At 36.7% G+C, this 55,426-nt stretch overlaps 3 protein-coding genes and 1 long non-coding RNA gene across 9 annotated transcripts; 2 read left to right on the top strand and 2 right to left on the bottom strand.

Moving 5' to 3' along the window:
- The first annotated feature begins 16,056 nt into the window (after positions 1-16,056).
- Positions 16,057-21,471, top strand: LOC104102702 (putative E3 ubiquitin-protein ligase RF298). Of its 4 annotated transcripts, XR_687747.4 has the most exons (4): positions 16,057-16,267; positions 16,840-19,015; positions 19,225-19,367; positions 20,689-20,754. XR_687747.4 is itself a non-coding variant. In XM_009610490.4 (3 exons), the coding sequence occupies exons 2-3, from the start codon at positions 16,847-16,849 to the stop codon at positions 20,747-20,749; spliced, it is 2,268 nt and encodes a 755-aa protein (XP_009608785.1). In that variant the 5' UTR covers positions 16,057-16,267; positions 16,840-16,846; the 3' UTR covers positions 20,750-21,471. The 4 variants fall into 4 exon arrangements, 3 of the variants coding, with proteins under 3 accessions (XP_009608785.1, XP_009608784.1, XP_070042247.1); XM_009610490.4 differs by lacking the exon at positions 19,225-19,367 and having other exon boundaries at positions 20,651-21,471; XM_009610489.4 differs by lacking the exon at positions 19,225-19,367 and having other exon boundaries at positions 16,060-16,267; positions 20,689-21,471.
- Positions 21,472-22,881: 1,410 nt separating this feature from the next.
- Positions 22,882-27,641, bottom strand: LOC104102701 (putative pentatricopeptide repeat-containing protein At1g16830). Of its 2 annotated transcripts, none has more exons than XM_009610487.4 (5): positions 25,313-27,641; positions 24,383-24,472; positions 24,223-24,291; positions 24,006-24,150; positions 22,882-23,230 (listed from the first exon to the last, which is right to left on the bottom strand). In XM_009610487.4, the coding sequence occupies exon 1, from the start codon at positions 27,440-27,442 to the stop codon at positions 25,424-25,426; it is 2,019 nt and encodes a 672-aa protein (XP_009608782.1). In that variant the 5' UTR covers positions 27,443-27,641; the 3' UTR covers positions 22,882-23,230; positions 24,006-24,150; positions 24,223-24,291; positions 24,383-24,472; positions 25,313-25,423. The 2 variants fall into 2 exon arrangements, with proteins under 2 accessions (XP_009608782.1, XP_009608783.1); XM_009610488.4 differs by having other exon boundaries at positions 24,012-24,150.
- A 10,312-nt stretch (positions 27,642-37,953) lies between these two features.
- Positions 37,954-47,194, top strand: LOC104118919 (pyruvate, phosphate dikinase, chloroplastic). 2 transcript variants are annotated; one of them, XM_009630307.4, is made up of 21 exons: positions 37,954-38,109; positions 38,267-38,551; positions 39,935-39,991; positions 40,817-41,047; positions 41,699-41,836; positions 41,995-42,157; positions 42,279-42,514; positions 42,614-42,742; positions 42,903-43,082; positions 43,383-43,520; positions 43,815-43,979; positions 44,057-44,218; positions 44,307-44,396; positions 44,579-44,717; positions 44,905-45,082; positions 45,398-45,527; positions 45,733-45,861; positions 46,050-46,187; positions 46,279-46,356; positions 46,727-46,818; positions 46,983-47,194. In XM_009630307.4, exons 2-21 carry the CDS (start codon positions 38,273-38,275, stop codon positions 47,023-47,025), a joined length of 2,895 nt encoding a protein of 964 aa, XP_009628602.1. In that variant the 5' UTR covers positions 37,954-38,109; positions 38,267-38,272; the 3' UTR covers positions 47,026-47,194. The 2 variants fall into 2 exon arrangements, with proteins under 2 accessions (XP_009628602.1, XP_018634044.1); XM_018778528.3 differs by lacking the exons at positions 37,954-38,109; positions 38,267-38,551 and adding an exon at positions 39,708-39,815.
- On the bottom strand, positions 43,814-48,702 carry LOC117273126 (uncharacterized). The gene is made up of 2 exons (XR_004503085.2): positions 48,229-48,702; positions 43,814-44,776 (listed from the first exon to the last, which is right to left on the bottom strand). It is a non-coding gene; the product is annotated as an uncharacterized lncRNA (long non-coding RNA).
- Between the last annotated feature and the right edge of the window lie 6,724 nt (positions 48,703-55,426).

Here is a 55,426-nt window from a genome sequence, read left to right as displayed (position 1 = left end):
AACCTTAGCAGCAACCGTTACAGTTATCAACATAGGTGCATGATCAGAGATCAGTGGCAAGTCATACTCAGTCTGTACATGTCCCCATTACATCATCCACTAAAAATTACCAAAGGACTATTAATTCTGTTACTCACCCTATCTGATCCATGCTATTTATTGGACCAGGTATAATACTTACCTTTCCATTTAGTTCACTGATTTGTAGAGCTTGAACACAGTCAGTGAAATTTTGAGTCTCGACATATGTGATTGGGTTTCCTATCAGCCTATCTTGTGGATATAGAACATCATTGAAGTCTCCACAAATTAGGCATGTTGTAGTTATAGTTGCAGCTTGTCCATGCATGCCATCCCATAGAGTTTTCCTTTGTTCCATAGTATTGTATCCATAAATTACTCTCAAATAACAGTCCAGCTTCCTAGTGTTATCTTTTATGTGACAGTGTAGAAATTGTGCACCTGTTTGTATCACAGCTATACTGTACCATCTTGGATCCCATATAAGCTAAATTCTACCATTTTGGACATGTTGGTAGTTTGTTCTGATCTCCCATCCAGGTGCAATAGCTTTTCTTATTCTACTTGAATTATGCTTTTTGACTCTTGTTTCAATCAATCACACTAGTTTGATACTTTTAGTTTTAAGGTATTGATGTAGCTCTTTTTGTTTATATCTTTTATTGACACCACGTACATTCCAAAATAGTCAATTAATTAGCATGTAAAATGACCTCCACCTCTATAAAGAGCAAATTGTTTGTATCACTGGATCCACAAGGTAACACATCAAAGGAGTTTTTCACTGTGACAGCAGACAACAAAGGGAAGTTAGTCATATCGAACTCAGGGCTCCCTGTCACTTGTTTCCCTCTATAGTTCTCAGTTAGCACATTAGCGGTAGTAGGAGTTGGGGTCCTATGTTATTTTTGGCTAGGCTCTGGCATGCTGCTTGTAGATGCTACACATATAGTCTGTTGATTAGCTGGCTTTATTGGTGTAGGCTGCTCAGCAGTATTCTGCTGTTGCTCTTGTTGTATAGGTCCCTTAGTCCTCCATTCCATAATTACCTTCTTAGGTTCTTTTTTCTGCATATGCTGTTTTTCCTGCCGGTGATCCACCTGCTTATCTATCCTCTTGGCTGCCTTGCAGTTTTGACCAGCTACTTGACATTGCTCATAAAAATCAGGTTTACAATTATAGTACACCCCCTGAATAAATTGTCTATCATTTGGATCCATGACACTAATCTTATTAGGTAGAGGTTTTGTAACATTAACCTCAATGAGCATTCTAGCAAAGGACACCCTTATTTTCTTAGCAGTACACTCATCAGCATATATAGGCTTCCCAATGGCACTTGCTTTCTACTCAAAGAATCAGGGCCCCAGCAATTCATAGGCAACTTAGGAAATCTGACCCAAAGGGAAATTTCAATTGGAAATTCCTTATCAAAATCAAAGTCAGGGAACCATGGTTTTAGTATCATAGGCCTGTTATTGACATAGTAAGGTCTAGAGTAATACACCTCCTGCATATCAGTAGTTGTTTAGAACTTAATGATGTAATATCCTTCCTCATGTAGGAAGATATCTGGTTCAGCTACATTTTCCCAATTGACATTAACATATCTCTTCATAGTAATGTATCCCGGTGTCTTCCCTATTATGTAGACAATTAGAGCACACTTCCACTTTTTCTATTTCAGCTTCAACCTCATTTTTGTCTAATTGAACAATTATTTTCCTATTGATAATCTGTGGTAGAATGTAAGATAAAGGCATACCATTCTGAGCAGCTCGATTCCTCTGAAAGAGATTAGTCCATGATCTAGGAGGTGGTTCGGCTTGGGAGGCTCATTAATTTTAGTTTCCTTAGCTCCTTCAGTAGGCAGCACTATTCCATTGGTTACTGTTGCGACAGCTGCATGTTGACTTGCTACAGAGTCCGGTCGCGGTGGTGCCATAATTGAGGGAGGTGTGTTGAGATCTAACTTCTTTGAGACGTCAGAGCTAGATGTTCCCCCAATTTCTTTCACTTGTGCTCTAGTTTCCGATTCCAGATCTGTATCTAGAGTGTGTGGATTTCGTTCTCCATTACTTTCCTTTGATGTATTCGTGAGCTTACTGAGCTGCCTACAATAGTAACAGGGATTCGTTTGGGCCTGCCACACCCTCGTCCTCTCCCTCTCGACATGGCTGAGCAAGGTCAGCGCACGTTAACTATCGTGAGCTGAGAGCATGAGCTAGAGAGAGAAAAAATTCTATTTCATTCTATTATACTATTCAATATTTAATATTATTACATTCTATGTGGCTTTTCGTTAGCTTGTTTGAATTTAATATCTATTTCTACTACACTCTTTTTAATATAACATAGATAAAAATTAAAAACCATTTCGATAGCAACTTTAACTCTTTTGCTCATATTCTAATATGATTTTTATTATCATATTTCAAAAAATAAAAATTTCATCTCAAATTTAAATAAGTCTTATCCTTCTATTTTTTAAGTTGAAACGCATTTTCAAAAAAATTATCTTATATATGCTTTCAAACTTAACTAACCGCACCCAATTCACATTAACCATAGATAATTATTTTCTTATCTTTTGAACGCATTATATCTAATTGTTGTAATAATATTTATACTTTTATTTTATTTCTCTACGTAATATTTCTAAAAATATAAAAATTATGAAATATAAAAAAACAAATCATGTGGTTAGTAAATAACTACTAAAATAAAATCTTTATTTTTGGAAAACTTTGACAATCTATTTATTATAAAAATATGAGTCAATTTTAACTGATTTCCACCATAAATTAAGTTTCATAAAATTTAATTTGTCTTAATATTTGTTAAATTTGTCTAAACCTATTTTGCTTATATCTTATCATAGGTGAATCATTTTTTTCTCGTATTGTGTTATGAATTAATTTAAATCAAATATGATTACTTTTGATGAAAAATGGTAATTGTTTACCTTTAAAAATGGATAACAATTAAATTTATAATTGGTTTTAAGGATACATGGATTAATTCGATACAAACAATAAATTGCATTGATTAAATAAATAAAGATATAGTAAATTCAAACCACATGAGGAGGATAATTCCAACCTTGATGAAATATCCACCCTCGATCCGGATTTACAAAGGCTAGCACTGATGAACGAGAATAAGAGCTATGAATAACAGTAAAAATAATAGTATATTGCTTTGGGATGCGTGTTACAATGTGTTCAATGAATAATCAGACCTGTCCCCTTTTATATAGTAGGGGAATCCCACTCTAGGTACAATTTCATAAAAGATAAAAATCTCCTATTTAACTAATTACTAAATTCCCGTTGATACGTGCCAAGATCTGTGCCGTGATACTCAGTTGGTCACGAATATTATGGCCTTCCGTTAATTATGTTCGATTGTACAATAATGCTATACGAAGTCTTTTGGAATTTGGACCGATCCCGGGGTCATGGCCTCGATATACTCGAGGGCGGAGTCGCGCCCTCGGTGCCTGCCTCAATAAGTCCCTTACCTCGATTCTGGCTCCTCGTCATCACGTCCCTTACTCGATTTTTGTTATCGGGAATTGGGCCGGCTTATGGGTCCGGTTTATAGTCCCCGTCTTCGTTCATTTCTTACTTTGGACCAAGCTTCTACCTTAGATCCTTTAAGATATTACAGTCTTCGTTCATCCCTCAATATTCTTACCTTCGTTCTTCAAGTTACAACCTTTCTTTTACCCCTTACTTAAGCCAGTGTGCTTGTTTTTGTTAGCAAGTTCTCATCCCTCGTCTCCTCATTCTCCTTCATAGTTTCAAACCATTTTACCCAGATAAAAGAAATGGCAAAAACTTCCAAGACAGTTCCCCAGAAAGATGCTCCTTTTTCTTCGCGGCCGGCCACTGAGGTCGAGGAGAACGCCCCTGCTGTGGTTGTCCTTGAGAAGTTCGTTCCGGGCATGGCCACTGATGAACTGGCAGCCGATCCCCTCTTGAAAATGTTCATCCCCGGGGGGTGTTCGGTCAATGACGACTTCAAGGTTGAAAAGCCCTCTTAGATTCAAGGTCGATGCGAGGCGGTGTCACGATACATCTGCTCTATTACCGAGGCCGTTCTTCCTGCAGTTCGAAAGGACTATGGCTGGGAGGATAAGGATGTAGTGATTCCCAGGCCCGATGACGATATCACTACACATGTGGAGGAATATCTAAGTGTTTACACTTATCCCTTTACATTGGGTCCGGGACCTACTCATATTGGACTTCTACAGGAGGTACGACGTATGCCTCGGCCAAATTCACCCATCATTGTAGAGGATCATGATATTTCTCCGATTCTTTGTGAACAAAATCGATTCGTGCTCCGTTTATATTGTCCCTGAATCTTCCGGGGGGACTCATAAAGCTTGTACGCCGGGCCAGCAAAGCCCCATTTTCGAGTATCGATGAGGACCGTGATCGGAGTTGACAAGGACGCTTTGTCCGAGTGATGACCACTGACCTGATACCTGCCAAGTGGAGGCCGTTCCCCGAGAAGTGGAAAGTATCACGTAAGTATAACTCCTTTTAAACGTTGATTTCATGTTTTATCTTCTATTTTCTCATTGGTGTTTGCTGTGGTGTAGCCTTCGATCGAGTTCCAAATGCCATTCCTCGGCTCAAGGAGTGGATCAGAGGCATTTGTTCGCAGATACCTTATGTCGAGCACTCATGGCGCGAGCTCTCGAAGGGCCGCTGGGAGGCCTGAGCTCATGGTAAGATTCATTTCTTTGGATAAGTAACCTTAAATCTTCTTTTTCCGTTACTATGTCCCCATTGCTTCTTTTCTCTCTTTTTTGCAGGCTTGCCTAAGACCATCGAGCTTAGGCCCTTGGTAAGGGTTGAGGACCTGCCCACAGATCCTCCTTCTTCGGGGCAGTCCGGAGCCACAGCCGGAGAGAAGAAAAGAAGTAGAGCCTCCAGTTCCCTGAGCTTGGAGAAGAAGAAACCGAGGAAAAAGTTGGCTCATAAGCCAAAGAAAAGCTCCAACTCCCGACTGCTTGACTCAAATTTACTCTTCTGGATCGGGGACGAGCCCGAGGAGGATGACCTTTTAGTAACCCGCGAGCCGTCCGTTCCCGAGGATCAGGTGGAAGCCAAGGGTGAAAAGACGGGGGCTAACCCCCCTCAAGTTCACGAGGCTCGTACAGAGGTCAGGGTAGAGACCTCTCGAGTCACCGGCTCCGCCCCGCCTGGTGTTATAGAAATTTCGGGATCGCCCTCATTCACACAGTCTATGTTCGATAAAGCCCGAGCGACGAAGGAACGATCCAATGTAGGGGCTCATGGAGCGGATGATACCCTCCGAAGCTTCTTTGATGGGGTAGACTCAACCGACCTGAAAGACTTCTCCGGGTTGGGTGAAATATAGGTGCCGAGGAAAAGTCTATCCTCGGAGGTTGGTGGGCCGAACTCGAGGCCGAGGTTGATCAACCAGTTCCCCGCTCCGAGCACAGATCCTGGCCGAAAACGATCAGTAGTTATCAACATCCCGGAGGATGCCCGGGTTCTTTCCGCCCCCGTCGGGGCTGCTAGCTACCTTCGGTGCCTGGTAACCGAAGAAGACCAGGCAAAGATGAATGAAGTGGATGCGCCATGCTTGTTCAACGAAGCACAACAGGCGCTGAATTGGGTAAAGTGTTATCACACTTTTTTATCTTTGAATTCAGTTTTTGATGACTCTAATGCCCTTTTTTTTTCACATTCTGCAGGCCTCGGTGCTCTACCATGAAACCTTTCTCCGGTACCGGGATGAGCTTATCCAACTCGAGGCCGAAGTCAAAGAGCTTGCTGAGAAGAGGGACATGTATAAGCTTCTTAGCAAGTAACGTGAAAGAGATGTCAAGAATCTCCTGGGCTGAGTTGGACGCGGCTTAGAAAGAACATGCCGCCCTGGTGGAACAGGTAAAGATATTTGAAGTTAGTGACGGCGAATTATGCATGGCGACTAATGGTCAAAACCCACAGGTCTAGCAGAAGCTTGACCGGATCGACAACTTCGAGCTGAAATGGACCCAAGGCCATGGCCGAAGAGTGGAAAGGCAAAATGGACCAATTGGCTTCGGAAAAGGAGATTGCCGACTAAAGTCCAACTTCGAGCGGAGAGGGAGAAAGCTGAGGCTCGGTCCTAAAAATCGAAGACCTCCAGTCTCAACTGGGCTCGGTCGCTGCCGAACGGGATACCCTTGCCAAGGAGCTTAAAGCAGCCAAGTCAGTGGTGAAAATAACTAGGGCCGACGCTAAAGAGATGGTGGCCCAGTACAAAGCTGACGCTGAGGCAGCCCAGGACCGCCTGAAAGTCATTGTTGAATACGTGAAGTGGCAGTCCCGAAGGGAGGCTCCCGAAGAAGTTCATGCCCGAGGATTCAACCTATCGGCCGAGATTGAAAACGCTAAGAGGCTCGAGGCCGAGGCCAAGAAGTTGGCATTCCCTGAGGATGACGAGGGCTCTGAGGGTTTCGGCAAATCCAAGGGCAGAGAAGACCCTGATGGTCCCGGTGATGAGGCGGGCTCCGGTGAAGACCAGGCTTAGGTGCCTTGTAGGTTTTTCTTCGTTTTTGTATTTTTGTATATTTTGTTGAGGCCGTTTGGACTTTGTAAAGATCTTTATATATATATATATATATATATATATATATATATATATATATATATACACAAGTTTCTTCTTTTTTTCCCTTCGTCAATTTCAAGTTTGTTTCTTTTGGTTTGCAAAGATTTCAAATGCCTTGGCACGTAGTAATAAGGTCTTGTTCGGAGGTTCAAACAAGGCTTGTTCTCAATATAATTTTTCTTTAGAACTCGTGGGGGCTTGGTATGACCGGAAGTTTCCCCCAAAATGCTTACTTAGATGTTTTTAAATTACAATTTTGCCGAGGGTAGCCTTTGAACCAGTTTGGAAATTTTGAAGGCCTTATGTTTTAGTTACGGGTTTTGGATGTCTCCAAGCTGTTTCTAGGATCGCCGTATACTTTTAAGTTAGGTTATTGCCCAATAGTCTTATTACCCCGGGCTTTGATTACCCAGCCACCTGGGCTTGCCCAGGACGATAGTCCCCGAATGGGGGTGGCCGTAGCCTTTAAAATTTGGGCACTGCCTTATAAGTTTTTGTGCCCCCAGGCTTCGACAACCCGAGCCGTCCGAGTTTGCCTTGGATGACTGTCCCCGAGTATGGTAATCTCTTGGATCCGGATAAAGGTAACCCTTGGGCCCGATGTCCTTAAGGAACAAAATGTAGTAGTTTTTAAGAGATAAAATATGTATCTGCAAGGTAGAAACTTTCTTTTATTTCTGTGCGCAACATACAAGATGGCAAATGTGTACAAGCTTCGTGTTATGGCTTAAGTGATCTATGTGGGCAGGGTTCATTTGATCGTTTGGCCCTTACAATAAATCGTATCCACCAAGCCTACACTGTTCGGGCATAAAGTTTCCTTCCTTGCTAAAATCATTATCAAGGGTGATGGCCCCTAGTATTCGAGGCCGATCATAGAGATGGCTCGGATACTGTTGATGTGACCCTTGACTCCTGTTCATAGCCGGTCTTCAATTCTAAGTTAGCACAATCTATTGTTGCCTTGTTAAAAACTTGCCGGAAAATTCATTTGGTACAAAACCGATTTAAAGGAAAAAGAGTGCAATGCGTGCTTTCAAGCCCAATAACTGCATCATTCTTTGGTCGTTGCCTGCAAATGTTAGTTCAATTCATAATATATGTAAAGAAAAGAATGAATGGGGTCATACCTTAGCAGTAGTACCATTTTAAGTGGGTCACGTTCCAGTTGTTTGGTAGTCGCTCACCGTTCCCTACTTCGAGTTTGCATGATCCTTTGCCGGTGATCTAGATAATTCGATATGGACTTTCCTAATTCGGTCCCAGCTTGCCTTCGTTCAGGTTTCGGGTATTTAGTGTCAGTTTTCTTAATACCAAGTCCTCGATATTAAAGTGTCGGAGGTTGGCTCTCCTGTTGTAATACCTTTCGACCCGTTATTTTTGGGCGGCCAGCCAGACGAGGGTAGCCTCGCGCCTCTCGTCTAGCAGATCTAGGCTCGTGTTCATGGCCTCGTCGTTTGACTCTTCGATCACGTATCAGAACCATAGACTCGGTTCTCCTACTTTGACCAGTATTAGTGCGTCAGCACCGTAAACCAACGAGAATGAGGTGGCCCCAGTACTAGACTTTGAGGTCGTTCGATATGCCCACAGGACTTCGGGCAAAATTTCCTTCCATTTTACTTTGGCGTCGATCAACCTCTTCTTAAGATTTTAGAGTATGGTTTTATTCGTAGACTCCGCCTGCCCGTTTCCACTAGGGTGATAGGATCCTTTTGATCTTATGGTCCTCGAAAAATTTACCCATCTTAATGTCGATAAATTGCTTCCCATTGTCACACACGATCTCGGGCGGCATTCCGAACCGGCATATTATGTGGTCCCAAATGAAGTCAATAACTTCTTTCTCCCTAACTTTCTCAATTGCCTGGGCTTCCACCCATTTAGAAAAATAGTCAGTCATAAATAATATGAATTGAGCCTTACCGGGTGCCCATGGCAGGGGGCCAACGATGTCTATTCCCTATTTTATGAATGGCCAGGGTGACAAGACCGAATGTAGCAGCTCCCCGGGCTGATGAGTCATCGGTTCATATCTCTGACATCCGTCGCATTTTCACATGAACTCTTTTGCGTCTTTTTCCATGTCGATCCAGTAGTATCCGGCTCTGATTATCTTACGAACCAATAATTCGACACCCGAATGATTCCCGCAGTTGCCTTCGTGAACTTCTCTCAAAACATACTCGGTATCTCCCGGTCTCAGGCATATGGTGAGTGGGCCATCGAACATTCTCTTGAATAGGGTGTTGTCTTCAGACAAATTGATCATGGCCGCCTTCATGCGCAGAGCTCTCGATTCTTTAGGATCCGAGGGCAAATTTTCGATCTTCAGGTAATCTATATACTTGTTTCTCCAGTCCCAGGTTAAGCTTGTCGAGTTTATCTCGACGTGACCTTCTTCTACTACCAATTTCATGAGTTGTACGACTATTCCCGAGTTGAATTCATCGTCATCAACCGACGATCCTAAGTTGGCAAGAGCATCGGCTTTGCTGTTTTGATCTTGAGGTACATGTTGCAAAGTTCATTCCTTGAACCGATGTAATGTCACCTATAGTTTATCCAAGTACCTTCGCATTCGCTCCTCTTTGACTTCGAATGTTCCATTGACTTAGTTCACCACAATGAGGGAATCGCAATTATCTTCAATCACCTCCGGCCCCAGGCTTTTTGCCAAATCGAGACCTGCAATCATGGACTCATACTCGGCCTCGTTGTTAGTCAATTTTACAGTTCTAATAGATTGTCTAACTACATTACCCGTCGGTGGCATCAGCATGATGCCAACTCTGGACCCCTTTGTGTTCGAGGCACCATCCATAAAGAGGGTCCAGATTCCAGAGAAGGTCCCCGAGTTCAAAAACAACTCCTTCTCGACCTCAGATATTAGGTCTGGTGTGAAGTTGGCCACAAAGTCTGCCAAAATTTAAGATTTGATGGCGGTTCGGGGTCGATATCCGATATCATACCCGCTGATTTCCACGGCCCATTTAGCCAATCGTCCCGAGAGTTCGGGCTTATGCATTATGTTCCTCAACGGGTAAGTAGTCACGGGATGGCATTGAAAATATGGTTGTAACTTCCTAGAGGCTCTTAGCAAAGCGAGCACCAATTTTTTCAGGTGAGGATACCTAGTTTCGGCCTCGCCTAGAGTCCTGCTAACATAGTAGATAGGAAATTGCATACATTCTTTTTCCCAGACTAGGACTCCACTTACTGCTATCTCGGATACCGCTAAGTATAGGTACAACTATTCATCTGCCTTCGGAGTATGAAGCAAAGGCGGGCTCGAAAGGTACCGCTTGAGTTCTTCCAAGGCTTGCTGACACTCCGGTGTCCATGAGAAATTATTCTTCTTATTCAATAACAAGAAGAACCGATGGCTCTTGTCGGAGGACCTTGAAATGAATCGGCCCGACACGACTATGCACCCCGGTTATCCTTTGAACGACCTTGACATTGTCCATCACGTTAATGTCCTCTATGGCCTTGATTTTATCGGGATTGATCTCGATTCTCGGGTTAGACACCATGAATCCGAGAAATTTCCCGGACCCGGCTCCGAATGCGCATTTCTTCGGGTTCAACTTCATATTGTATTTCTTTAATATGTTGAAGGTTTCCTTCAAATATTTCAAATGATCATCTGCTCGCAGGGACTTAACTAACATATCGTCAATGTAAACCTCCATTGATTTTTCTATTTGTTCTTCGAACATTCAATTTACTAGGCATTGGTAGGTGGCATCGGCATTTTTTAGTCCGAATGGCATTATGTTATAGCAGTAGGTGTCGTACTTAGTGATGAAGGTCATTTTTTCCTGGTCGCCCAGGTCCATCCGAATTTGGTTGTACCCGGAATAGGCATCGAGAAAGCTGAGGATCTCGTGGTCGGCCGTCGCATCGATCATGCGATCGATGTTGGGCAGATGGAAAGAGTCCTTGGGGCATGCCTTATTCAAGTCTTTGTAGTCGACACACATTCTTAATTTATTCTTTTTTAGGGACTACCACTATGTTTGCTAGCCAATCCGGGTATTTAACCTCCCGGATGGACCCTATTTTAAGGAGTTTAGATAACTCATCTTTGATGAATGCATGCTTAACTTCGGACTGAGGCCTCATTTTCTGTTTGACCGGGTGGAACTTCGGATCCAGGCTCAGCTTATGGGTAGTTATCTCCGGCAGGATCCCTGTCATGTCGAGGTGGGACCAAGATAAATAATCTATGTTAGCCACAAGGAATTTAATGAGTTTTTTCCTGAGCTCGGGATTTAACCCCGTGCCCAGGTATACCTTACGATCGGGCAGGTGCTCGATCAATATGACTTGCTCCAGTACTTCGACCGTTGATTTGGTGGCATCAGAATCGTCGGGGACTATGAAGGATCTGGGAACTCCGTAGTCGTCGTCCTCATCTGTCCCCTGCTTCTCCGGTTCGGTCGGGGCCGGTGTCAGTGATTGCTATTTGGTCCCTTCCTTGGCGGCCAAACTCGGATCATTTGGTGTAGAAAGTGCGGATATCGGGACCACCTCGTCGACCGCGAACATCTCCTTTGTGGTCGATTGTTCTCCGTAAATTGTTTTAATCCTTCCTGACATTGGGAATTTCAACACCTGATGCAGTGTCGAGGGCACTAACCTCATGTTGTGAATCCACGGCCTCTCGAATAGAGCGTTGTATCTCATATCTCCTTCGATCACGTAGAACTTTGCTTCCTAAATGGTTCCGGCGGTGTTCACCGATAGTGTTATCTCCCCTTTTGTGGTCTCACGTGCCATGTTGAATCCATTTAGAACTCAGACTGCAGGCATAATTTGGTCTTGTAGACCCAGCTGCTCTACGACTCTCGATATGATGATATTGGCAGAGCTACCTGGATCAATTAACACACGCTTAACTCAAGATTTATTTATGAGTACAGATATTACCAGTGCATCATTGTGTGGCTTCACGATGCCTTCAGCATCCTCGTCGTTGAAAGATAAGGTTCCTTCTGGCACGTAATCTCGAGTCCATTTTTCTCTAGTGATGGACACTTTGGTGCGCTTAAACAACGGCCCCTGGGAGACGTCGACCCCACTGATGATCATGTTAATGACATGCTGAGGTTCCTCCTACTCGATCTCCTTATTAATGTCCCTATTCCTGAAATGGTTTTTGGATCGATCGCTCAGGAATTCTTGGAGATGTCCGTTGTTGAATAACCGGGCTACTTCCTCTCTCAATTGCCGGCAATATTTCGTTCTGTGGCCGTGAGTGCCGTGATACTTACACATTAGGTTTGGGTCCCTTTGGGCCGTCCGATGGCAGATACAATGGCAACAACATTGACGTTGAAGTTGTACTCAAATAACTTTGGCGCTTCCTTAGGCCTGATAGGCCTGTCGAAACTGCTTTTGCTCATGAGTCCCCGGTTATTTTGACCTCGATCGCTTATCCTTTCACTTCTCACAGGGTTTTGTCCAGACTCATTACATCTTCGGTCCCCAGTATATTGTTAATATCGATCCTTATTTTATCTCGGTTCACGATCAACATCTCTTTTGGGTCTGTCGATAGCTCTGACGGGATAAACGGACCCGGAAGGGCCCCAAGCTGATCATCTTCGACCCTAATTTTTGATTGATATTGGTTATGTACGTCGGCCCAAGTTACAGCCGGATACTCTACCAGATTTTGCTTTAACTGGTGTGAAGCCAATGAGCTTCGAGTATTGAGTCCTTGGGTGAAGGCTTGAACGGCCCAATCGTCCGCGACCGGAGGCAGGTCCATTCGTTCCATTTGAAACCGGGACACGAATTCCCTGAGCATCTCATTATCTCTCTGTTTCACTTTGAAAAGGTTTGACTTCCTGTCTCGACCTTGATGGCCCCGGCGTGTGCTTCCACGAAGGAGTCTGCAAGCATAGCAAACAAGTCAATAGAATTAAGGGGTAAGTTGTGATACCAAATCATATCTCCCTTCGACAAAGTTTCCCCGAATTTTTTCAACAGGACGGACTCGATCTCATTATCCTCTAAGTTGTTCCCTTTGATGGCGCACGTGTAGGAGGTCACATGCTTATTTGGGTCGGTTGTTCTGTTGTACTTAGGAATCTCGGGCATGCGGAACTTCTTCAGGATTAGCTTCGGAGCTGTGCTCGGAGGAAAATATTTTTGAACAAACTTATTGGAATCCAGGCCCTTCAATATCGGTGGTGCCATTGGGATTTGGTCGACCCTGGAATTGTAGGTTTCTACCTTTTTGTCATTGGCTTTGATTTTCTTTTCTCCCGATTCTACCCGATTTGTTAGTTCCTCAAGCATGTTTATGATCTCAGGGTTAGTCCCGGGTTCGGCATCACTCGACCTCTCCGTTACTGGTTCGTTTCTACGAGCGATTTCCCGGGGCGGCTCGGGCTCAACCCTGCTGGGGACGCGACTATGGTTCTGCAGATGGGCTATCGCTGCTTGTTGAGCCTGTAGAATTTCGAAGATCACTCGCAAGTTGATCCCATCTCCTTCACCGTCGTGTGTATTTTGGGCTGCCGATCGGACTCCCCTGCGGACGCTGTTCTCAGGAGCGATAGGCAAATTCGCATTGATGGCCACATGTGGGTTAGCGTCAAATGGGTCTGCGGCCGGAACTCCGTTGGGATTGACAGAGGGCACCTCGTTACTGGGTACCATATCGTTGTTCTCGCCATGATGACTGGACTCAGCATCCACATTTAGAGGGCAGATTGGGAGTTCGACTTTTTAAATTTTGACCTGAAATTAAAGACACCCCAAAGAACAAGTGTAAAATAGGGTGTGTTATGAAAATTTGTATCAAATTGCCACTATTATCCTTAGCCCCACGGTGAGCGCCAAATTATTTACCCTAAAAAATGGATAACAATTAAATTTGTAAGTGATTTTAAGGATACGTGGATTAATTCGATACAAACGATAAATTGTGTTAGATTAAACAAATAAAGATGCAGTAAATTCAAACCATGTGAGGAGGATAATTCCAACCTTGATGAAATATCTACCCTCAATCCAGATTCACAATAGCAAGCACTTATGAACGAGAATAAGAGTTATAAATAACAATAAAAATAATAGTATATTACTTTGGGATGCGTGTTACAATGTGTTCAATGAATAATCAGGCCCCCTCCCTTTATATAGTAGGGGAATTCCACTCTAAGTACAATTTAATAAAAGGTAAACGTCTCTTGTTTAACTAATTGCTGGATTCCTGTCGATACGTATTGAGATCCGCGCCGTGATACCCGATTGGTCACGGATATTACGGTCTTCCGTTAATCGTGTTCGATTGCCCAATAATGCTCTCCGAAGTCTTTTGGGATTTGAACCGATCCTTGGGTCATGGCCTCGATATACTCGAGGGAGGAGTCGTGCCCCCGGTGCCTGCATCGATGAGTCCCTTACCTCGATTCTGGCTCCCCGTCATCGCGTTCCTTACTCGATTTATTTTATCGGGAAATGGATCGGCTTATGGGTCTGGTTTCACCCGTATACAGTAATAATGATTATAACAGTTAGTTGTATACTCTACTTCGTGATTATACATGTCATGAGGATCATCAATCTACAAAATTCTATAGCTGCCTCAGCACGAACCCTTAAATATTTTATCAAATTTCTCTAATCTTGTCTCTCTCTTTTTTGAAATATACAAAGGTGACATAACTTTTACTTCTATACTATAATTTTCCAACAACTAAAAAATACCCCTTCAATCAATGAGAGGTGATAGGACTATAAATACATATATGTTATGGACTTATGGTGATTGCTACTTATCAGAATAGTTCTAACCTAATTGAATTGTTGAAATAAAGGTGTGCTTGAAACTTAAGCTTTCTTCTTTTCTTATAAATGTAAGCACGTCTAACTCATAAGTACAGAAGAAGGCTCTAAAATCAGTAGAATTTATTCAATACATCAAATGTTAAAGGAAAAAGTCAACATTTTGAAGAAATAAAAAAGCTATTGACATATCACAAGGAACAACTCCTATTTTTAATCTTTTAATATTTTTTTTGTCAATCCTGTGCAAGTCTTCTTTTTTTAAAACAAGTACGATTTGTGATAAATTGCCTTTTTGAACTAATTAATTATCAAGCTACATATTATACTACCGTGATAAAAATTACCATAATACTAGTGAGATTTTATCTATAAACAGCTCAATTATAAGCGGATCCATGTCTATTATTTGCTTCTATAATGTAACAAATTTATCTAGCATGTGATAATAATAATGTATATTTCCAATCTGTAACAACTTCAAATTTAAAAATAAAAACATGTAAATTCAAATACACCACACTTTCTTGCAAGCAATTATTACCAATATAAAATCAAAAAACGCCACCAATAAAGTTCTAAAGAAAATTACATCATTGCATGTCATGTTTGTATCATATAGTTGTGCATCAATAGCTCTTTTCTTTTAAAATTATTCTCAATTTTCTAGTGCCTAGTTTCTATTATCAAGGTCACACACAAAGTCTAGTGGTATTAATGTGAGCGGAACTATATTTCTCACACAATGTGTACGCATTAAATTTTGGCTATTCTATTTTTTTTCTCTGTTTCTCCTTCCCGAACTCTTTGTGCGGAGAATAAGATGCGGGAATCAAGATTTAGATGGTTCGGATATGTGAAAAGCAGAGGTACAAATACCCCAGTAAGGAGGTGTGAAAAGTTGGCCTTGAAGAGCCCAAGAAGAGATAGAGATAGGCCTAAGAAATATTGGGGAGAGGTAATTAGAGAAAATATGGCGATGCTCCACCTTACCGAGGACATGGCCCTTGATAGGAAGTTGTGGAGGTTGAAATTTAGGGTAGAATGTTAGGTAGTCGAGCATTTGCCTTATTCATACCAGTAGTTTTAGTGCATTACTTAGTGTTAGTGTTGTATAGTCTTATGCGTATATTTTTGTTATTACTTGTCGTTACTTTCGCTTCAATTTTTTGATTGATTTGTTGATATTGCTGATTGTTATTACTCCTTCCTTTTCAGCCTTCATGTGCCTTTTATCCTATTTATTTTTTAATTTTTCCTTAGTCGAGGGTACACCAGAAATATCCTATCTACTTTCTCATGGTAGGGGCAAAGATTGCGTATACACTACCTTCCTCAGACCACCGGTGAGATTATACTGTATTTGTTGTTGTTGAACTCTCTCTGTAATAAAAAAAAATTGTAACAAAAAAAAAATTCTCCACGTGGGGTGGGGGTAGCTTGAGTATTGGTGTTTGGTTTGGTACAATATTAACCATAGTTAGTTCCAAACCCCATGTGATGCCTCTTCCTAACCATGTCTAGTTTAATTACATGTGTACATCTCTGGTTAAAGTTATAACTCACATACAAAAATAGAAAAATAGAAAAATAGAAACAAGAAAAAGTAAAATTTCACCCAAAAATTTAGAGACAGAGAAAGAGAGAGAGGCGTTCAATGTATTAAAGCTAAAGAATAAAAATAAAAAGAAACAAACAGAAAGCCAAACAAAAACTAAGGATCTTCTCTACTCTTTTTCTCTATGCTCTTAGATTTATCCTACCTTTGATTTGCTCGAAACCTTAGCTCAAAAATCTGGTATGTATTTGATCAAATAATCTTTAAAAATCAAATCTTGATCAAATTCTCACACTCTTGTACCGATCTTATCTAAAAAAAGAATCTTTTTTTTATTCGTCGAATTTATTTTTGTTATTTTATTATGGGTTAATTTTGATTGCTGATTTGAATTGGGATTGATCGGAAGTTTGATGGGTGTGATTTAAATTCATTCAGTATTGGAAGTTTTTTTCTGGGTAATTGTTGTTCTTGATGTAAGTAACTTATTTAATTCATGTTGATTTTATTATTTTTTTGTGAAGTCATATGTATAGTTCTTGGATTGCGGAATTTGTTTGGATTATAAGATTTTAGACTTGAGCAATATATATGATCATGTTTGATATGGTTTGTTAAAAGCATTTCAATTGGAAAAAAAGCTGTTTATTAGCTTGTTTTTTCTGATGTTCTGTGACAGCTTAAGAACTGGGGTTCAGTGTTTTTGTTATAGTTATGTGCATTGGTATGAGGTCAACACATTTGTGATTTTTTAATAATTGTGAGTTAATTTCATGGGTTGATTCTGAGAAAGAAAGAATTTTTTTTGGCAGCTAAGTTATGGCATCAATGGTTGCAAAGGCATGTGCTACGACGTCGGCTCAATATTCATCGGCTTTGACAGTCTTGGAAAAAGGGAGTAGGAATAAGAGGAAATTCAGGGCGGATCCACCTCTAGCTGATCCAAATAAAATAATTTCCTCTCCGCATTTTGAGTGCACGAATTTTGAATTTTCTGCGGACAAATTTGGAATGATCCCTAGTCATGAGTTATCGAATGGTTGTGATATGTGTAGCTTGAAGCAAGACGGCTCAGAAAGTTTGAAACTTGACCTCGGATTGTCTTGCAGCGTAGGATCATCTGAAGTAGGTCCGAGTGAGCCTAGAGAGGAGGAAGTTGAAACAACTGAAGAGTTCCATGATGCCGATTGGAGTGATCTTACGGAATCCGAGCTAGAAGAGCTTGTCTTGAGCAACTTGGATACAATTTTCAGGAGTGCAATTAAAAGAATAATGGCCTTTGGTTACAATGAAGATATTGCCACAAAGGCTGTTTTAAGGTCTGGTATTTGCTATGGTTGTAAGGACATTGTGTCGAACATAGTGGAGAATACATTGGGTTTTCTTCGTAGCGGCCAAGAGATTGACTTGTGCAGGGAGCATTATTTTGAGGATTTGCAGCAGATGGAAAAGTATGTGTTGGCTGAATTGGTCTGTGTTCTGCGGGAAGTTAGGCCTTTCTTTAGCACTGGTGATGCAATGTGGTGCTTGTTAATATGTGACATGAATGTATCTCATGCTTGTGCGATGGAAAGTGATCCTTTGAGTAGTTTGGTTGCTGATGGGAATGAAATTACCTCTGCTTCTGTGCAGCCTTATTTGCAATCCGAGGCCAAAAGTTCCGAATCCAACAATAGAATTCCCTGTAAGCCAAATCCTTCAGTTGCTTGTGCACATTGTTCGTCTGAGACTTCCAGTGTCGCTTCTGTAACTTGTGGGCATAGCTTTCAGTTGGAGGCGTCCGCTATGACAGGAGTTCATGATGTCAAACCCAAATCTTCATTTGCTCTGAGTGGAATGATCTCAGAGAAAGATTCTTCAAGTTCTCTGTTTGACACTGTTGATAAAACATTTACGGCAGTTGGAACACCCAATCCTCCAACCGTCGACGAGGAGTTTGTTGGTAGTCGAAAGTTGTCTGGGATCACCAAAAGAGAGTACATACTTAGGCAGAAGTCCCTACATCTTGAGAAACATTACCGTACTTATGGTTCTAAAGGAGTCTGTAGGAAACTCAATGGTTTTGGTGGTTTAGTTTTAGATAATAAACTTAAGTCCATGGCAGATTCTGCCGGCATGAATATAAAGAATGCTTCATCAAAGATCAATAAGACCAGTTTTGCTGTGACTCAAGATAATATACACCATAGTATCGCAACAAATAATGGATTTTCTTCAACATCAGTATTTGGGTCCGATAATGTCAATGTTTCTGTTCCATTACCTAATGCAAATATGCCTTCTTCATTACCGCAAGTGAATACTTCACCTGCATTGCCCACTGCTGATACTGAGCTCTCGCTCTCATTCCCTACCAACTGCAACATCACCCCGATGCCTCTTCGTTATAATGCTGAGGGCGCTGTTTGTTCTCTTAATATGATTCCAAATGAAAAATCTATTGCTCAATGGGTTCCTCAAAACAAGAAAGATGAAATGATTTTGAAGTTAGTTCCAAGGGTTCGGGAGTTGCAAGGTCAGCTCCAAGAGTGGACAGAATGGGCCAATCAAAAGGTTATGCAAGCTGCTCGTAGACTGAGTAAAGACAAAGCTGAGCTTAAGACACTTCGGCAAGAAAAAGAGGAGGTGGAGAGGCTTAAGAAAGAGAAGCAGAGTTTGGAAGAAAATACCATGAAAAAGCTGGCCGAGATGGAGAATGCCTTGTGTAAAGCTAGCGGACAAGTCGAACGAGCTAATGCTACTGTTCGTAGGCTTGAAATTGAGAATGCTGTACTAAGGAGGGAAATGGAAGCTGCCAAATTGCGTGCAGCAGAGTCAGCTGCGAGCTGTCAGGAAGTATCACAGAGGGAAAAGAAGACGCTCATGAAGTTCCAGTCCTGGGAGAAGCAGAAAGCTATATTTCAGGATGAACTTATAGCTGAAAGACGAAAGCTGGTGGAACTGCAACAACGGCTGGAGCAAGCTAGAGATGTTCAAAACCAGCTCGAGGTATGTTTACTGGGGGTTTAAGATCATAAATGCTTCACAAGATGCTTCTTGCCAAAAAAGTATAGGCCTTTAGCTAAGTAAAAAAGGCTGTAATGTCTAGTTATGTACTAGGACCTTTAACCTTTAATTCTTAAAGAGGAATTTTTTTTGCATAACTTAGGTAAAAGGATGCTAATTAACAAGCTTAATGCTAGTAAATTGTGTTTAAGGTCATATACAATGCCCAATAAAGTCGGTGAATAAGTGGTATTGTGGTAGCTGGGCTCTCCTCAGTCGGACATGTGCATCAGTCATTGGCAAACTGACATCTCTGTAGAAGCTACATGCAATCTGACTTCTGTGATGGGGATTGGTACTTTTTCCTACTTGAGAGATAAACCTAATCTCTCTCTCTCTCTCTCTCTCTCTCTCTCTCTCTCTCTCTCTCTCTCTCTCTCTCTCTCAGATGGGGATTTGGTACTTTTTTTCCTACTTGAGAGAAAAAACTAATAATATAAATGAACCTCTTCTATGTGTTTGCTTAAAAATGACTCGACGTGGTTTTTGAACCCCTCTCTCTCTCTCTCTTCTTTATTTTACTAACTTGTGTAATTTTAGAATCTGAAAAATGAACAAGGGAACTTTGGTCTGCTGGATTCTTTATCTGAGAGTAGCTTGACTCTCGTCTGTGCAAATTTCTATATGTATAAGCAAGAGTTGGGATCAAGAAGCATCTAACTAATGCAAGATCTTTTCTGCATCTTTTGGCTTTGTTCTGTTAGTAGGTGTGCATAGCATGTATGTGCAGTGCCATTTTACTCACTTTGTAATAGGGTGTTTTTGAAGTGGGATAGCTTATTGTCTAAGGACAATGGGAATGAGGTATCTCCACCTCTCATAGCGTCTTCTCACATTTTTATTCATGTGTTGAAATCAATATGCTTTGACATTGATGTCTGATACGGACATAATGTTTCAGAAGACATCTCATGTGATACCTTGATGTGGTTAACTTTTAAAGAAATTTATCAAATGGATCTTGAGACGTAATGTAGATAAAATGGTACTATGTAGAGTTACAATAATAGGTTATTGGCACTTGCCTCCTACATGCATCATTGCAGTTGGAGGGCTCTTACAATATTTTGCAGAAGCTTGAACGGATATATTTTTATTTCTTGCTTCACTTGAGACTTCACATTTTCCATTTTCTTAACTCTTAACATGATCTTCGAGTTTGTTTCACCCTTGCCAAAGTATTGGTAAAAGCAAATCAGTATCACAAAGAATATTTGTTTCCAATGGAGCATGTTTTGAAAAGTTTGACAAGAGAGGGATAGCCTTGTGAAAAGGACCTTATACCTCCAACCATGAGTTTAGGGGTTCGAGTCACCTAGGGAAAGTGGGGAAGGGTCACTTTTTGGGAACGAGGGGTTTTGGGTGGGTGGGGTGGGGTGTGGGGGTTGTGGTTTACCTTATCAAAGAAATTTTATGTCTCTGATCAGAACCATATAGCTCTTACACTTGTGTTTTTGCCTTTTGATATAGTATGAATTTGCTAACGACAAACGGTAAAGGGAAGTGGTTGGCTTTGCAGGTCTTTCATAGATCTTTATACTTTCAACTGATGTTCTTATACTAATGTGATTTCTCCAGATGAGCTGTGCTCTTACCGACAAGCCAATGTCTTGCAGGGTAGATGGAAGCAGGAAGAAAAGGCGAATGAAGACTTACTTAGGCAGGCTAGTTCAGTAAGGAAAGAGAGAGAACAGATTGAAACTTCAGCCAAATCAAAGGAGGATATGACCAAATTAAAAGCTGAAAGTAGCTTACAGAAGTTTAAAGATGATATTGAAAAGCTAGAAAAGGAAATATCCCAGCTCAGACTAAAGACCGATTCTTCAAAGATAGCCGCTCTTAAAAGAGGCATAGATGGAAGCTATGCTAGCAAACTGGGAGACTTTAGAAATGCTTCATTACAAAAGGACACTCAAATGCCTTATATCTCCTCAACGGTGACAGATTTTGAGGAATACTCTCGGGATGGAGGGGTAAAACGAGAGCGTGAGTGTGTGATGTGTTTGTCCGAGGAGATGTCTGTGGTTTTTCTACCATGTGCTCATCAGGTGGTATGCACGACATGCAACGAGCTCCATGAGAAGCAGGGAATGAAAGAATGTCCTTCTTGTAGGAGCCTGATCCAGCAGCGGATTTCTGTGCGTTATGCCCGTACTTAAACGTCACTTCAGGGAATGAGTTAAAGCTATCAAAATAATGATTCATGAAACTTCATAATGAATAATGCATTTGTGTGGCCCCTTTCGGAAGTCTGGACAATTATGCTTGCAATATGTGACTGTTTTCAAGAATGAAAAAGTAACATAAAAAAGAAAAGCAAAAACAAAAAGAGAAAAGAGTGTTAAGTGTGGCCTTTGTAAATCATCTATTCCCTTTCGAATAAAACTTGAGTTTTCCTCCTTGTCTTCTTTAATAAATGTTTTTTTATCGACAATATGTTTAAAGTGAACTTGGCCAATACTGTGCTCACTATTGCTGTGATCTTCTCTGAATTTGTGCATTAGAGAGAGGATCTCTTATCTGCAGCTTATGAATGCACTCTTTGTACGTTATGTGACACATTGTATATACTGGGCACTTCAATTTCTGCACGCTTACATAAAATGATTTTCTTGGCCTCTGAAAACAACCTAAGACACAAGGCATTGGTATGCAGAGTTACCTGTGCGGTACTAGCGCCAGTGACAGGTAGCAGGTAGCAGGTATTCAGTGCCAGGTAGCAGGTATTTAGTGAAATTGTCGCAGTACGTACAAAATGGCAAGGGCGTCAGCGTTACACCCGACCAAAAAAAAAAAAAAGCTAAGACACCAGGGTACAGAACTGCTAATACCACTGAAAATGCACGTCTCCCCTTTCACCCTTGTGACAAAAATGATCAAAATTGTTACAGATATAACGAGAACTGAAACTATTAATCATGTTCTATTTGTGTCAAGCTCAAGCTCTTCAAATAGCGCCTTAAGGAAAATCTAATGGGCAATTAGTTTTGTTTCATAATAGATGCAATCGTTCTGCCTTGAAATAATTAATTTTCACTTTTCTCACGAGTCAAATAATTATTTTTCACTTTGTTTCTCCGGAGTCAAACCAAGCGATGAATTTCCTGCAGCATATAAATGACTTTTTTTTTAAACAGCTAGTGAATTTTCATTAAATTGTACATATCATGTAATCATCAGATACAACGGTTCCTCAAATGATAGGCTATTCACTACTCTTTCAGCGAGAATTTGCTCAAGTTCTATAACTGCACTTATCATATCATTAATCATATAGTGCATAGTTATGTGTATTGGCGTAATACATGATAGAATTGATATTCATTTGAAAAATGTTAAACTCCTATGCAAGAATACATATCAAAAAATGAAGTTTGTATCATCTTCCCTGCCCCGGAAAGGGATCAAAGAAAGGTAGACTGCTTCTCTCCCGGACGAATGACGACTTATGTAGTGGTTGGCCTTCCTACTAGAAAGTCTTCTTGGTCGAAGAGCCTTTTTTTTTTTTACTAGTAAGGGCGCAGGAAGCAAAAAACTTGAGCAAAGGCAGTTTTCGTCTTCTCCACCCTCTCCTTTTCAAGGGAGAGACTGCATCCCTTCCCTTCGGTAGGTTATTTTGGTTTCCAAAGAATTATGTTTGAAGCATTATAAAACTGGTTAAATTTTCTTATATTAACTAATTAAGCCAATAAACCAACTTGAGACAGAAATAAGCATTTAATAAAGCAAAAAAGCGCAAAAAATTGACAAGGTTCCTATGGCTTGATGCGAAAAGCGGAAAGTGAAAAGCACAATCCACGACAAAAAAGTAGCAAACATAAATTGATTTACTATAGTGATCAAATTGCAATTGCAATAACCAATTTCAGTACAATAATGCCTTGAGATTCAAAGAACATGTCGTTTCTCGTTGGATTAGTTTGTATTTCGTTCTCTGAAAACACATATTTCTATGAAGTGCATAGCTTCACCTGTGAAGTGGTAATCCCAGGCTTTGCATCGCTCATTGCTTTAAGCGAGGAAGCGATGGCTTTTAAAAACAATGCAAGGGAGATTGGCCTAGCAGGACGTATTTTATATCTGGTACAATCCCGGTTGGATAAGCCATATACCAGCTTTCATGGGGTGCAACAACGCCATCTTCTCAAGACTGTATTGCTGCAACGTTGAAGAACAAGATACACAGTTCATCAGAATAATGATTAATGAATAGGACTAATAATTATTAGGCAACAGAGCACATATATAAATGGAACTTGGATGAAAGTAATCATGTTCGGCATGACCAGTTCACGCTGACATTACCTATCTTTTAATTAATTTCCCCTTTTTCTGTTTGTTTTTTTCTTCTCTTTATTTTCTGTTTTTTTTTTTTTGGTCTTTTCTTTGTTTATTTTATTTTGCTAATGATGATATGAGTTGAGTTTAATAAAAGGAATGAGGATTCATATTGTCGACCCCAACTTGTTTGGGACTGGGCATAATTGTTGTTGTTCTTTCTTTTCTTTTTTGGTTTATTCTTGGATTTTCAAAATTCTAAAAAATAAAATACCCATCTCTCCTCCAGCAGTGCACCCATCCTCCTGAGCTTTAGCTACAGAAATTTCCAATACTGCAGCAAATAGCAGGTATAAATGTTAAATTTTGCCCGCAATAGCTAACTCGTGGAAAAGCTCAGTTGGCCTAACCATATCCGCGGCTGAAACATTTAGTGTTTGCTATCAAATAACCATAATTTCTGTACTCCTTAAGTCAGTCAAAGGCTTCTCCACTGAAGATCTAGTTCAGACTCCACCCAGTGATAATCACACAAAATAAAGCAACTTGATATGTTGCTTCTGCAACATCTCACAGTCACCAACCACACACACTGACAGTCCAAGCTTTATAGAAACATAACAGACAAAAGCATTCAGTTAGGTAAATTCAGTACCTCCACCTTGCTCATAATCTCTGGCTGTCAGAGCAGCAAGAACAATCGAGCCGAGCCCCAGGCTACATGAAATCTTCTTTAACACCATTTGACAAATAACACAAGCAAGGTATTATAGTATCACTCAGCAATTAGCAAACCAAACCTGCACGAGAGAGTGAGTTAATCAAAATCTTTGCAAATCAATCATGTTATATGGAGGTAACACTATACATACCATATTTTATGGATTCCGGTTCCTGTATTATCACTTCCAGCAACTCTTCCAGGGTTCGATATCCTCCTCCTACACTCAGTAAAGGAAAAATGACATTGATACGCCAGCACCAGAGAGCATTTATAGCTCAAAACGATAGTTTATTCTTTCGGGCACTTACCTGGAAGACAAAAGAAGCATCCGCCTAGTGACCTAATCCAGCTTTACACTCGTTAGTCATATCTCTGGTGCTTTCACTGGATAACTGTCACTGCAAATCATGCCAACGGTAAATATTACAGTCGAAATCACTTCAGACAGTCAGATGGACTCCTAACAAGAAAGAATTTCTGAAATGAAGTTTATTTGGTCTATGAAGTTTCAAATTTTCTACATATTGATCTTTTTCAATGCAGTAATGACACAATATACAGCCAAAACAGCAACCAAAGTTTAGATTAATTCCAGGTCCCTTTTGCAGTTTTTCAATACTTCTACTGCAAATGTAAAGTTCTAAGCTCAAATATGATCTTATCCCTCGTATCAACACCTATGATTAAAACACTTGCTCGTAAAAAATATATCAACAGACAAATCAACAGGATCAGTGAGACAACATAGTGTAGTGTCGTGAGTTCAAAATTCCAAGAGTCTATATTCACAAAATTTTTGGCTTATAAGTTCCTTTTAAAGCCTTCTTTATTTATGGATCTCTATAACAACCAAAGTATATGCTCTGTATCGCGCATCAAAAGGGAGATAACTAGCTCGTAGGAGTTCAACAACCTATTTCATCTCAGATCAATAAAAATAGAAAAACCAACTTACAGTTCAAAAGTAGAAGAAAAATCTCCAAAAGTTGAGATCAACTTTATATTTGTAAGAATTGCAATTGTTTACCCACACAGAACATAATCCCCCGGAAACCCCCACTTCTCCCCACTTCTTTTCAAATCCTATAAACAGTGACCACTCTTTTAGAACCAAATTGAGTGACCCAGAAAAGGAGGAAAAAGGGAAAAAACTGTAAAGAAAACGCTAAAACCAGCAACCTGACAGAACAGCAGTCCATTTGAACATGTCGATCATTTAGATGGAGTTTAGGCGGTACCTTTACGGAATCCTCATTCTTAGATCACTCATCATCTTAGCTATTCTGAGAGAGTAAGCTCCGATTAGTGCACTTTGCTATACATAGAATAAACTGCCAAATCAAGTCATCTCAACCGACTGCAACAGCCAACTCCTGGGTTTCATCTGAGCTGGATGTGCCAACATCAAGGTTAGTAAACGTGCCCGCGTGCACATTTCTGACGTTTACATGATGAACCAGTTCATTGGTCATTTCATTGTATGCTTCCCTTGGAAGGATTCCGGAATTTGAAACATTAGTTAATAGAGTTAAGAATGAAGCAGAATGGCGGTGGGATCTATACAGGAGATTTTTCATCAACCTCAGATTAAAATGGTCAACTTCAATACTAGCATCAACCATTTCAAGTAGGATCTCTTTAACCATGCAAACATCACTTCTTTTACAAAAACCTGAGAGAATCTGATTATAGGTCTGTTTACTTGGCGCTAGACCAACCTCCTTCATTTGGAGGAACAAGGCATATGCTTTTCCAACTTGACCACCAGTGAGTAGTCCACTAATGGCAATAGTGTAAGAAACATCATCCAGTTGGGACTTCTCTGAAGCAGCTTTCTTGATTAAGCTAACAGCTTTGTGAAATTTACCAGATTTTATTAGCCCATTTATTATCACAGTAATTATATGAGAATCAAGCCCAACATGACTTCTAACAAGTCCACAGTACACCTTGACTGCCTCTCCTATCCTACCTGACCTGCATAATCCAGTCAGTAATCCGGCAAAGGTGTACTTATCTGCTAGGAAACCTCTATCTATCATGTCATTGTAAAATTCAATAGCACCAGCAGGATAACCAGCTTTGCAGAAATAGCTAAGGAAAGAGTTACATGCAACTAAATCAGGTTGGATCTCGAAGCCAGTTATGAGCAGAGGTAATTCAACATATTGCTTAGAGAGACAGACAGTTGTAATCAAAGAACAAAGAGTATAAGAATCGGGTGTTAGTCCTTGCTCCCGCAAAAGGAAGAAAGCATTAGTTGCATCTTCATACCTTCCCATTTTAGAGAGGCTATCTATTAACACGTTACAAAGAACCAAATCAGGGAAGCATCCTCTTGATTCCATGGTATTCAAGATCCCAAATGCCTTGCTTGGCATCTGGGACTCAAAAAATCCCTTGATCAACGACGTGCAAGTTACAACATTTGGCGAATAGCCACTCTCTACCATCTTGTCAAGCAAGTGAGTCGCAGCATCCATGTTGCCAGCTTTACAATATCCATCTATTAATATACCCCAAACTCTATCGGATACAGGAACACCCAAAACCATCATTAGACCTAATATTTGTTTTGCCTCTGCTATCCGACCTCTTTTACAGTAACAACTCAAAATCACAGAAAATGTCTCCTCATTAGGATAATAGCTTTTCCTCAACATAATCTTAAGCACATCCTGAAGATTAACAAAATCATTGAGCTTACACAAGTTACACACAGCAATGCTATAAGTTAAAAAATTTGGAACCTGGGTTTCTTTCAAAACTCTAAGTGCCACTTCGACACGCTCAATCTTGAACAATACATCCATTACAATGTTCCTAGAAAAAGTATTTGGAGTATAACCATAACTCAATATTTCCTCAAACGCCTCGAAGACCCTATCATACATTCCGCCAAACCAGTAAATTCTCAACAAAAACATCAAAGTTTGTGGCTTTATTACACAACCAACCTCCTCCAATTCCTTAACTATCCCTTTCACTGTTCTAAACCTCTGTGTCAACCGAGAAACAATACTAATCATATGGGTCAATGTGGCCCTGTCATGAAAGTAATTATGTTGTTTTGCACACCATAAGAAAAAGGAAAATGCAAGAATGTCAGAACGGCAATTTGATATAGTTTTATGTACAATTCTAGGGGTAAGGATGATTCTTGAGGAAAAATAACTTTGTGGGTCATCAGAAAAACATTCAATGGAACTATCTGGAAACTTCTGGTAATGTCTAGAGGAAAAAGAACCTTGTGGGTCATGAGAAAAATATTGAATTTGTGAACATAGACGTTGGAATGAGGCTAAAGATTCCATTTTGAGCATTCGATGTGAAGCAACTTTTCCAGTGGAGAACCATATCCATAACATTTCCAGTATATAACACCAAGAAACGCAAAATGCAGCATATAAAGAACATAGGGGAGAGATTTGGGCGGTATTATTTCGACCCTTTGGACTAAATTGACGAGTTTCGTGAGGACGGAGCTTGGAAGTACGGCTATGTGCTGGTAAAACCCTAGAAGACGACCAAAAAACCCCCCCCCAGAAGAGATTACCCGACTGAGTCCAAGACCCGAATATTGGCGCCTGCTATTTTTGGGCTTTTGAATATTGAGGCGCACTTGTTAAAAATTGCATGGGGCACCCTTTTTAACTTATAGCCGTTTTATTTTTCCATTTGCATCCGTATGATTTTTTTGTTAAAAATATTTTTAAAAGTTGATTTTGTCCTTCTTTAATAAAAGACTATTGACAAAATTGTAGACTACACGACAAACTTCAGCATATTTTGGTATGAAATTTTAGCAAATAAACTAAATAACTCCAGCATGCATTAGAAAAAACTAATTAGAAAATTACATACTGCAAGACAAAAACTTAAGCATGTTTAGTCTGAAGTTTTAGCAAATGAACTAAAAAACTTCAGCTTGTTTAGACTGAAGTTTCGGATAAAACTCATGACAAAATTGTAGACTGCATGACAAAACTTCAGCATATTTTGGTATGAAGTTTTAGCAAATGAACTAAATAACTTCAGCATGCATTAGCAAAAACTCATTAGAAAAAATTTCAGCTTGTTTAGACTGAAGTTTCGGATAAAAACTCATGACAAAAATGTAGACTGCATGACAAAACTTCAGCATGTTTTGGTATGAAATTTTAGCAAATGAACTAAATAACTTCAGCATGTATTAGCAAAAACTCATTACAAAAAACTTCAGCTTGTTTAGACTGAAATTTCGAATAAAACTCATGACAAAACTGTAAACTGCATGACAAAACTTCAGCATATTTTAGTATGAAGTTTTAGCAAATGAACTAAATAACTTCAGCATGCATTAGCAAAAACTCATTAGAAAATTACATACTGCAAGACAAAAACGTAAGCATGTTTAGTCTAAAGTTTTAGCAAATTAACTAAAAAACTTAAGCATGTTTAGTCTGAAGTTTTAGCAAATGAACTAAAAAACTTAAGCATGTTTAGTCTGAAATTTTAGCAAATGAACTAAATAACTTCAGCATGCATTAGCAAAAACTCATTAGAAAATTACATACTACAAGACAAAAACTTAAGCATGTTTAATCTAAAATTTTAGCAAATGAACTAAAAAACTTAAGCATGTTTAGTCTGAAATTTTAGCAAATGAGCTGAAAAACTTAAGTATGTTTAGTCTGAAGTTTTAGGAAATGAACTAAACAACTTAAGCATGTTTAGTCTGGAGTTTTAGCAAAAGAACTAAAAAAACTTAAGCATATTTAGTCTGAAATTTTAGCAAATGAACTAAATAACTTCAGCATGTTTAGACTGAAGTTTCAGATAAAACTCATGACAAAACTGTAGATTGCAGGATAAATAACTTCAGCATGCATTAGCATGAAGTTTTAGCTTCAACATGAAACAATTTCATGCTACATTAGGATGAAATTTTAAATTCAAGGTGAAACAATTTCATGCAAGTGTGATTCTGAAGATGAATATGGACAAGTTTCTGATTTTTTGATAAAGCTACTGAGAGGAGATGAGGAGATCCTTTTTCACGAATGAGGTTGCAGATCACGCGATTAATGCATGGTGCAAGTTTTATAGCTTTTGTCAGGGGTGTAATTATCATATTATTACGGATTTTTTGTCTGCTGGCTACCAAATCAATAATTTTTAAAAATAAGGTACAAGTTAAAAGGTGACACAAATATAGGGTACGACTGCAAATCCCCACTTGTTCATCCAAATAATTACGTAACAATTAGCTGAGTTGGCCATTTTTTAAATTATAGCAAAATAGCCACTGATCCGATTAAATTGACTTGTTTTCCCCCAACTAAAATATGGAGTAACTCCAACAATCACTATTGGTGTCCGAAACTTTGACAAGTGAAATCCCAATAAATAATATTGGAATTAAAAAAATTGTTGAACTTTCAAACCTAAGAATGATTCCTGATTTTTTAACATTTACTAGTGCAAAAAATCAAGAACAATTCCAGATTTTTGAATTCATAGTGTACTTTAACAATTTTAAATATTTAATAATAGTATAAAATCTAAATTAAATCCATGAACGATTCCTAGTTTTTGAACCTTTACTAGTGTAAATCCTAAACAATTCAGGAACAATTCATTATTTTTGAATTCACATTATATTCAGTAATTTTTAATCTTTAAATATAAAATCCAGAAAAAATAACTTATTTGCAAACCTTTACTAGTGCAAAAGCCAAAAAAATCTAAGAATGATTCATGATTTTTGAATTCATACTATACTTCATGAATTTTTAACTTTTAAATACAAAATTCAAGAAAAATAATTATTTTTTGAACATTTACTAGTACAAAATCCAAAAAAAAAAAATAGGAATGATCATGTTTTTTGAATTCATATTATACGCCAACAACTGAGAACTACAACTTCACGTCATTTAAACTCCTGAAATAATTCTTGGATTTTGAACTTATACATATTCAAAGTTCAATAGTCATTTTTGCAGTTGTTTTGTATTTTAGATGGGGATATTTTTGTCCCAGCTTAAATTTTGCATTAATAAGTGACTACTTTGTCAATATTATTTAAAATATGGCTCAACTGCTATAACCGACCCAAAAAGTAGCTTTATCAAGATCATTCAATAATTACACATATTGCCCCCCTAAGGGACTGGTCTTTAAAATATTCCCTATTTTTCTTGTGTTACAAAAATAGGTTTCTTTTTCATTAAGAATGCCATAGTTCCTTGGTATAAGAATCTTTAAATTCTTATTTATGGTTATAAATTGAAAGTTAATAATTAATTATTGTTAAAATTATTTGAATGTTGATAATTTATGCTTAAATTTTTGTTTCAAGCACTGATTTAGTGTTTTACTTTAAAAATATTAAAACTCCATTGTCGATCCTTCGATTAAGTGAGTCTTCTTATTTTGGTATTATTTTACTAAATTGATAATTGGGGGTAAGGCTGTCCAACGGGACGGGACGGGACAGGACATGACGACATTTAGCCGGGACGGTGGTGGGATGGGCCTAAACGGGACGAAACGGTAGGCCCATCCCATCCCGCTAACAAATGGGATGGGACGGGATGGTTTCGCGGGCCTTAAGTGGGTCTTTTTTTTAAAAAAATAATTATTTAAGCATTAAGTTTGGCAACGGCTAATTTTTTGACAATGACTAAGTTTTAAAGTTTGCAACGGCTAGTTTTTTGACTTATTTAATAAACTTTAAAACTTAATAAATTATAAAAAAATTAGGAAATTAAGTAAAGAATTATAAAATATTAAAATAAAAGACTTATAATGAAATATTGTAGTAATTATAATAGAGTTGTAATTTATTTAATATAATTTCAAGCCATTAAGTAACAAAGTAAGAGTGTAAGACAATTCATAAAAAAATTCAAGGCTTAGAACCTTTTATTTTATTAATTAATATAACTTTCAAATTTCACATACAAATATAATTCTTTTGAAGAGTACCTAATCTACGTAGCCACCTTATAGGAAGGGTTCTGTTTGAACTAGGCCTCTTAGTAGCCAATTACAAATTATCATACTAATATTTGTAAGCTCCTATATAGTTTCGTTGTAATTTATCTATAATTTCTCTCGGACATTGTTCTGGAATTGGCAATGTTGAATGATGTTCCATGAGTTCCATACCGTCATCGCTCTCAGTGCTAAGTATCTCATTGTAATCTTCTTCTTCCCTAGTGGTTAATTTTTCCAAACCAAGATTTCTTATTTCTGAATTAATCCAATCTCTGAATAAAACGAAAAACTCTAGGCTGTCATCCACTAATAAATGTCTATGATCTCCGATTTAAAATCTTACCGCGCTAAAAGCACTCTCCGATGCTATTGATGATGCTCGAATAGCCAGGATATCTCGAGCCATTATTGAAAGTGTTGGAGAAGCCTTGCCACGCTCCCTCCACCATGCTAAAAGTTGTTTATTGCCTTCTTCGTCTTTAATACTTTCCAATCCCTGATTAAGATAAGAATCAAGTTCATCATCAATATAGCAATCAAAACTTGTTATATCATCCATACCTTCCCATAGAACTTCTACTCTAGCCTTAGAAGTAGAAGGAGCAGTTTCACCACATGTTGTTTCCATAGATTTATATTAATACCATCTTTTACAACCAAGTTAAAAAATATGGCATGCACATCTAACATGAAAAATTGCTGGATTAATTGGACAAAGTCTAGTTCTTAAGCTACTTGCTGCGGTTGTGTTAGTAGAAAAATTATCTAAGGTGATAGTTAAAACTTTATCAATGAGTCCATAAAAATTAACTATTTGTAGAACAATAGTTACAATATATGCTCCAGTGTATTTTGAATCAACAAATTTATAACCAATAATACGTTTTTGCATGTTCCAGTGATGATCAACCCAATGACATGTAACAATTAAATAATTATAACCATTAGGACTACAACCTATATCAGATGTGATAGACACTTTACAATCAAAGTGAAAAACATACAACGAATATATTGAAGATATTCGGTTTGAAATTTAAAAACATCATTTCTAACGGTGGTCTTAGGAAAACCTTGAAAAGCAGGATTATAAGTTTCTTGTATATAATGCACAAAAGCAGGGTGAGAAGGAAAAGTAAAAGGTAAGCCACATATAACCGCCATTTTTGCTAAGTTCTCACGATCGCTGCCATAACATAAAGTCATGCCAGCGTAGAAGTGTTGGTAAATAATCGAACAAGCACAAAATCATGCTAACATGGTAAAATTTGTGAACAATATAATACATTGGTCGAATGCAGTTAATACAAAGTTATGCAAATATGATATAGTTTGGTGAACAATTGAATAATCACAAGACTATGCCAGCCGGATAGAATTTGTGAACAATTAACGATATATATAGAGTAAATATACTATATAATCTACTAACCTGGTAGAAAATCCTTGATAAACAATAACTATGTGTGGGATCGGTAGTCGTTTCTAAATACTTTCAAAATAAAAATAATAGTTACAGACCAACCCTGTATAGGGCAATTCTTGTCAATCGCCCCTTTTTCATAGTAAAGGGTGCATTTACGCAACTCTTTTGAAGTTATTATAAGATTTTTTCCCTATTTTAAAAAATTGTGCAAATACAAATATAGTAATTTGGAAAATTACTCCTCCCGAACAACATTAAATTTATATTTCATGTTTATTTATATTATTTTTAGTTTGCTCATAAAATATTAAATTGTGCGAAATTAAGATCGTAGTCTAACGTTCTCTCATAATATTTTTACTTTTGCTATAAAAAAAATTTAGACCATGATTTAACATGTCCATCAATTATAAGAGAAATAAAAAGAGAATAATTTACTAAACAAGTGATATAAAAAAGGATAAATGACAAAAAATTGTATTATCATGGTTATGTGTTGTAGTTGGGACAAGTGGCATTCAAGAATTATGAATATTTAGATTATTTGTCATTTTTGAACCAAATGCTTGAAAGGCAAATTAAACAATAAAAAAAATGAGAAACTCATAAAGAGATTTTCCTTTTCAGATTGAAAGGCATTTAGACCCCCTTTTCTAGAAAGATCTTGACAAAGATGGTAAAGTATATACTATCTCTCAATCTAGTGGCTGAATAATTTTCAGCTTCAAATTTATAGTGGTTCTTGAAATTTTGTTCCCATAATCTTTTTCCCCATCTCTTATTGAACTGTTGAATTTTAAAATAAAAAGGGTCCTATATTTATGTTTCATAACTGTCCAAATAAATTTGCCAAGAAGAATCTTCCTCATTCTCTGGAGACCCCAATGGCAAAGAAGGAAATATTTTATTTTTATTTTTATTTTTATTTTTATGTGTGTTAGGAGGAATGCCACGTGGCACAAATTCTTTGGTGAAAAAGTATATTCCAACAAGTGTGGATGGGGTCCCATTTTTTCAGAACACATTTTGATTTTTGTTGATTTCTATTTTTCATTTTTGCTATGTATTTTATCTCCTTAAAGGTCATCATCATAATCATAAATTAAGCATCATTCATAATGCTTTACTATCAATGAGTCCATAAAAATTAACTATTTGTAGAACAATAGTTACAATATATGCTCCAGTGTATTTTGAATCAACAAATTTATAACCAATAATACGTTTTTGCATGTTCCAGTGATGATCAACCCAATGACATGTAACAATTAAATAATTATAACCATTAGGACTACAACCTATATCAGATGTGATAGACACTTTACAATCAAAGTGAAAAACATACAACGAATATATTGAAGATATTCGGTTTGAAATTTAAAAACATCATTTCTAACGGTGGTCTTAGGAAAACCTTGAAAAGCAGGATTATAAGTTTCTTGTATATAATGCACAAAAGCAGGGTGAGAAGGAAAAGTAAAAGGTAAGCCACATATAACCGCCATTTTTGCTAAGTTCTCACGATCTCTATATTTGTTATAGGGGCATAAAATAGTACTAGAAGCAGGGTCAAGCTGTTGTTGTAAAAAGTTAGAACCCCCGCCAGATCCACTAGGAGCGCCAGTACCAGTACTAGGATCCGTAATTTTTACGGCTTCTATTTGAGCTTGCATCCATAAAGAATTGTGCTCCTTAAGTAAGTACCTGGCTAACCCCCCCATCCCACCACTAGTCTTGTGTACAAATCGTTGCTTACATTTTTCACATATAGCATGTTGATTGACTTTATCATGTTAAAAAAATTTCCATACAAGCGATGTTTTGGCACGTTCACCCTTAGGCTTGCCCCTTAAAGGAGGTACAAGGGGTAAAGCTCCAGACCGAGATTGACTCTGAGTTGGAGCTTGTGTTGCGGGACTAGTGGGTGTTTTATCTAATTCTTCATCCTCATTTTCTTCATCCTCGATAAAAATATCATTACCAAATTGTCTTTGTAAAGTTTCATGATCTAGTTGTTTTCCGAAATTAATATTACAACATGCTGGAGGTTGAAAAAATGAAGTTTCATCAACATGAGTCATTTCATCTATATGTTTTCTAATTCTAGGAGAAGGATTAGGATTAGGAATATGATTAAGATTACTACTACTATCACCTTTACTACTTTTTAAAAATAGGCCAAATACATTTTTAGGTGCCATAATTTAAATACGAAATTAAATTTAAAAAGTTAAATTAAACACACAAATGAAATACGAAAATAGAACACGTAAAGTAAACACAAAAATTAAGCACTAAAATAATACGCAAAAATTATATATAAATTAGGAGATGGAACGAGTGCACCGTAATTAAATATTGAAACTTGAAGAAATTGCCCAAAAAATTACTCCAAATACTTGAAGAATTAATTTGAAGCTTGAAAGTTGCTCCAAAAATTTGCCCAAATACTTGAAACTTAGTTGATCACTTGATTGTGAGAAAATTGAGAGAATAATATAGATAGAATGTAGAGATTTTATAGAGAATGATTGATTTTTGTGGGAAAAAATGAAGAAGGATGGGGTATTAATAGTTAAAGATAGGGCCAAAGTATAATTTAATAAATTTAGGGGTTATACTAAAAGTTTTTTTTTGGGATGTGTTTTGGTTGGGGGGAGCAAATATGGCCGTTTATAGCCGTTGGGAACGGCTAAATTTCCAATGGAGGCCGCTGCCCAACGGCTATATTTAAAAAAAAATTAAAAAACACGCGGGATAAACGTGACGGGATAAATGGACGAAATGGGCATCAGGTCCCATCCCGTGTACCGTTTAACATTGGCCCATCCCATTTAGATTTAAGTAGGTCGGGACGGGATGAGACGAGATACGTGGACGGGACCAGGACGCGACGGGACGACCCGCCCCATTGGACAACCTTAATTGGGGGTCGTTTGTGTTGCTATTTGGAGGTTTTATTTCAAATTTGAGATCATTGGAGCAGATTTAGAGTGGTTTGACCGAAATTAGAATTGCAATTTCGAAAAAAAACTTTGTTAAACAACATAGGAAAACTATGCCGATCATGTAAACTTTAATGAATAATTTAACAAATATGTCAATTGCAAATAACATAAAGTCATGCCAGCGTAGAAGTGTTGGTAAATAATCGAACAAGCACAAAATCATGCTAACATGGTAAAATTTGTGAACAATATAATACATTGGTCGAATGCAGTTAATACAAAGTTATGCAAATATGATATAGTTTGGTGAACAATTGAATAATCACAAGACTATGCCAGCCGGATAGAATTTGTGAACAATTAACGATATATATAGAGTAAATATACTATATAATCTACTAACCTGGTAGAAAATCCTTGATAAACAATAACTATGTGTGGGATCGGTAGTCGTTTCTAAATACTTTCAAAATAAAAATAATAGTTACAGACCAACCCTGTATAGGGCAATTCTTGTCAATCGCCCCTTTTTCATAGTAAAGGGTGCATTTACGCAACTCTTTTGAAGTTATTATAAGATTTTTTCCCTATTTTAAAAAATTGTGCAAATACAAATATAGTAATTTGGAAAATTACTCCTCCCGAACAACATTAAATTTATATTTCATGTTTATTTATGTTATTTTTAGTTTGCTCATAAAATATTAAATTGTGCGAAATTAAGATCGTAGTCTAACGTTCTCTCATAATATTTTTACTTTTGCTATAAAAAAAATTTAGACCATGATTTAACATGTCCATCAATTATAAGAGAAATAAAAAGAGAATAATTTACTAAACAAGTGATATAAAAAAGGATAAATGACAAAAAATTGTATTATCATGGTTATGTGTTGTAGTTGGGACAAGTGGCATTCAAGAATTATGAATATTTAGATTATTTGTCATTTTTGAACCAAATGCTTGAAAGGCAAATTAAACAATAAAAAAAATGAGAAACTCATAAAGAGATTTTCCTTTTCAGATTGAAAGGCATTTAGACCCCCTTTTCTAGAAAGATCTTGACAAAGATGGTAAAGTATATACTATCTCTCAATCTAGTGGCTGAATAATTTTCAGCTTCAAATTTATAGTGGTTCTTGAAATTTTGTTCCCATAATCTTTTTCCCCATCTCTTATTGAACTGTTGAATTTTAAAATAAAAAGGGTCCTATATTTATGTTTCATAACTGTCCAAATAAATTTGCCAAGAAGAATCTTCCTCATTCTCTGGAGACCCCAATGGCAAAGAAGGAAATATTTTATTTTTATTTTTATTTTTATTTTTATGTGTGTTAGGAGGAATGCCACGTGGCACAAATTCTTTGGTGAAAAAGTATATTCCAACAAGTGTGGATGGGGTCCCATTTTTTCAGAACACATTTTGATTTTTGTTGATTTCTATTTTTCATTTTTGCTATGTATTTTATCTCCTTAAAGGTCATCATCATAATCATAAATTAAGCATCATTCATAATGCTTTACTATCAATGAGTCCATAAAACCCCAATTGGATTGTACCATAAGACTATGCTTAAAATTGTACTATCGTATTTAGCACATTCAAGAAAAAAAGTGTCGTAATTAATAGTAAAGCAAATGGACTTCTTCAAATTTGAAAAATATATAAGATTTTTCCCATACTTTAATGTTCTATTACACATATAGCATTACCCCCTTTGTTGGTATTACGTACAACTGCTAAATATACAAAACCAATTATATCATCAAATTATGTTCAGATTTTTTCCTAACAACAATATCATATCAACTTTATAAAAAGCATAACCAAATATATGAAAGAGAAATTTGGGTTAATTTCATACATTAACGTACAGTTAAAAGTGAACTGTTAACATAATTTTGGATTAATGACTTTAGCTTAATTTTATGTGTCCTGGTTTGTCTATCTTTAGTCACTTTTTAAAAAACAAAATTAGAGATGTGAAAGCATAAGAAAATGTATAACTAAGAGCAATTTGGTAAAAAATAAGCAACTGGATGCTTGAAATAGGTAAAAGTTTATTAAGAAAAAAACTGTAATAGAGGGTATTTAAATAGTTGACAAAAGAGCAAAACATAAAAATAGTATCATGAAAAACATTCCAAGCAATATTATTAGTCGAGTTGAGATGCGTGCCATGCCATGAATTGGCCCATACATAACTAACTCAACTTGCATCGTGTATAGGATATAGAGGTGGAGTCAAAATTTTAATTTTATAGATTGTAAATTTTTAAACGGTGACTTAAAATATTATTTAATAATTAAATTCTAAATCTAATACTCCTATGTATATATATTTAATAATTTATTTTAACACAAATACAACTAGAAGAAGATAGGGCTCTGATTGAAGAAGGGCAACTTTGGAAATTCATTATTATATGACAAGTGTTTTTTCCCTCCAAATTAGTCAAAGTCACAGTTAACCATCTTGCAAAAAGACTAACGCCATTATTGATCATGCCATTCTAATATCGTCCACAAATAATGCTCTTCTTTTTTGTTACTATTAATTCGTTCATATTTTGATGTATTACTATTAGTCCTCCTGTAACCATTTTTTCTGTTGATTTCAGAAATAACTGAATATCTTTGAACTTTCAGCTCTTCTCAAACTTAATCACAACAGAGGTATGCATCTTTTGCTGATCACATAATTTAGCTGTGTGTTTTCAGTTCTATGTCCGATATTAAGTTGCAGTTCATGTTAGAAGTACTTTCATTAGTTGCAAATTTCATTTATTAATATTTATTTGTTAAAGCATGGGAGTTTTTTTTTTCTGTGTAGGATTTGATGACTTCAGCTATGAAGGGATTATTGTTAAAGTCAAATACAAATGACATGTACATGAGAAAATTAGTCAAACAAAAGGATACAGAGCAGCAGATTCAACTATTTCAAGCAAATAACATACATGTGAATTGGTGGTATAGTTCTACTAATCGAGGTAAAGTAATTAGGTGCAATCAAGAAGCAAATGGATTTTCAAATTCCAGAAAGCAAAATATTGGTTCTCTTCCACCTCAGGCAATTCTGACTCCTGTTTCAGATCCCACTTCAACTACAAAAAAGGTACTTACTCGCATTTTTCAATGATTACTAATGCAGAAATTGATGGAATGATTACTAATGCAGGGATTATATTTGTTAGATGTTTAGTTTAATATATTAAAAATTAATTAAAGTTATATGTATTGTCAATGTAAATAATTTAACTCTATTTTTCAAGTTACTATATTAGGCTTGATATAAAAAGTAAATCTTATTGTTGGTCAGTTTTAAAATTAGCGGTTATGTTTAAACAAAACATAAGTTCGTTTATTGTATGAAATTTGGTTTTGTCATTTTAGTTGTTTTAAGCTATGTAATACTAATACTCAAATTTTTATTCAACAGTTTATTATTATGCACATAGTAATATAGAGATTTCCGCATATGCAGGGATTTCGACAGTAGTACTGACCACTCCAGCCCTTTTTATTTTTCGTCTAAGGTTTTGACATATTCATTACAAATATTATTTACTTACAGAGGATATTCGATTAAATACCTATTTTTCTTTCTTAAATAAGTCTAATTAGTGATTATATGCCTTGAAGGAGTAATAAAGGTGGAATTGGAGAAAACGAATACTTCCTCCGTTCTAATTTATATGAACATATTTTCTTTTTAGTTTGAGATAAAAAATATGACCCATTTCTATTTTTAAAAATAATTTATCTTTATGTAATAATTTATAGCCACACAAAATATATATATCTTATTTTACACTATAAGTTCAAAAGTTTTCTCTTTTTTCTTAAACTCTGGGTTCAGCCAAATAAGTTCACACAAACTAAAACGGATGGAAGGAGTATATCTTAAATTTTTTAAAACATAAATATTTTGGATTCGAACTTTTTTAGCAAACGTGACAGATAAAAACCCCGAGTGAGTGTTATTTTATGAAATAACAAATAACAACCAAGCATTGATTAGTAATTCTGGATTTTAGGAAGTGGGATCTCTTTACCCAACCAAGGAAAGACCTGTTAAAATGGCTATAGTTGAGGATAAACCCAAGATTTTGGTGAAACATAACAAAAACTAAGTAAAAACTTGACTTTCAAACTAAGATCTTACACGTGCTCTTGTTTTGAGGTTGAATCTGTCATTTGGCAGCTTAAAACTGACACCTACATTTGCCTAATACACGTGCCTTTATATAAGTTTGTTCTTTCACTGAGACTGATCATTCTTCACTCAGTGGCAACTAGTCCTACTGAATTAGGAGACAATTGTTGTTTGAATTCTACACTTCGACATATCTGTTTTTTCCTCAAGAGTAAACATGCAGGTACATGTTGCTGAATTTTATATATCCAAAAATGTTTTACGTAGCTTAGCTTAAAATGGCCTTTTATACTTCTGTAATTATGTTGAATATCAGTGTTTCGATTTTTTGTTTTGTGGCAGAGGGTATACACTTTTGGAAAAGGAAAGAGCGAAGGAAACAAGGGCATGAAGTCCTTGGTAAGTTATTTTCCATCTCCTTTTTTGATATTTTCTTTCCTTCACAATTCACATGCCTTTAGAATTTGTTTGCACTAAATTTTACCCATAGATTCTTTGTTACTTTTTTCTTTCCTCGTCATTTTTGACAAGAGTGGCTTGCACTAGTGACAAGCACCTTCCACTTATAACCAAGAGGTTGTGAGTTCGAGTCACCCAAGAGCAAGGTGGGGAGCTCTTGGAGGGATGGAGCCGGTCTATCGAAAACAGCCTCTCTATCCCAGGGTAGGGTTAAGGTCTGCGTACACACTACCCTCCCCAGACCCCACTAGTGGAATTATACTGGGTTATTGTTGTTGCTAAGAAAATGTAATTATTGAACTTTCATCATTCAAATTACTGATATTGGTATAAATCACAAGTTTGAGGTTAACTGCAAATGCTATGAAACTGGCACACTTCTAGAGTACTTCTTTTTTATTTGGAGCAACGATACGTGTTACCTATGTTTCACGGGTTCGAGTAGTGTAATCACCTACTGATACTTGTGTTAAGTGAGCGGCCTACGTTATAACCCTTGGGGTGCGACCCTTCCGGACCTGAGTGAACACGAGTTGCTTTGTGCACCAGGCTGCCTTTTTATATACTAACAACATAATTTTTAGTTTACAATATCGGTCTAATTTAATCTATTGTAGTCTGCCTTAATTTCACTAATTTACGCAGTTATGTGTAGTTATTTTTTAGTTGACCTAATTTAAATTGTCAGTGTATAAAACTTAAACTCTTTATATTTTGAAAGTTTGAAGCTTAAGCTTATTATGAACATATGTATATGTATTGTAGTTGGGAGGTAAAGGTGCAAACCTTGCCGAAATGGCGAGCATTGGATTATCGGTGCCTCCCGGCCTTACTATATCGACAGAAGCATGCCAGGAGTATCAGAATGGGAAAAAGCTTCCACACGGACTGTGGGAGGAGATACTGGAAGGTTTAGAGACAGTGGAGAAAAACATGGGAGCTTTCCTTGGGAACCCCTCCAAGCCCCTCCTTCTCTCGGTCCGGTCTGGTGCAGCTGTAAGTCTCTTCTGTGTATTCGTGTAATTTATGTCATCATCCATAGTCCTTGCTTATATCTCACTCTTCCTAAGAAATCATTTTTAGGAGCATGGCTTCTATAACAGTGTGCTTTGGTCTTCTCTTTTTATGTTGTTGTTATTACTTGTTGCCTTTACTTCTTTTCATCATTTCTTTAGCCGATGGTCTATCAGAAACAACTTCTCTACCCTTACCACATCTTACCCTCCCCATACCCCACTTGTGGGAATTCATTGGGTTTGTTATTATTGTTGTTGTTGTTTCTATAACAGTACACCTATACTCCGCATTTTGTGATAATTCATATTATTGAATCAAAAATCCTTGATCTTGTTTATTGAATATAAAAATTGTGATGTATATTTTGAGTGCTCAAGAGGTGCTTGTTTAGTCAAGTGACTCTTTAGACATCTTTTTGTGGATAATCTTCCTTTTAAGTAAAAGCAATAAAAAGATTCTCCTGATTGGTTGGACATAAGCTTTAGTCTTTCTAGTTGGACAATTTGAGAATGAAGATTAGTTCAAGGCTAGACGTTATGCATGTTAGTCCATTTAACTAGGTTTATCATTTATGCAGTTTACTTAATTTCTATTTGTACTACTGCTAAAATTCGCTTGGTCTACTTATAGATTTCTATGCCTGGGATGATGGATACTGTTTTGAACCTTGGACTCAATGATGAAGTGGTTACTGGTTTGGCTGCCAAAAGTGGAGAGAGGTTCGCTTATGACTCGTACAGACGATTTCTTGACATGTTTGGAGATGTGGTGAGTATTCTCATCAAGTTCTAATTTCTCAAATTCTTGTATCCATTTCCTTCTTTTTTTCAATTTTTCCTACATTTCTTGAAAGGGAAACAGACTGCTGGTCAAAATCTATTAGTAGATTTTATCTCTGGTTCTCACGGTCCTCTGTTTAATTGAAGGTAATGGGTATTCCACATTCATTATTTGCGGAGAAGTTAGAGAAATTGAAGGACGCCAAAGGAGTGAAGCTTGATACCGAGCTAACAGCATCTGATCTTAAACAGCTTGTGGAGCAGTACAAAAATGTTTACCTTGAAGCAAAGGGTGAAAAGTTTCCTTCAGGTATTGTAAACCACAACCATCTTTCACTGATGGCCTGCATCCTAAAAAGATCATCTTTTAGGTTTAAAGCAAACTCCAAAGGTTATGAGAGTAAACTTTGTGGTTATGACTCTGTATACAGATCCCAAAAAGCAGTTGGAGTTGGCGGTCAAAGCAGTTTTTGATTCTTGGGATAGTCCAAGAGCTATCAAATATCGAAGCATTAACCAGATAACAGGACTTAAAGGAACTGCAGTAAACATTCAATGCATGGTGTTCGGGAACATGGGTAACACTTCGGGAACAGGTGTTCTCTTCACTAGGAATCCAAGTACCGGCGAGAAGAAGCTCTATGGAGAGTTTTTAGTCAATGCTCAGGTCTAAAATTATGCTACTTTAGTTCAATTTATGGTGCATTTGAGTTTTAGGAATGTCTAATATTTTTGTCAAAAAATCTGATAAAACTGCATTAATCAGGGAGAGGATGTTGTTGCTGGAATTAGAACACCTCAGGACTTGGACACAATGAAGGAGTGTATGCCCGAAGCGTACAAGGAGCTTGTTGAGAACTGTGAGATTTTGGAGCGGCATTATAAAGATATGATGGTAAACCTCTGGTATTATGTTTGATTACAGCATATTCTTGCTTAGTTGTTTTACCTTTCCATTTTCAGAGTTGGTTAAATAATTTATACATCTCCACTTAATAGAAAATCAGAACATTAATACGAATCTTTTTTCTGTTTATTTTTTTGCCGAATGGCAGGATATCGAATTCACTGTTCAAGAAAATAGACTGTGGATGTTACAATGCCGAACAGGGAAGCGTACGGGTCAAGGAGCTGTAAAGATAGCAGTTGACATGGTGAATGAGGGACTTGTTGACAAGCGCATAGCTATAAAGATGGTGGAGCCACAGCATCTAGACCAGCTTCTTCACCCCCAGGTCCGGATATGTTGGTAAATCTTGCATGGAGTGTGATGTAGCACTTATGCAATAACTCTTTTTTGCTTTTAGAGAATAGTCAACTCTAGAATGTATCAGTTAGTAGCCCCGACGTAAGGTAATAGTCTGCACTTTGGGTATTATTTAAGTAACCCATTTTGACCGTACATCAAAAGGGATTTGCTGGATAATCATTTCCGGATAGGCAACAAGAACTACTTCGCTTGAACTTTTTAGATGCTCATCAGTTTATTGGAAATGTAGAGATAAATACTTATTTTCTTCTTTTTTTTGTCATAGTTTGAAAATCCATCGGCTTATAAAGACAAGGTGATTGCCAATGGCCTTCCTGCCTCTCCTGGGGCAGCAGTGGGACAGGTTGTGTTCTGTGCTGAAGATGCTGAAGCATGGCATGCACAAGGGAAGAGTGCTATTTTGGTATTTCCTCACCTTACCCTGTATTATCTTTGTTTATACGAATTATCCATGATTTATTTTCTTTTATATTGTCCTGTGGAGGGGGAGGGGAGTGTTTGTAGGGAGGTAACTCGAACTAAGACATTGTTTATTGATATCTTCTCATCAACCATTTATCGATACAACATCAGGGTTTCAGCTTATTGACTTAATGAAGCTGGATTTCTTGGAAACAACATTCAAAACATTCTTGCCTTGCGCAATTAACAGTTTCTCCGTTCTTGAAATTGATCTTTTCCCTTATGGCATATAAAGGTGAGAACTGAAACAAGTCCAGAGGATGTCGGAGGCATGCATGCTGCTGCTGGGATCTTAACTGCACGAGGTGGTATGACATCTCATGCAGCTGTTGTAGCCCGTGGCTGGGGTAAATGTTGTGTGTCCGGGTGTGCTGATATTCGTGTGAATGAGTCAGAAAAGGTATGGCTAATCGGCTATACTACTCAAAATGAAACATAATGGAACTTGGAAGGACTCATTTAACCAGTTGAATGCAGGTTGTCATCATTGGAGACAAAATGATTCATGAAGGAGAGTGGCTTTCACTGAACGGATCAACAGGTGAAGTAATCTTGGGCAAACAGCCACTCGCGCCTCCAGCTATGACTGGCGATTTGGAGATCTTCATGTCTTGGGCCGATAAGATAAGGCGCATCAAGGTGCCGCAGGATATACAGTAGTATTATGCTTCATAAGTTACTTTGATGATACTTTTAACTGATCATGAATATGTTGCCAATGGATTAGGTTATGGCAAATGCTGACACACCAGAAGATGCACTAACAGCAAGGAATAATGGCGCTCAAGGGATTGGTCTATGTAGGACAGAGCACATGGTACTAACTTCTTGTTATTTTTTGCAATCTACATTGCCACTCTTCGGGTATTTCCCGTTTTCTTGCCTACTTTAATGAAGGGGAATAATAATCAGTACTCTCTCAAGAGAAGTGCCACATCTTTTATTGTGAAATTCTTTTTTTCATATTTGCTGTGAGCTGATGTTTATCTCTCTTTTCAGTTCTTTGCATCAGACGAAAGGCTAAAAGCTGTAAGAAGGATGATAATGGCAGCTACTCCTGAGCAGAGGAAGGAGGCACTAGACTCGTTGTTGCCTTATCAGCGATCCGACTTTGAGGGCATTTTCCGTGCAATGGATGGTAACTTCAATAGTGTCCAGATTTTCTATTTCACTGCCTTGCTAGATAAACGTGCATTTCTGTATTCATAAAAATACAACCATAATTAGAATTCAGTTTGCGCTAGTGGAATGGCTGTCCAACTTTCCAAGTTGACATAAAACTTCCAAAGAGAATATCAGATGTACTAAATTTTCTATATTTTCAGGTTTTCCAGTGACAATTCGACTGTTAGACCCACCACTTCATGAATTTTTGCCAGAAGGGAACCTAGAAGAGATTGTCAATGAACTAACAACAGATATAGGCATGTGCGAGGAAGATGTCTATTCTAGGATTGAGAAATTATCAGAAGTCAATCCCATGCTTGGATTTCGAGGCTGCAGGTCTGATCTTCTCCCATCACAAACAAATGATCTATTTTTGCTGCATTACTTATCGCAAGGATTTAGGAAGTTTTCTAAAAGTAAGGAGATTATGGTTAATTTCTAATATCTTGAGTGTTAGATTCCTGTATATATATTAAAGAGGAGCATAAGTTATGTCACAAATTCCACGATCTATGCATAACTTGGTCCAGGTAGTGCCAGTACGATTTCTGAGTTAGGCAATGCAGTACCTCTTTTATTCTCAAAATCCAGAACCAAATTACTTAAAACGTTCTGCTAGCATCTCTCAATGTTTGTTTTTCTTTTTGACAGGCTAGGTATATCTTACCCTGAGCTGACAGAAATGCAGGCTCGTGCAATCTTTCAAGCTGCTATAGCTATGAGCAACCAGGGCATTTCCGTCTTTCCAGAGATAATGGTTCCCCTTGTTGGAACACCTCAGGTATGTCTTATGTGGACTGTACTCTTACATCTTGAATATAGTTGACGATCAAGAATAAAGAGATATCATTGTCCTTTCGTTTTATGAAGCATATAAAAAGGGGTTGAGTCGATTATTTTTATAAATGGATTTATACTTTTGTTTCCATTATACCAACCCTTCTGAGAAATAAATTTCAAAGTGACAGTGCATCTTTAATTGACAGGAATTAAGTCATCAAGTCGGTTTAATCCGTCATGTTGCCAAAAAGGTTTTCTCGGAGATGGGTACCTCGTTGAATTATAAGGTTGGCACCATGATTGAGATTCCTAGAGCTGCTTTGATTGCAGACGAGGTATGTCTTTTTTCTATTATTTTACTAGTGATTAAAGATTATGAACTTGCTAATCTCTTCAATGATATATTTCGATCCCAATGCTACACAAGCCACAACGATGAAATGTCCAACTTCTACTCTAGAAAAGCTTCCGCGTTGCTATATTGCTTTGCTTATGCTCCATGTTTTCTGTAAACTGGTGATAGATTGCTAATGAAGCAGAGTTCTTCTCCTTTGGGACCAATGACCTCACGCAAATGACATTCGGGTACAGTAGAGATGATGTAGGCAAGTTTCTTCCTATATACCTATCCAAAGGCATCCTCCAACATGATCCATTCGAGGTTAGCTTGTCATATCTCAAACTACTCTCCGTGTGATATGCAAAAAATTGGAATCCAGCATGTTGAAACTTGAAGATTTAATGTCATTCAGGTCCTTGATCAAAAGGGTGTTGGCCAACTCATCAAGATGGCTACTGAAAGAGGTCGTGCAGCGAGGCCAAACTTGAAGGTCAGTTACAAACTGAATAAGAGATTTACCTTGTATACGCTAACACTGTAAATAAATCTTACACTACGTGTCATTTAACATCCAAGACGCTAGTTTCACTTTTTATGGGTAGTAGCCTGGAGTTATTTTTTAAATGACCTTACTTTGTTAGCTCTTAGTGTATAGAAGTTAAACTCTTGAATGTGATTCCCTAGAAGAGACTTTAATTTTCTCAAGTTCCATTTAACTTCTTGGTCCTGTTGGATCATTCTCCTCGTCATTATCAGTTGTTTGTCCCTTTGGGTACTACATTCTTAGTGTTTAGTTCAAAGTTTAGTTCAAAGTGTAAGGCTTCTTTTTGTTCATTGATTAAAATCTTGAGATATAACAGGTTGGAATTTGTGGAGAACATGGTGGGGAGCCCTCTTCAGTTGCATTTTTCGCCGAGGCTGGATTGGACTATGTTTCTTGCTCTCCATTCAGGTAACCTCGCTGAAACTGTAATTTACTGATTTCTAGAATCTCGCGTAACTTTTCCAAAACCTTACTGAAAATATATCGTGTTCAGGACTATATAAGTTGGCGTACATGACTATATTAATTGGCGATTCGCTAATGGTTTTTGTATAATGCATGTGCTTAAACAGGGTGCCCATTGCTAGGCTAGCTGCAGCTCAAGTTGTAGTTTGAAGGCAAGGCTCAAGAAGGAAGGAAGATCAACTAGATTTTCAGAAGCTGTAAATAAATAATAAGATTAGTACAAAAAAAAAAGTTTAGAGAAGAGGGGAACACAATCTATTATTTCCTTTTTATAGACAAACAATTGGTTCCTATGGTAACAGATTTATTCTTCTTTTCACATCTTTACTCTTGTTATGAGTTTCTGTTTTTTACAGTTTATATTTCAAGCATGGATATATGTTTGCTTCACTAGGAGATTATGTAGTTATGAGTTCCAAAAGGGGATAATTTGCATGGACTTAATAAACTTTGTTAGGATCGGGAACATAGGTAGTGCGGAAATTAGTCAAATAATGTTATAATGACAATAACAAAGACAATGCAAGTTGATAATAATGACAATTAAAGAAGATAAAGTAGACATAAATTTAACGTGGTTCGGTCAAAGTGACATACGTCTACAAGCGGAGAGGAGCAATTTTACTATACCAATAAGAGTATAAAAGAGAGTACAAAATTAGAGTAAATACTCTAATTAATACCAAATACCCTAAGAGAATAACCTCGCAAGATCACTTCAATAAAAGAGTTCACACAAGTGCTTCCCAACACTCAACTCTCGTACAAAACACTCTTAATAAAGGAGAAAATGAAGAAACAAGAAATGAAGATTCAAGTCTTATTGGTGTGTTTAAAATGAACTAATGTCCTTTTCTTTTATAGGCAAAAAAGTCTTGGCCTCTTAGTTGTAAAAGAAAAGATACAATTTGTGCAAATGATATCCACTACACAATGCAATATTTTTGGGTCTCAAAAAATATTGCCAACAAAGTCTACACTTTAGACATATGCTTATGCTTGTGTGAGATGGATTCCATTAGCCAAAATATTGGTCATATTACAAAGTTCTATGGAGTTTATAATTGCAAAAAGGAATCAAAGTATTGGAGTTAGAGTTTTGTTGAGTTTATGCATACAAGGTGTCAAAACTAATGGGTTGTGGCATGTTTAGCACATTTTCAACGGTCCCAGTGAGGGCAAGGTATTGCTAAACATTGATACTTTACTCTGTAACTGAGTAAAAACACTTTAAAACTTGTGTACTTAGTTACTTGCCCAACTTCGCTTAAAATTATCACCAAAATCGAAAGCATATATAAGTCGTGAAAAATTGTTTTTCAAAGGATGGTCACAGAGGGGAGACTTCTTTACCTTTTTAAATCATACTGAAATTCTTCTTTTAGGCAGTTGAGCATCCGATCTCTTTGTTTGCTGGCCAGTTCTTAGGCATTCTCTGAGTGTTAGAAATACGTCAGACTCTTTGGATCGCTCTGGGCTGATGGCGCTTTGTAACGGCTTATCTGAAGTCCAACAACGGATCTCTATTCGCGACAGAGAACAAAACAACATGACTTGCTTCCATAGATTTGTTGAATTTACTACGAATTTGATTTAAACAAATATCTCTGTGTGCCGCCTGCCTTTAGATTGACACACAATTGAGGAGGCATATCATAATTTTAGACGACAATAGGCCTACCGAAATTTTATACAACAATAGACTTACATTTAATTGATTTCAAGCTAGACACTTGAATTTTGTTCAAAAAGCTCTTGTACAAGAAAATAAATAGTAGTTGGGATAGATTTGGTAGGCCACTATGGAGAGCCCTCTTGCTCCGGAATCTAAATATTTGGGACTTTTGAATACTTAAATCATTTTTCAGACAAAAATGATAAGATTGTTGTGAAAAAGACACTTTCATTAGTGTTTATTATTTAAAATAGGTTTAAAAAGAACCCCAAACTTCTAGAATTATCACAAATGCCTTAAAATGGACCCCAACCCTCTCTAAAAAAAATGAAAATCTAGCCCCACCCCCTAAAAAAAAAAAAAAAAAAAACTTCCATTCCCGCTCCCGGCCCCCATTCCCCATTCCCAATTCACGAAAAGTTATGATCTCTTCTTCTGTTGTGTTCAATCTCTTCTTTTTCTTTCTTCAACCCCAACATTATTTTCCCATAGATCTTCTTCTTTGAGGTTCTTGTTCTTTATTGAAAAAGAGTAGTGAAGAAAGAACAAGAACAATTGGAGATTGACCCTTGCACCATTGAGAAACATTTATCCGTGATTTGCTAAATTGACTTATGCATTAAATCAAGGGAGATATTCAGCCTATTCGTCACTGTTGGTAATTAAAGATTAGTGTTTAAGCTTATTTTTTTGTCTGTAGATATTGTAGGTTTTCTGCGATTTTTTAAATATCCTGTGAGATGTTTAAAACATCCAGATATAATTGTAGGTAGTTGTTTCAAACATCCTGAAAGTCCATTCAAGATGTTTTAAACATCCTCTTAGGATATTTCAAATATCTTAAGTATATTTTCAAGATGTTTTAAACATCTTCTTAGAATGTTTTATTAGGATGTTTGCAAGTAAACTTGATTCTTTAAACCAATTATTTATATATTTGTGACATCTTCACATATTACAAACATAAAATGATCACTTCGAATTCGATATGAGAAATTTTTGTATTGTTTTTTTTTTCAAAACATTAGATTCTGTATCAGGAGTTGATTGTCACGGTGAATGAGCAGAGTGCTCTACTCATTTTACCTAGCGTTCGAACAGTAAAGAGACAGTTCTAAATAAAAGTGCGTAGAGATATTACGTATGGTGAGTTTGTTGATAAGATTATTACCGATTGTTAATTAACTTATTATCCGGGTGATGTCTCCATAACTTACATGCATAGCATTAAGTGAAAAAGCACAAGAAAGTAACCAATGATGAATATACAATTACAAGGTGCTTGTTTTATGGGAGCACTTCGCTAAAAATCCATCTTGCAGTAGCATAGTTTTGTATCTACAATATATTAGTAAGTGTTTTCTTTAACAAAAAAGACAATGACTTTATAATAATATTATGGCGTTGGGTTTGATAATCAGAACTACTTTAATGAGATCTCTAATTCTACGTTTTCTTTTTTCAATAACTATGAAATTTTTAAGAAAAATTAATAACTCAATGGCAAAATTTTAAGGATGTGAAGCAGATCGCACACAAAATTAGTGTCATAATCTCACCCAAATAATGCAGCAAGAAACCCAGAGAAAACACATTGCATAGAACTTTTGAATAATATATACAAGTTCAATATCTTCTTCCTTGTTTTCGTTCCGTCTAAGATGCCTTCAATGGCAGTATAGTAGAATCAAACTTCCGATCAAATCGAATCCGTCATAGTCTTCCTTCGATCCATTCGACGAAACAAAAGTTTCAATTTAGTTTCCTTCTTTAACAATTTTTTATTTATTTTTTGAATTTGGGGAAGGTGTGGTTTAGCTTTTACTGTTGGTTTTTATTTTCAATAGTGATGCGTGAGTGTCATGTGTTGTCACGGTTAGAATCTAACCATCTTCCGTTGTTAGACTAAAGATACTCACTTTTGTAAACATAAGGGACTAAAGATGCTCGCCACGATATTTAAAGTGTAAAAATAGACATACTCTTAAAGATAAGGGACAATTTTAATAAAAATTGTAAATTTTGAGACAATGTACTTAAGATTAATAGCATGTTTGGTCAAGTTTTTAAAATCAGCTTATTTTGAGAAGTTCTTTTCTTAAAAGTACTTTTTAAAAAAGTATTTTTGGTGATAAGCAGTTTGTATTTGGTCAATTAATTTGAAAATAACTTTTGAGCAGTAATTAGTGTTTGACCAAACTTTTAAAAACTACTTCTAAGTGAATTTTTATCAAAAGTGTTTCTTGGAGAGAAACTAATTTTTCTGTTTCTCAGAAACTGTTTCTGCTTCTACTTAAAAATATTTTTTCTACTTCTAAAAGCTTGGCCAAATACCTCAATTTTAAATAAAAAAAATACTTTTGACTCAAAAATAAGCTTAGCCAGGCTATAATTGATCTCGAACTAGATAGTTGAATTTTGTTAAGAAAACTCCTTTACAAGAAAAGGGAGTTGGAGATTTGGAAGACTACCTAAATTGAAAGCCCTTGCTTCAACCATGAATCGAGTGAAACAAAAAATGTGACTTTTCTGTGGGGTGTTTTACTTTTCAAATCACGGCGTAAGATGTCCATGAAAAGTAGCGAACCGATTGTTAAATAAATAGAAAGGTGCTAAATATATAAAAAATAATTGATTGATTAATTGCAATATTTTTTTGTATAGTAATCTAAAGTAAATATGTTCAATACCAGGGAAAAATTCAAGAATAGCCAGATTTACAAGTTGTAATTGAAAAATAGTCATATTTTTAAAAGTAATCGAAATTTAGCCATTTTTTATGTAAAGATAAATCTGAACGAAAATACTGTTCAAAATCCGGAAAATATTCCAGCATAATATACTGGAGTTCCAGTATAATATACCGGTCCAGCATAATATACTGGAAGTTCATACATATGTGCTCCAATCGCCAGTATATTATGCTGGAACTTTTCGCGTGTTGGAGTTCCAGCATAATATGTTGGAAGTTCATACACAGGTGTATCAATCTCTAATATATTATGATGGATCGGTCCGTGTTACAGCAAAATAGTGACTATTTTTTAATGACTTTGCAAACGGTGGCTATTTTTGAATTACGAGTCCAAAAATTAGCTAACATGTGCTATTTTTACTCAATACTATGACTAGTGAGTTGCTTGAATTAGTTAAAGATGAGATCATGTGTGTATTAGTAGTTAAGAAACATGTATTATTGAAAAGAGGTTGAATAAGTGCGATTTTTATCTCAAAAAATTTCATTACGCTTGCTCGAATTGAGGCAGAAAAAGCTCTAATCATATTAAAAGGAAACACTTTTATTTTTTAGAAATAAAAAAAAAACTTTAGTTGTTTGTAGAAAAAAAATCAAGTGAGCATCTATCGTGCATACATTTTACCTCCTGTTTTTTTCTCCATGTATGATGATGCTATCAAAAGTCAAATTGATTTAACAAAAAATCAAAGAAAGCTTAGAATATCTAGAGCAAAAATAAAATATTGTTATAAATATATTAAAGTGGATGTCCATTGAATACTCCATACATCCTTATTCCATGAACCATTTGAGCTCATGTATTTAGTTAATTCATCACTTAATATTTGTAACCTTTAAGTGTATTCTTGTAACCTTTCATGTATCCCATATCCTATAAATAGGGTATACTTTATCTTATGAAGTACATACGAGAAACACACTTGAATAAGATAACTTCTACATTCTCTTCCTATATATCTTGTCTCTATTGCTATATTGTTCTATTTTGCTCTAATTTCTTAACGTGTTATCAGCACAATTATTCGAACCAATTGAAATATTTACTTCAACCGGGTATTATCTTTTTCCTAAAGAGTTAGTCAATTTTCTTACAAATTCAAGTACACATCCATTTGCTTCTACCGTATTTGAATTTTATAAATCACTACATGCATGACTTTGACCTTATGAAATAGGAAAACATGCTATCATTACTTTGACATGATATTGAAAGAACCTTGTGAAATGTTAGGAGGAATTCTGTTTATTGTTAGGTATAACATTTGATTTAAAATCCTTTGATCCTTGAAACTAGTAATCTTGGTATGCATGATATTTTTTAGTGGAATAATAATGATAACATCCTGCTTTACTTAATTCCAAAAGGTATTAGTTATTGAATCTTCGGTATTTATATTTATGTAAGTTTGGACGATGGCAAATATTAGTAATATGTAGCAAATCGAACGGGACTACTAGTTATAATACATATGAATCAGTATGTTGAAAGTAATTGATGAATTTGCATGGAACGACTATAATATCTCTTTATTGTTGTAATGATTCACTACTATTAATATGCCTTCATGACATGTGTATATTTATACCCATAATATTTAAGGCATACTACTTGTTACAATTTTTTTTTATCATGTAGATTAATTCTACTATTTAGTAAGATAGTTTTATACTATATTAAATTTATCAAAACATGAATTTGTGGCGATCTAAAATTATGTTCTATTCTCTGGAGTGAATGAGATGATTTGTGATAAATATTATATGAGCATATGATAGTGGGTTCAAGTCTCATTGCACCATGAGGGTAAGACACCAGGTTCAAGTCCTCGTGCACCATGATGATAAGATGTTGGATTCAAGTCCCAGCATATTATGGCCTAACAGTCTCATGTGGGTAAGACATTGGGTTCGGGTCCCAATAGCCTATATTGATGATATAATAATGGCAGTATAAAAATGATACCTTTTAATGAAAAATCATGAAGTTCGCCCATGTACCAGATCAACTCCATTCCCAGAAGCGAATATGATAGCGATAAATCAAAAGTCTGAAAGAAGACAAAATAATTATCATGGCCGTATAAATATATGTGAACATGACAAGGGACAAAATAATAATCATCATGTTGGTGGTCGTTATAAACAAGAGAACAATAAGGGTTCTTAAAATAATCCTTCAAATGGCAAAGGCAATTATGTCCACCGATATGGTATGAAAAATTATTGGGTACAAATTTGATGTATGTCTAAATATTTTGTCAATCTTTATCATGCCTTTATAAAAGGAAAAAAAATAAAGTTAAGACTTACTTGACCTTTCAAAATGAGGTGGGCCCTATGAATAATCATGATAAAGTTAAAGGAAACCTTACCAATATATTACTCATTTAGAAGCTGGAGACTTCGTTGAGCATCATAACTGAAGACTTATTATTGGGAAACATTATAAGAATAAATGTATTTTTTATGAAGTTCATATTTTGAATAAAACTTTTTATGTTGTTAGTATTTAGTTTCCTAAATGTAGTTCTTTTGTTCTTAAAATTTTCAATATTACTTATGATGTATTTTTTTTTTCTTTATGAAGAATATAAAAACTTTCCGGTCTTCAGTTGGCCGTATGAATAATAAATAAGAAATATGTCTTCTGGATAGTGCTACGACGCACACTATATTAAAAGATAAGAGATATTTCTTTTATTTAATTATGAAAGGAGCCAATATCATAACAATATCTGGTAGTACAAAATTAATTGAGGGCTTTGGAAAAACGACTGTATTACTACCAGGAGGAACTATATTGGTTGTTTATGATGCATTATATTGTAGTATGTCTCAAAGAAACTTATTTAATTTCAAAGATATTCACAAAATGGCTATCATATTGAGACCACAAATGAAAGAAAGGTTGAATACCTCTATATTACTATAATAAAAGTAGAAAAGAAGTATGTGCTTGAAAAGCTTCCCGCATTTTTCTCCAGATTATACTATACTAGTATTAGTGTAGTTGAATCACATGCCATAGTAAACAAGGAATCTACTAATGATTTTATTATTTGGCATGACCGGTTGGGCCATCCCGGTTATAATATGATGCGCAAAATAATTGAGAATTCACATGGTCATTCATTGAAGAACCAGAAGATTCTTCAAACTAAATAATTCTCTTGTGCTGCATGTTCTCAAGGAAAACTGATATATGTGGGACCATACACCCTCCATGTGGGCCATTCAGATATTATATGGTTTTGATAGATGCATCTATAAGATGGCCACATGTGTGTTTGTTATCAACCCGTAATTTGGCCTTTGCGAGTGATGATAGACTATAATTACGTATTTTAGTCGCTTATTACACTCTAATTTACTGCACTTTAATTGATACACTTTAGACCTAAGGAGGCAAGAACACGCTAGGAGCAAGGCGGAGAATTCTTCTACAAGTTTTTCACTTCCTTCTTCCTATTTTTATTATTGCTTATGAATTCTAGTATTGTAGTTATGTATATTATTATGAATAGCTAATTTGTTATCTAGGGTTTTGATGGAACCTCTTGGAGGATGAATTCTTGTTATGTTTTAATATAATTTAACCTTTGAATTTGTCTATTTGTTCAACTACGTGCTTATTTCAGTTGATTGAATGGCCATCGATTGACCGTGCCTATTTATTATGTGTTACTTGAGAAAGGATACATATTTAGGTGGTTGTTGAACAACGTCACTCCTAACGTATGTGTGAAATCAATACAATATTTTTAAAGGTAGGTTTAGAAATAACAAAGCATTGACGTGGTCATAATGAGCCGTTAGATAAAGTCAATTAGCGTAGTTCGAGAAAATATGTCTAGTAAATTATTGTAGTTGCTCGAGAGAGAATTATGGCACCTAGAGTGCTCACGATCAATAGCGAATACATAGGCGAAATTGTAGGGAGCATAGCGGGAAAGATTCCAATATTTGGGAAAATCATAACTCTAGACCTCCTAAATTTAATCTCCAACCCTTAGTATCTTTAGTTGTTAATTTACTGTTTTAGTTTCTTAGTTAATTAGTTAGATATAAGAATCTTAATCTTTATAACTTAGAAATTTATTTGAGCTTGTCTTCTTAGC

Source organism: Nicotiana tomentosiformis, chromosome 9, assembly GCF_000390325.3.
Source record: "Nicotiana tomentosiformis chromosome 9, ASM39032v3, whole genome shotgun sequence".
Lineage (NCBI taxonomy): Eukaryota > Viridiplantae > Streptophyta > Magnoliopsida > Solanales > Solanaceae > Nicotiana > Nicotiana tomentosiformis.
The sequence above is the reverse complement of the archived record's forward strand: the minus strand, read 5'-3'. Positions and strand labels throughout refer to the sequence as shown.

Coding starts and splice junctions, on each gene's coding strand:
- LOC104102702 (XM_009610489.4), top strand. CDS start 16,847: ATGGCATCAATGGTTGCAAAGGCATGTGCTACGACGTCGGCTCAATAT. Junction 19,016..20,688: donor ATGTTCAAAACCAGCTCGAG/GTATGTTTACTG, acceptor AATGTCTTGCAG/GGTAGATGGAAGCAGGAAGA.
- LOC104102701 (XM_009610487.4), bottom strand. CDS start 27,442: ATGTTATGGATATGGTTCTCCACTGGAAAAGTTGCTTCACATCGAATG.
- LOC104118919 (XM_009630307.4), top strand. CDS start 38,273: ATGACTTCAGCTATGAAGGGATTATTGTTAAAGTCAAATACAAATGAC. Junction 45,083..45,397: donor CTTGGATTTCGAGGCTGCAG/GTCTGATCTTCT, acceptor TCTTTTTGACAG/GCTAGGTATATCTTACCCTG. Junction 45,862..46,049: donor CTGCTTTGATTGCAGACGAG/GTATGTCTTTTT, acceptor AACTGGTGATAG/ATTGCTAATGAAGCAGAGTT.